The sequence below is a fragment of the Poeciliopsis prolifica genome, unplaced genomic scaffold (genome assembly GCF_027474105.1).
Source record: "Poeciliopsis prolifica strain line A6 unplaced genomic scaffold, Auburn_PproV2 SCAFFOLD115, whole genome shotgun sequence".
Classification (NCBI taxonomy): Eukaryota; Metazoa; Chordata; class Actinopteri; order Cyprinodontiformes; family Poeciliidae; genus Poeciliopsis; species Poeciliopsis prolifica.
In genome coordinates this window covers 799,399-870,998 of record NW_026562490.1, presented here as the reverse complement: position 1 = coordinate 870,998, position 71,600 = coordinate 799,399, and the positions used below count along the sequence as shown (strand labels likewise).

General features: G+C 36.2%; 1 protein-coding gene across 2 annotated transcripts; it reads left to right on the top strand.

Annotated features, from left to right (window-relative positions):
- The first annotated feature begins 41,148 nt into the window (after positions 1–41,148).
- Positions 41,149–70,621, top strand: trappc8 (trafficking protein particle complex subunit 8). 2 transcript variants are annotated; one of them, XM_055024126.1, is made up of 29 exons: positions 41,149–41,425; positions 42,510–42,716; positions 42,965–43,054; positions 43,332–43,506; positions 45,362–45,515; positions 46,444–46,537; positions 48,174–48,439; positions 48,678–48,793; positions 48,885–49,035; positions 55,098–55,198; positions 55,379–55,484; positions 55,589–55,720; positions 56,021–56,245; positions 57,549–57,654; positions 58,218–58,412; positions 59,563–59,735; positions 59,855–59,920; positions 61,866–61,971; positions 62,115–62,272; positions 62,934–63,367; positions 63,928–64,075; positions 64,165–64,261; positions 65,221–65,289; positions 65,361–65,416; positions 66,767–66,958; positions 67,199–67,300; positions 67,517–67,656; positions 68,063–68,152; positions 69,483–70,621. In XM_055024126.1, exons 1-29 carry the CDS (start codon positions 41,269–41,271, stop codon positions 69,730–69,732), a joined length of 4,356 nt encoding a protein of 1,451 aa, XP_054880101.1. In that variant the 5' UTR covers positions 41,149–41,268; the 3' UTR covers positions 69,733–70,621. The 2 variants fall into 2 exon arrangements, with proteins under 2 accessions (XP_054880101.1, XP_054880100.1); XM_055024125.1 differs by having other exon boundaries at positions 67,199–67,366.
- Positions 70,622–71,600: the final 979 nt, after the last annotated feature.

Genomic DNA, 71,600 nt, shown 5'->3' with positions numbered 1-71,600 from the left:
AATTTGCAGAAAAATTACACATGGTGCATTTTGACTTATTTCACTGAGAGAAAGCTTTTTCGTTTAGTCTTACTTTTTGACTTCTTCACTGAGATCAACACTGGAATTGTTCAAAACACTCAAATATACTGCTTCTCAGTACTTCTAAGCTGTTTCAAAGATTATGAAGCTGAACTTTCATGAATTGCAGAAATTACACAGTGGTGCATTTTTGACTTATTTCACTGAGAGAAAGCTTTTTCGTCTTAGTCTTACTTTTTGACTTCTTTCACTGAGATCAACACTGGAATTGTTCAAAACACTCAAAATATACTGCTTCTCAGTACTTCTAAGCTGTTCAAAGATTATGAAGCTGAACTTTCATGAATTTGCAGAAAATTACACAGTGGTGCATTTTGACTTATTTCACTGAGAGAAAGCTTTTTTCGTCTTAGTCTTACTTTTTGACTTCTTTCACTGAGATCAACACTGGAATTGTTCAAAACACTAAATATACTGCTTCTCAGTACTTCTAAGCTGTTTCAAAGATTATGAAGCTGAACTTTCATGAATTTGCAGAAAATTACACAGTGGTGCATTTTTGACTTATTTCACTGAGAGAAAGCTTTTTTCGTCTTAGTCTTACTTTTGACTTCTTTCCTGAGATCACACTGGAATTGTTCAAAACACTAAAATATACTGCTTCTCAGTACTTCTAAGCTGTTTCAAAGATTATGAAGCTGAACTTTCATGAATTTGCAGAAAATTACACAGTGGTGCATTTTTGACTTATTTCACGAGAGAAAGCTTTTTTCGTCTAGTCTTACTTTTTGACTTCTTTCCTGAGATCAACACTGGAATTGTTCAAAACACTAAAATATACTGCTTCTCAGTACTTCTAAGCTGTTTCAAAGATTATGAAGCTGAACTTTCATGAATTTGCAGAAAATTACACAGTGGTGCATTTTTGACTTATTTCACTGAGAGAAAGCTTTTTTCGTCTTAGTCTTACTTTTGACTTCTTTCACTGAGATCAACACTGGAATGGTTCAAAACACTAAAATATACTGCTTCTCAGTACTTCTAAGCTGTTTCAAAGATTATGAAGGCTGAACTTTCATGAATTTGCAGAAAATTACACAGTGTGCTTTTTGACTTATTTCACTGAGAGAAAGCTTTTTTCGTCTTAGACTTATTTTTGACTTCTTCACTGAGATCAACACTGGAATTGTTCAAAACACTAAAAATATACTGCTTCTCAGTACTTCTAAGCTGTTTCAAAGATTATGAAGCTGAACTTTCATGAATTTGCAGAAAATTACACAGTGTGCATTTTTGACTTATTTCACTGAGAGAAAGCTTTTTTCGTCTTAGTCTTACTTTTTGACTTCTTTCACTGAGATCAACACTGGGAATTGTTCAAAACACTAAAATATACTGCTTCTCAGTATTCTAAGCTGTTTCAAAGATTATGAGCTGAACTTTCATGAATTTGCAGAAAATTACACAGTGGTGCATTTTTGACTTATTTCACTGAGAGAAGCTTTTTTCGTCTTAGTCTTATTTTTTGACTTCTTTCACTGAGATCAACACTGGAATTGTTTCAAAACACTAAAATATACTGCTTCTCAGTACTTCTAAGCTGTTTCAAAGATTATGAAGCTGAACTTTCATGAATTTGCAGAAAATTACACAGTGGTGCATTTTGACTTATTTCACTGAGAGAAAGCTTTTTTCGTCTTAGTCTTACTTTTTGACTTCTTTCACTGAGATCAACACTGGAATTGTTCAAAACACTAAAATATACTGCTTCTCAGTACTTCTAAGCTGTTTCAAAGATTATGAAGCTGAACTTTCATGAATTTGCAGAAAATTACACAGTGGTGCATTTTTGACTTATTTCACTGAGAGAAAGCTTTTTTCGTCTTAGTCTTATTTTTTGACTTCTTCACTGAGATCAACACTGGAATTGTTCAAAACACTAAAATATCTGCTTCTCAGTACTTCTAAGCTGTTTCAAAGATTATGAAGCTGAACTTTCATGAATTTGCAAAATTACACAGTGGTGCATTTTTGACTTATTTCACTGAGAGAAAGCTTTTTTCGTCTTAGTCTTATTTTTGACTTCTTTCACTGAGATCAACACTGGAATTGTTCAAAACACTAAATATACTGCTTCTCAGTACTTCTAAGCTGTTTCAAAGATTATGAAGCTGAACTTTCATGAATTTGCAGAAAATTACACAGTGGTGCATTTTTGACTTATTCACTGAGAGAAAGCTTTTTTTCGTCTTAGTCTTACTTTTTGACTTCTTTCACTGAGATCAACACTGGAATTGTCAAAACACTAAAATATACTGCTTCTCAGTACTTCTAAGCTGTTTCAAAGATTATGAAGCTGAACTTTCATGAATTTGCAGAAAATTACACAGTGGTGCATTTTTGACTTATTTCACTGAGAGAAAGCTTTTTTCGTCTTAGTCTTACTTTTTGACTTCTTTCACTGAGATCAACACTGGAATTGTTCAAAACACTAAAATATACTGCTTCTCAGTACTTCTAAGCTGTTTCAAAGATTATGAAGCTGAACTTTCATGAATTTGCAGAAAATTACACAGTGGTGCATTTTTGACTTATTTCACTGAGAGAAAGCTTTTTTCGTCTTAGTCTTACTTTTTGACTTCTTTCACTGAGATCAACACTGGAATTGTTCAAAACACTCAAATATACTGCTTCTCAGTACTTCTAAGCTGTTTCAAAGATTATGAAGCTGAACTTTCATGAATTTGCAGAAAATTACACAGTGGTGCATTTTGACTTATTTCACTGAGAGAAAGCTTTTTTCGTCTTAGTCTTATTTTTGACTTCTTTCACTGAGATCAACACTGGAATTGTTCAAAACACTAAATATACTGCTTCTCAGTACTTCTAAGCTGTTTCAAATTATGAAGCTGAACTTTCATGAATTTGCAGAAAATTACACAGTGGTGCATTTTTGACTTATTTCACTGAGAGAAAGCTTTTTTCGTCTTAGTCTTACTTTTTGACTTCTTTCACTGAGATCAACACTGGAATTGTTCAAAACACTAAAATATACTGCTTCTCAGTACTTCTAAGCTGTTTCAAAGATTATGAAGCTGAACTTTCATGAATTTGCAGAAAATTACACAGTGGTGCATTTTTGACTTATTTCACTGAGAGAAAGCTTTTTTCGTCTTAGTCTTACTTTTTGACTTCTTTCACTGAGATCAACACTGGAATTGTTCAAAACACTAAAATATACTGCTTCTCAGTACTTCTAAGCTGTTTCAAAGATTATGAAGCTGAACTTTCATGAATTTGCAGAAAATTACACAGTGGTGCATTTTTGACTTATTTCACTGAGAGAAAGCTTTTTTCGTCTTAGTCTTACTTTTGACTTCTTTCACTGAGATCAACACTGGAATTGTTCAAACACACTAAAATATACTGCTTCTCAGTACTTCTAAGCTGTTTCAAAGATTATGAAGCTGAACTTTCATGAATTTGCAGAAAATTACACAGTGGTGCATTTTTGACTTATTTCACTGAGAGAAAGCTTTTTTTAGTCTTACTTTTTGACTTCTTTCACTGAGATCAACACTGGAATTGTTCAAAACACTCAAATATACTGCTTCTCAGTACTTCTAAGCTGTTTCAAAGATTATGAAGCTGAACTTTCATGAATTTGCAGAAAATTACACAGTGGTGCATTTTGACTTATTTCACTGAGAGAAAGCTTTTTTCGTCTTAGTCTTACTTTTTGACTTCTTTCACTGAGATCAACACTGGAATTGTTCAAAACACTAAAATATACTGCTTCTCAGTACTTCTAAGCTGTTTCAAAGATTATGAAGCTGAACTTTCATGAATTTGCAGAAAATTACACAGTGGTGCATTTTTGACTTATTTCACTGAGAGAAAGCTTTTTTCGTCTTAGTCTTACTTTTTGACTTCTTTCACTGAGATCAACACTGGAATTGTTCAAAACACTAAAATATACTGCTTCTCAGTACTTCTAAGCTGTTTCAAAGATTATGAAGCTGAACTTTCATGAATTTGCAGAAAATTACACAGTGGTGCATTTTTGACTTATTTCATGAGAGAAAGCTTTTTTCGTCTTAGTCTTATTTTTGACTTCTTTCACTGAGATCAACACTGGAATTGTTCAAAACACTCAAATATACTGCTTCTCAGTACTTCTAAGCTGTTTCAAAGATTATGAAGCTGAACTTTCATGAATTTGCAGAAAATTACACAGTGGTGCATTTTTGACTTATTTCACTGAGAGAAAGCTTTTTTCGTCTTAGTCTTATTTTTGACTTCTTTCACTGAGATCAACACTGGAATTGTTCAAACACTCAAATATACTGCTTCTCAGTACTTCTAAGCTGTTTCAAAGATTATGAAGCTGAACTTTCATGAATTTGCAGAAAATTACACAGTGGTGCATTTTTGACTTATTTCACTGAGAGAAAGCTTTTTTCGTCTTAGTCTTACTTTTGACTTCTTTCACTGAGATCAACACTGGAATTGTTCAAAACACTAAAATATACTGCTTCTCAGTACTTCTAAGCTGTTTCAAAGATTATGAAGCTGAACTTTCATGAATTTGCAGAAAATTACACAGTGGTGCATTTTTGACTTATTTCACTGAGAGAAAGCTTTTTTCGTCTTAGTCTTACTTTTTGACTTCTTTCACTGAGATCAACACTGGAATTGTTCAAAACACTAAAATATACTGCTTCTCAGTACTTCTAAGCTGTTTCAAAGATTATGAAGCTGAACTTTCATGAATTTGCAGAAAAACACAGTGGTGCATTTTTGACTTATTTCACTGAGAGAAAGCTTTTTTCGTCTTAGTCTTACTTTTGACTTCTTTCACTGATCAACACTGGAATTGTTCAAAACACTAAAATATACTGCTTCTCAGTACTTCTAAGCTGTTTCAAAGATTATGAAGCTGAACTTTCATGAATTTGCAGAAAATTACACAGTGGTGCATTTTTGACTTATTTCACTGAGAGAAAGCTTTTTTCGTCTTAGTCTTACTTTTTGACTTCTTTCACTGAGATCAACACTGGAATTGTTCAAAACACTAAATATACTGCTTCTCAGTACTTCTAAGCTGTTTCAAAGATTATGAAGCTGAACTTTCATGAATTTGCAGAAAATTACACAGTGGTGCATTTTTGACTTATTTCACTGAGAGAAAGCTTTTTTCGTCTTAGTCTTACTTTTTGACTTCTTTCACTGAGATCAACACTGGAATTGTTCAAAACACTAAATATACTGCTTCTCAGTACTTCTAAGCTGTTTCAAAGATTATGAAGCTGAACTTTCATGAATTTGCAGAAAATTACACAGTGGTGCATTTTTGACTTATTTCACTGAGAGAAAGCTTTTTCGTCTTAGTCTTACTTTTTGACTTCTTTCACTGAGATCAACACTGGAATTGTTCAAACACTAAAATATACTGCTTCTCAGTACTTCTAAGCTGTTTCAAAGATTATGAAGCTGAACTTTCATGAATTTGCAGAAAATTACACAGTGGTGCATTTTTGACTTATTTCACTGAGAGAAAGCTTTTTCGTCTTAGTCTTATTTTTGACTTCTTTCACTGAGATCAACACTGGAATTGTTCAAAACACTAAAATATACTGCTTCTCAGTACTTCTAAGCTGTTTCAAAGATTATGAAGCTGAACTTTCATGAATTTGCAGAAATTACACAGTGGTGCATTTTTGACTTATTTCACTGAGAGAAAGCTTTTTTCGTCTTAGTCTTACTTTTTGACTTCTTTCACTGAGATCAACACTGGAATTGTTCAAAACACTAAAATATACTGCTTCTCAGTACTTCTAAGCTGTTTCAAAGATTATGAAGCTGAACTTTCATGAATTTGCAGAAAATTACACAGTGGTGCATTTTGACTTATTTCACTGAGAGAAAGCTTTTTTCGTCTTAGTCTTACTTTTTGACTTCTTTCACTGAGATCAACACTGGAATTGTTCAAAACACTCAAATATACTGCTTCTCAGTACTTCTAAGCTGTTTCAAAGATTATGAAGCTGAACTTTCATGAATTTGCAGAAAATTACACAGTGGTGCATTTTTGACTTATTTCACTGAGAGAAAGCTTTTTCGTCTTAGTCTTACTTTTTGACTTCTTTCACTGAGATCAACACTGGAATGTTCAAAACACTAAAATATACTGCTTCTCAGTACTTCTAAGCTGTTTCAAAGATTATGAAGCTGAACTTTCATGAATTTGCAGAAAATTACACAGTGGTGCATTTTTGACTTATTTCACTGAGAGAAAGCTTTTTCGTCTTAGTCTTACTTTTTGACTTCTTTCACTGAGATCAACACTGGAATTGTTCAAAACACTAAATATACTGCTTCTCAGTACTTCTAAGCTGTTTCAAAGATTATGAAGCTGAACTTTCATGAATTTGCAGAAAATACACAGTGGTGCATTTTGACTTATTTCACTGAGAGAAAGCTTTTTTCGTCTTAGTCTTACTTTTTGACTTCTTTCACTGAGATCAACACTGGAATTGTTCAAAACACTAAAATATACTGCTTCTCAGTACTTCTAAGCTGTTTCAAAGATTATGAAGCTGAACTTTCATGAATTTGCAGAAAATTACACAGTGGTGCATTTTTTGACTTATTTCACTGAGAGAAAGCTTTTTTCGTCTTAGTCTTACTTTTTGACTTCTTTCACTGAGATCAACACTGGAATTGTTCAAAACACTAAAATATACTGCTTCTCAGTACTTCTAAGCTGTTTCAAAGATTATGAAGCTGAACTTTCATGAATTTGCAGAAAATTACACAGTGGTGCATTTTTGACTTATTTCACTGAGAGAAAGCTTTTTCGTCTTAGTCTTACTTTTTGACTTCTTTCACTGAGATCAACACTGGAATTTTCAAAACACTAAAATATACTGCTTCTCAGTACTTCTAAGCTGTTTCAAAGATTATGAAGCTGAACTTTCATGAATTTGCAGAAAATTACACAGTGGTGCATTTTTGACTTATTTCACTGAGAGAAAGCTTTTTTCGTCTTAGTCTTTTTTTGACTTCTTTCACTGAGATCAACACTGGAATTGTTCAAAACACTCAAATATACTGCTTCTCAGTACTTCTAAGCTGTTTCAAAGATTATGAAGCTGAACTTTCATGAATTTGCAGAAAATTACACAGTGGTGCATTTTTGACTTATTTCACTGAGAGAAAGCTTTTTTCGTCTTAGTCTTATTTTTGACTTCTTTCACTGAGATCAACACTGGAATTGTTCAAAACACTAAAATATACTGCTTCTCAGTACTTCTAAGCTGTTTCAAAGATTATGAAGCTGAACTTTCATGAATTTGCAGAAAATTACACAGTGGTGCATTTTTGACTTATTTCACTGAGAGAAAGCTTTTTTCGTCTTAGTCTTACTTTTTGACTTCTTTCACTGAGATCAACACTGGAATTGTTCAAAACACTAAAATATACTGCTTCTCAGTACTTCTAAGCTGTTTCAAAGATTATGAAGCTGAACTTTCATGAATTTGCAGAAAATTACACAGTGGTGCATTTTGACTTATTTCACTGAGAGAAAGCTTTTTTCGTCTTAGTCTTACTTTTTGACTTCTTTCACTGAGATCAACACTGGAATTGTTCAAAACACTAAAATATACTGCTTCTCAGTACTTCTAAGCTGTTTCAAAGATTATGAAGCTGAACTTTCATGAATTTGCAGAAAATTACACAGTGGTGCATTTTTGACTTATTTCACTGAGAGAAAGCTTTTTTCGTCTTAGTCTTACTTTTGACTTCTTTCACTGAGATCAACACTGGAATTGTTCAAAACACTAAAATATACTGCTTCTCAGTACTTCTAAGCTGTTTCAAAGATTATGAAGCTGAACTTTCATGAATTTGCAGAAAATTACACAGTGGTGCATTTTTGACTTATTTCACTGAGAGAAAGCTTTTTTCGTCTTAGTCTTACTTTTTGACTTCTTTCACTGAGATCAACACTGGAATTGTTCAAAACACTAAAATATACTGCTTCTCAGTACTTCTAAGCTGTTTCAAAGATTATGAAGCTGAACTTTCATGAATTTGCAGAAAATTACACAGTGGTGCATTTTTGACTTATTTCACTGAGAGAAAGCTTTTTTCGTCTTAGTCTTACTTTTTGACTTCTTTCACTGAGATCAACACTGGAATTGTTCAAAACACTAAAATATACTGCTTCTCAGTACTTCTAAGCTGTTTCAAAGATTATGAAGCTGAACTTTCATGAATTTGCAGAAAATTACACAGTGGTGCATTTTTGACTTATTTCACTGAGAGAAAGCTTTTTTCGTCTTAGTCTTACTTTTGACTTCTTTCACTGAGATCAACACTGGAATTGTTCAAAACACTAAAATATACTGCTTCTCAGTACTTCTAAGCTGTTTCAAAGATTATGAAGCTGAACTTTCATGAATTTGCAGAAAATTACACAGTGGTGCATTTTTGACTTATTTCACTGAGAGAAAGCTTTTTTCGTCTTAGTCTTATTTTTGACTTCTTTCACTGAGATCAACACTGGAATTGTTCAAAACACTAAATATACTGCTTCTCAGTACTTCTAAGCTGTTTCAAAGATTATGAAGCTGAACTTTCATGAATTTGCAGAAAATTACACAGTGGTGCATTTTTGACTTATTTCACTGAGAGAAAGCTTTTTTCGTCTTAGTCTTACTTTTTGACTTCTTTCACTGAGATCAACACTGGAATTGTTCAAAACACTAAAATATACTGCTTCTCAGTACTTCTAAGCTTTCAAAGATTATGAAGCTGAACTTTCATGAATTTGCAGAAAATCACACAGTGGTGCATTTTTGACTTATTTCACTGAGAGAAAGCTTTTTTCGTCTTAGTCTTACTTTTTGACTTCTTTCACTGAGATCAACACTGGAATTGTTCAAAACACTAAAATATACTGCTTCTCAGTACTTCTAAGCTGTTTCAAAGATTATGAAGCTGAACTTTCATGAATTTGCAGAAAATTACACAGTGGTGCATTTTTGACTTATTTCACTGAGAGAAAGCTTTTTTCGTCTTAGTCTTATTTTGACTTCTTTCACTGAGATCAACACTGGAATTGTTCAAAACACTAAAATATACTGCTTCTCAGTACTTCTAAGCTGTTTCAAAGATTATGAAGCTGAACTTTCATGAATTTGCAGAAAATTACACAGTGGTGCATTTTTGACTTATTTCACTGAGAGAAAGCTTTTTTCTCTTAGACTTATTTTTGACTTCTTTCACTGAGATCAACACTGGAATTGTTCAAAACACTAAAATATACTGCTTCTCAGTACTTCTAAGCTGTTTCAAAGATTATGAAGCTGAACTTTCATGAATTTGCAGAAAATTACACAGTGGTGCATTTTTGACTTATTTCACTGAGAGAAAGCTTTTTTCGTCTTAGTCTTATTTTTGACTTCTTTCACTGAGATCAACACTGGAATTGTTCAAAACACTAAAATATACTGCTTCTCAGTACTTCTAAGCTGTTTCAAATATTATGAAGCTGAACTTTCATGAATTTGCAGAAAATTACACAGTGGTGCATTTTTGACTTATTTCACTGAGAGAAAGCTTTTTTCGTCTTAGTCTTACTTTTTGACTTCTTTCACTGAGATCAACACTGGAATTGTTCAAAACACTAAAATATACTGCTTCTCAGTACTTCTAAGCTGTTTCAAATATTATGAAGCTGAACTTTCATGAATTTGCAGAAAATTACACAGTGGTGCATTTTTGACTTATTTCACTGAGAGAAAGCTTTTTTCGTCTTAGTCTTAGTTTTTGACTTCTTTCACTGAGATCAACACTGGAATTGTTCAAAACACTAAAATATACTGCTTCTCAGTACTTCTAAGCTGTTTCAAATTATGAAGCTGAACTTTCATGAATTTGCAGAAAATTACACAGTGGTGCATTTTTGACTTATTTCACTGAGAGAAAGCTTTTTTCGTCTTAGTCTTATTTTTGACTTCTTTCACTGAGATCAACACTGGAATTGTTCAAAACACTAAAATATACTGCTTCTCAGTACTTCTAAGCTGTTTCAAAGATTATGAAGCTGAACTTTCATGAATTTGCAGAAAATTACACAGTGGTGCATTTTTGACTTATTTCACTGAGAGAAAGCTTTTTTCGTCTTAGTCTTACTTTTTGACTTCTTTCACTGAGATCAACACTGGAATTGTTCAAAACACTAAAATATACTGCTTCTCAGTACTTCTAAGCTGTTTCAAAGATTATGAAGCTGAACTTTCATGAATTTGCAGAAAATTACACAGTGGTGCATTTTTGACTTATTTCACTGAGAAAAGCTTTTTTCGTCTTAGTCTTACTTTTTGACTTCTTTCACTGAGATCAACACTGGAATTGTTCAAAACACTAAAATATACTGCTTCTCAGTACTTCTAAGCTGTTTCAAAGATTATGAAGCTGAACTTTCATGAATTTGCAGAAAATTACACAGTGGTGCATTTTTGACTTATTTCACTGAGAGAAAGCTTTTTTCGTCTTAGTCTTACTTTTTGACTTCTTTCACTGAGATCAACACTGGAATTGTTCAAAACACTAAAATATACTGCTTCTCAGTACTTCTAAGCTGTTTCAAAGATTATGAAGCTGAACTTTCATGAATTTGCAGAAAATTACACAGTGGTGCATTTTTGACTTATTTCACTGAGAGAAAGCTTTTTTCGTCTTAGTCTTACTTTTTGACTTCTTTCACTGAGATCAACACTGGAATTGTTCAAAACACTAAAATATACTGCTTCTCAGTACTTCTAAGCTGTTTCAAAGATTATGAAGCTGAACTTTCATGAATTTGCAGAAAATTACACAGTGGTGCATTTTTGACTTATTTCACTGAGAGAAAGCTTTTTTCGTCTTAGTCTTATTTTTGACTTCTTTCACTGAGATCAACACTGGAATTGTTCAAAACACTAAAATATACTGCTTCTCAGTACTTCTAAGCTGTTTCAAAGATTATGAAGCTGAACTTTCATGAATTTGCAGAAAATTACACAGTGGTGCATTTTTGACTTATTTCACTGAGAGAAAGCTTTTTTCGTCTTAGTCTTACTTTTTGACTTCTTTCACTGAGATCAACACTGGAATTGTTCAAAACACTAAAATATACTGCTTCTCAGTACTTCTAAGCTGTTTCAAATTATGAAGCTGAACTTTCATGAATTTGCAGAAAATTACACAGTGGTGCATTTTTGACTTATTTCACTGAGAGAAAGCTTTTTTCGTCTTAGTCTTATTTTTGACTTCTTTCACTGAGATCAACACTGGAATTGTTCAAAACACTAAAATATACTGCTTCTCAGTACTTCTAAGCTGTTTCAAAGATTATGAAGCTGAACTTTCATGAATTTGCAGAAAATTACACAGTGGTGCATTTTTGACTTATTTCACTGAGAGAAAGCTTTTTTCGTCTTAGTCTTACTTTTTGACTTCTTTCACTGAGATCAACACTGGAATTGTTCAAAACACTAAAATATACTGCTTCTCAGTACTTCTAAGCTGTTTCAAAGATTATGAAGCTGAACTTTCATGAATTTGCAGAAAATTACACAGTGGTGCATTTTTGACTTATTTCACTGAGAGAAAGCTTTTTTCGTCTTAGTCTTATTTTTGACTTCTTTCACTGAGATCAACACTGGAATTGTTCAAAACACTAAAATATACTGCTTCTCAGTACTTCTAAGCTGTTTCAAATTATGAAGCTGAACTTTCATGAATTTGCAGAAAATTACACAGTGGTGCATTTTTGACTTATTTCACTGAGAGAAAGCTTTTTTCGTCTTAGTCTTATTTTTGACTTCTTTCACTGAGATCAACACTGGAATTGTTCAAAACACTAAAATATACTGCTTCTCAGTACTTCTAAGCTGTTTCAAAGATTATGAAGCTGAACTTTCATGAATTTGCAAAAATTACACAGTGGTGCATTTTTGACTTATTTCACTGAGAGAAAGCTTTTTTCGTCTTAGTCTTATTTTTGACTTCTTTCACTGAGATCAACACTGGAATTGTTCAAAACACTAAATATACTGCTTCTCAGTACTTCTAAGCTGTTTCAAAGATTATGAAGCTGAACTTTCATGAATTTGCAGAAAATTACACAGTGGTGCATTTTTGACTTATTTCACTGAGAGAAAGCTTTTTTCGTCTTAGACTTATTTTTGACTTCTTTCACTGAGATCAACACTGGAATTGTTCAAAACACTAAAATATACTGCTTCTCAGTACTTCTAAGCTGTTTCAAAGATTATGAAGCTGAACTTTCATGAATTTGCAGAAAATTACACAGTGGTGCATTTTTGACTTATTTCACTGAGAGAAAGCTTTTTTCGTCTTAGTCTTATTTTTGACTTCTTTCACTGAGATCAACACTGGAATTGTTCAAAACACTAAAATATACTGCTTCTCAGTACTTCTAAGCTGTTTCAAAGATTATGAAGCTGAACTTTCATGAATTTGCAGAAAATTACACAGTGGTGCATTTTTGACTTATTTCACTGAGAGAAAGCTTTTTTCGTCTTAGACTTATTTTTGACTTCTTTCACTGAGATCAACACTGGAATTGTTCAAAACACTAAAATATACTGCTTCTCAGTACTTCTAAGCTGTTTCAAAGATTATGAAGCTGAACTTTCATGAATTTGCAGAAAATTACACAGTGGTGCATTTTTGACTTATTTCACTGAGAGAAAGCTTTTTTCGTCTTAGTCTTATTTTTGACTTCTTTCACTGAGATCAACACTGGAATTGTTCAAAACACTAAAATATACTGCTTCTCAGTACTTCTAAGCTGTTTCAAAGATTATGAAGCTGAACTTTCATGAATTTGCAGAAAATTACACAGTGGTGCATTTTTGACTTATTTCACTGAGAGAAAGCTTTTTTCGTCTTAGTCTTACTTTTTGACTTCTTTCACTGAGATCAACACTGGAATTGTTCAAAACACTAAAATATACTGCTTCTCAGTACTTCTAAGCTGTTTCAAAGATTATGAAGCTGAACTTTCATGAATTTGCAGAAAATTACACAGTGGTGCATTTTTGACTTATTTCACTGAGAGAAAGCTTTTTTCGTCTTAGTCTTACTTTTTGACTTCTTTCACTGAGATCAACACTGGAATTGTTCAAAACACTAAAATATACTGCTTCTCAGTACTTCTAAGCTGTTTCAAAGATTATGAAGCTGAACTTTCATGAATTTGCAGAAAATTACACAGTGGTGCATTTTTGACTTATTTCACTGAGAGAAAGCTTTTTTCGTCTTAGTCTTACTTTTTGACTTCTTTCACTGAGATCAACACTGGAATTGTTCAAAACACTAAAATATACTGCTTCTCAGTACTTCTAAGCTGTTTCAAAGATTATGAAGCTGAACTTTCATGAATTTGCAGAAAATCACACAGTGGTGCATTTTTGACTTATTTCACTGAGAGAAAGCTTTTTTCGTCTTAGTCTTACTTTTTGACTTCTTTCACTGAGATCAACACTGGAATTGTTCAAAACACTAAAATATACTGCTTCTCAGTACTTCTAAGCTGTTTCAAAATTATGAAGCTGAACTTTCATGAATTTGCAGAAAATTACACAGTGGTGCATTTTTGACTTATTTCACTGAGAGAAAGCTTTTTTCGTCTTAGTCTTACTTTTTGACTTCTTTCACTGAGATCAACACTGGAATTGTTCAAAACACTAAAATATACTGCTTCTCAGTACTTCTAAGCTGTTTCAAAGATTATGAAGCTGAACTTTCATGAATTTGCAAAAATTACACAGTGGTGCATTTTTGACTTATTTCACTGAGAGAAAGCTTTTTTCGTCTTAGTCTTATTTTTGACTTCTTTCACTGAGATCAACACTGGAATTGTTCAAAACACTAAAATATACTGCTTCTCAGTACTTCTAAGCTGTTTCAAAGATTATGAAGCTGAACTTTCATGAATTTGCAGAAAATTACACAGTGGTGCATTTTTGACTTATTTCACTGAGAGAAAGCTTTTTTCGTCTTAGTCTTATTTTTGACTTCTTTCACTGAGATCAACACTGGAATTGTTCAAAACACTAAAATATACTGCTTCTCAGTACTTCTAAGCTGTTTCAAAGATTATGAAGCTGAACTTTCATGAATTTGCAAAAATTACACAGTGGTGCATTTTTGACTTATTTCACTGAGAGAAAGCTTTTTTCGTCTTAGTCTTATTTTGACTTCTTTCACTGAGATCAACACTGGAATTGTTCAAAACACTAAAATATACTGCTTCTCAGTACTTCTAAGCTGTTTCAAAGATTATGAAGCTGAACTTTCATGAATTTGCAGAAAATTACACAGTGGTGCATTTTTGACTTATTTCACTGAGAGAAAGCTTTTTTCGTCTTAGACTTATTTTTGACTTCTTTCACTGAGATCAACACTGGAATTGTTCAAAACACTAAAATATACTGCTTCTCAGTACTTCTAAGCTGTTTCAAAGATTATGAAGCTGAACTTTCATGAATTTGCAGAAAATTACACAGTGGTGCATTTTTGACTTATTTCACTGAGAGAAAGCTTTTTTCGTCTTAGTCTTATTTTTGACTTCTTTCACTGAGATCAACACTGGAATTGTTCAAAACACTAAAATATACTGCTTCTCAGTACTTCTAAGCTGTTTCAAAGATTATGAAGCTGAACTTTCATGAATTTGCAGAAAATTACACAGTGGTGCATTTTTGACTTATTTCACTGAGAGAAAGCTTTTTTCGTCTTAGTCTTACTTTTTGACTTCTTTCACTGAGATCAACACTGGAATTGTTCAAAACACTAAAATATACTGCTTCTCAGTACTTCTAAGCTGTTTCAAAGATTATGAAGCTGAACTTTCATGAATTTGCAGAAAATTACACAGTGGTGCATTTTTGACTTATTTCACTGAGAGAAAGCTTTTTTCGTCTTAGTCTTATTTTTGACTTCTTTCACTGAGATCAACACTGGAATTGTTCAAAACACTAAAATATACTGCTTCTCAGTACTTCTAAGCTGTTTCAAAGATTATGAAGCTGAACTTTCATGAATTTGCAGAAAATTACACAGTGGTGCATTTTTGACTTATTTCACTGAGAGAAAGCTTTTTTCGTCTTAGTCTTATTTTTGACTTCTTTCACTGAGATCAACACTGGAATTGTTCAAAACACTAAAATATACTGCTTCTCAGTACTTCTAAGCTGTTTCAAAGATTATGAAGCTGAACTTTCATGAATTTGCAGAAAATTACACAGTGGTGCATTTTTGACTTATTTCACTGAGAGAAAGCTTTTTTCGTCTTAGTCTTACTTTTTGACTTCTTTCACTGAGATCAACACTGGAATTGTTCAAAACACTAAAATATACTGCTTCTCAGTACTTCTAAGCTGTTTCAAAGATTATGAAGCTGAACTTTCATGAATTTGCAGAAAATTACACAGTGGTGCATTTTTGACTTATTTCACTGAGAGAAAGCTTTTTCGTCTTAGACTTATTTTTGACTTCTTTCACTGAGATCAACACTGGAATTGTTCAAAACACTAAAATATACTGCTTCTCAGTACTTCTAAGCTGTTTCAAAGATTATGAAGCTGAACTTTCATGAATTTGCAGAAAATTACACAGTGGTGCATTTTTGACTTATTTCACTGAGAGAAAGCTTTTTTCGTCTTAGTCTTATTTTTGACTTCTTTCACTGAGATCAACACTGGAATTGTTCAAAACACTAAAATATACTGCTTCTCAGTACTTCTAAGCTGTTTCAAAGATTATGAAGCTGAACTTTCATGAATTTGCAGAAAATTACACAGTGGTGCATTTTTGACTTATTTCACTGAGAGAAAGCTTTTTTCGTCTTAGTCTTACTTTTTGACTTCTTTCACTGAGATCAACACTGGAATTGTTCAAAACACTAAAATATACTGCTTCTCAGTACTTCTAAGCTGTTTCAAAGATTATGAAGCTGAACTTTCATGAATTTGCAGAAAATTACACAGTGGTGCATTTTTGACTTATTTCACTGAGAGAAAGCTTTTTTCGTCTTAGTCTTACTTTTTGACTTCTTTCACTGAGATCAACACTGGAATTGTTCAAAACACTAAAATATACTGCTTCTCAGTACTTCTAAGCTGTTTCAAAGATTATGAAGCTGAACTTTCATGAATTTGCAGAAAATTACACAGTGGTGCATTTTTGACTTATTTCACTGAGAGAAAGCTTTTTTCGTCTTACTTATTTTTGACTTCTTTCACTGAGATCAACACTGGAATTGTTCAAAACACTAAAATATACTGCTTCTCAGTACTTCTAAGCTGTTTCAAATTATGAAGCTGAACTTTCATGAATTTGCAGAAAATTACACAGTGGTGCATTTTTGACTTATTTCACTGAGAGAAAGCTTTTTTCGTCTTAGTCTTACTTTTTGACTTCTTTCACTGAGATCAACACTGGAATTGTTCAAAACACTAAAATATACTGCTTCTCAGTACTTCTAAGCTGTTTCAAAGATTATGAAGCTGAACTTTCAAATTTGCAGAAAATACACAGTGGTGCATTTTTGACTTATTTCACTGAGAGAAAGCTTTTTTCGTCTTAGTCTTACTTTTTGACTTCTTTCACTGAGATCAACACTGGAATTGTTCAAAACACTAAAATATACTGCTTCTCAGTACTTCTAAGCTGTTTCAAAGATTATGAAGCTGAACTTTCATGAATTTGCAGAAAATTACACAGTGGTGCATTTTTGACTTATTTCACTGAGAGAAAGCTTTTTTCGTCTTAGACTTACTTTTTGACTTCTTTCACTGAGATCAACACTGGAATTGTTCAAAACACAAAATATACTGCTTCTCAGTACTTCTAAGCTGTTTCAAAGATTATGAAGCTGAACTTTCATGAATTTGCAGAAAATTACACAGTGGTGCATTTTTGACTTATTTCACTGAGAGAAAGCTTTTTTCGTCTTAGTCTTATTTTTGACTTCTTTCACTGAGATCAACACTGGAATTGTTCAAAACACTAAAATATACTGCTTCTCAGTACTTCTAAGCTGTTTCAAAGATTATGAAGCTGAACTTTCATGAATTTGCAGAAAATTACACAGTGGTGCATTTTTGACTTATTTCACTGAGAGAAAGCTTTTTTCGTCTTAGTCTTACTTTTTGACTTCTTTCACTGAGATCAACACTGGAATTGTTCAAAACACTAAAATATACTGCTTCTCAGTACTTCTAAGCTGTTTCAAAGATTATGAAGCTGAACTTTCATGAATTTGCAGAAAATTACACAGTGGTGCATTTTTGACTTATTTCACTGAGAGAAAGCTTTTTTCGTCTTAGTCTTATTTTTGACTTCTTTCACTGAGATCAACACTGGAATTGTTCAAAACACTAAAATATACTGCTTCTCAGTACTTCTAAGCTGTTTCAAAGATTATGAAGCTGAACTTTCATGAATTTGCAGAAAATTACACAGTGGTGCATTTTTGACTTATTTCACTGAGAGAAAGCTTTTTTCGTCTTAGTCTTACTTTTTGACTTCTTTCACTGAGATCAACACTGGAATTCTTCAAAACACTAAAATATACTGCTTCTCAGTACTTCTAAGCTGTTTCAAAGATTATGAAGCTGAACTTTCATGAATTTGCAGAAAATTACACAGTGGTGCATTTTTGACTTATTTCACTGAGAGAAAGCTTTTTTCGTCTTAGTCTTACTTTTTGACTTCTTTCACTGAGATCAACACTGGAATTGTTCAAAACACTAAAATATACTGCTTCTCAGTACTTCTAAGCTGTTTCAAAGATTATGAAGCTGAACTTTCATGAATTTGCAGAAAATTACACAGTGGTGCATTTTTGACTTATTTCACTGAGAGAAAGCTTTTTTCGTCTTAGTCTTACTTTTTGACTTCTTTCACTGAGATCAACACTGGAATTGTTCAAAACACTAAAATATACTGCTTCTCAGTACTTCTAAGCTGTTTCAAATATTATGAAGCTGAACTTTCATGAATTTGCAGAAAATTACACAGTGGTGCATTTTTGACTTATTTCACTGAGAGAAAGCTTTTTTCGTCTTAGTCTTACTTTTTGACTTCTTTCACTGAGATCAACACTGGAATTGTTCAAAACACTAAAATATACTGCTTCTCAGTACTTCTAAGCTGTTTCAAAGATTATGAAGCTGAACTTTCATGAATTTGCAAAAATTACACAGTGGTGCATTTTTGACTTATTTCACTGAGAGAAAGCTTTTTTCGTCTTAGTCTTACTTTTTGACTTCTTTCACTGAGATCAACACTGGAATTGTTCAAAACACTAAAATATACTGCTTCTCAGTAAAATATAGCTACTAAGCTGTTTCAAAGATTATGAAGCTGAACTTTCATGAATTTGCAGAAAATTACACAGTGGTGCATTTTTGACTTATTTCACTGAGAGAAAGCTTTTTTCGTCTTAGTCTTACTTTTTGACTTCTTTCACTGAGATCAACACTGGAATTGTTCAAAAAACACTAAATATACTGCTTCTCAGTACTTCTAAGCTGTTTCAAATATTATGAAGCTGAACTTTCATGAATTTGCAGAAAATTACACAGTGGTGCATTTTTGACTTATTTCACTGAGAGAAAGCTTTTTTCGTCTTAGTCTTACTTTTTGACTTCTTTCACTGAGATCAACACTGGAATTGTTCAAAACACTAAAATATACTGCTTCTCAGTACTTCTAAGCTGTTTCAAAGATTATGAAGCTGAACTTTCATGAATTTGCAGAAAATTACACAGTGGTGCATTTTTGACTTATTTCACTGAGAGAAAGCTTTTTTCGTCTTAGTCTTACTTTTTGACTTCTTTCACTGAGATCAACACTGGAATTGTTCAAAACACTAAAATATACTGCTTCTCAGTACTTCTAAGCTGTTTCAAAGATTATGAAGCTGAACTTTCATGAATTTGCAGAAAATTACACAGTGGTGCATTTTTGACTTATTTCACTGAGAGAAAGCTTTTTTCGTCTTAGTCTTATTTTTGACTTCTTTCACTGAGATCAACACTGGAATTGTTCAAAACACTAAAATATACTGCTTCTCAGTACTTCTAAGCTGTTTCAAAGATTATGAAGCTGAACTTTCATGAATTTGCAGAAAATTACACAGTAGTGCATTTTGACTTATTTCACTGAGAGAAAGCTTTTTTCGTCTTAGTCTTACTTTTTGACTTCTTTCACTGAGATCAACACTGGAATTGTTCAAAACACTAAAATATACTGCTTCTCAGTACTTCTAAGCTGTTTCAAAGATTATGAAGCTGAACTTTCATGAATTTGCAGAAAATTACACAGTGGTGCATTTTTGACTTATTTCACTGAGAGAAAGCTTTTTTCGTCTTAGTCTTACTTTTTGACTTCTTTCACTGAGATCAACACTGGAATTGTTCAAAACACTAAAATATACTGCTTCTCAGTACTTCTAAGCTGTTTCAAATATTATGAAGCTGAACTTTCATGAATTTGAGAAAATTACACAGTGGTGCATTTTTGACTTATTTCACTGAGAGAAAGCTTTTTTCGTCTTAGTCTTACTTTTTGACTTCTTTCACTGAGATCAACACTGGAATTGTTCAAAACACTAAAATATACTGCTTCTCAGTACTTCTAAGCTGTTTCAAATATTATGAAGCTGAACTTTCATGAATTTGCAGAAAATTACACAGTGGTGCATTTTTGACTTATTTCACTGAGAGAAAGCTTTTTTCGTCTTAGTCTTACTTTTTGACTTCTTTCACTGAGATCAACACTGGAATTGTTCAAAACACCAAAATATACTGCTTCTCAGTACTTCTAAGCTGTTTCAAAGATTATGAAGCTGAACTTTCATGAATTTGCAGAAAATTACACAGTGGTGCATTTTTGACTTATTTCACTGAGAGAAAGCTTTTTTCGTCTTAGACTTATTTTTGACTTCTTTCACTGAGATCAACACTGGAATTGTTCAAAACACTAAAATATACTGCTTCTCAGTACTTCTAAGCTGTTTCAAAGATTATGAAGCTGAACTTTCATGAATTTGCAGAAAATTACACAGTGGTGCATTTTTGACTTATTTCACTGAGAGAAAGCTTTTTTCGTCTTAGTCTTACTTTTTGACTTCTTTCACTGAGATCAACACTGGAATTGTTCAAAACACTAAAATATACTGCTTCTCAGTACTTCTAAGCTGTTTCAAAGATTATGAAGCTGAACTTTCATGAATTTGCAGAAAATTACACAGTGGTGCATTTTTGACTTATTTCACTGAGAGAAAGCTTTTTTCGTCTTAGTCTTACTTTTTGACTTCTTTCACTGAGATCAACACTGGAATTCTTCAAAACACTAAAATATACTGCTTCTCAGTACTTCTAAGCTGTTTCAAAGATTATGAAGCTGAACTTTCATGAATTTGCAGAAAATTACACAGTGGTGCATTTTTGACTTATTTCACTGAGAGAAAGCTTTTTTCGTAGTCTTACTTTTTGACTTCTTTCACTGAGATCAACACTGGAATTGTTCAAAACACTAAAATATACTGCTTCTCAGTACTTCTAAATTATGAAGCTGAACTTTCATGAATTTGCAGAAAATTACACAGTGGTGCATTTTTGACTTATTTCACTGAGAGAAAGCTTTTTTCGTCTTAGACTTATTTTTGACTTCTTTCACTGAGATCAACACTGGAATTGTTCAAAACACTAAAATATACTGCTTCTCAGTACTTCTAAGCTGTTTCAAATTTATGAAGCTGAACTTTCATGAATTTGCAGAAAATTACACAGTGGTGCATTTTTGACTTATTTCACTGAGAGAAAGCTTTTTTCGTCTTAGTCTTATTTTTGACTTCTTTCACTGAGATCAACACTGGAATTGTTCAAAACACTAAAATATACTGCTTCTCAGTACTTCTAAGCTGTTTCAAAGATTATGAAGCTGAACTTTCATGAATTTGCAGAAAATTACACAGTGGTGCATTTTTGACATGAGAGAAAGCTTTTTTCGTCTTAGTCTTACTTTTTGACTTCTTTCACTGAGATCAACACTGGAATTGTTCAAAACACTAAAATATACTGCTTCTCAGTACTTCTGTTTCAAAGATTATGAAGCTGAACTTTCATGAATTTGCAGAAAATTACACAGTGGTGCATTTTTGACTTATTTCACTGAGAGAAAGCTTTTTTCGTCTTAGTCTTACTTTTTGACTTCTTTCACTGAGATCAACACTGGAATTGTTCAAAACACTAAAATATACTGCTTCTCAGTACTTCTAAGCTGTTTCAAATATTATGAAGCTGAACTTTCATGAATTTGCAGAAAATTACACAGTGGTGCATTTTTGACTTATTTCACTGAGAGAAAGCTTTTTTCGTCTTAGTCTTACTTTTTGACTTCTTTCACTGAGATCAACACTGGAATTGTTCAAAACACTAAAATATACTGCTTCTCAGTACTTCTAAGCTGTTTCAAATATTATGAAGCTGAACTTTCATGAATTTGCAGAAAATTACACAGTGGTGCATTTTTGACTTATTTCACTGAGAGAAAGCTTTTTTCGTCTTAGTCTTACTTTTTGACTTCTTTCACTGAGATCAACACTGGAATTGTTCAAAACACTAAAATATACTGCTTCTCAGTACTTCTAAGCTGTTTCAAAGATTATGAAGCTGAACTTTCATGAATTTGCAGAAAATCACACAGTGGTGCATTTTTGACTTATTTCACTGAGAGAAAGCTTTTTTCGTCTTAGTCTTACTTTTTGACTTCTTTCACTGAGATCAACACTGGAATTGTTCAAAACACTAAAATATACTGCTTCTCAGTACTTCTAAGCTGTTTCAAAGATTATGAAGCTGAACTTTCATGAATTTGCAAAAAATTACACAGTGGTGCATTTTTGACTTATTTCACTGAGAGAAAGCTTTTTTCGTCTTAGTCTTATTTTTGACTTCTTTCACTGAGATCAACACTGGAATTGTTCAAAACACTAAAATATACTGCTTCTCAGTACTTCTAAGCTGTTTCAAAGATTATGAAGCTGAAAACTTCATGAATTTGCAGAAAATTACACAGTGGTGCTTTTTTGACTTATTTCACTGAGAGAAAGCTTTTTCGTCTTAGTCTTATTTTTGACTTCTTTCACTGAGATCAACACTGGAATTGTTCAAAACACTAAAATATACTGCTTCTCAGTACTTCTAAGCTGTTTCAAAGATTATGAAGCTGAACTTTCATGAATTTGCAGAAAATTACACAGTGGTGCATTTTTGACTTATTTCACTGAGAGAAAGCTTTTTTCGTCTTAGTCTTATTTTTGACTTCTTTCACTGAGATCAACACTGGAATTGTTCAAAACACTAAAATATACTGCTTCTCAGTACTTCTATGCTGTTTCAAAAATTATAAAGCTGAACTTTCATGAATTTGCAGAAAATTCCACAGTGGTGCATTTTTGACTTATTTCACTGAGAGAAAGCTTTTTTCGTCTTAGTCTTATTTTTGACTTCTTTCACTGAGATCAACACTGGAATTGTTCAAAACACTAAAATATACTGATTCTCAGTACTTCTAAGCTGTTTCAAAGATTATAAAGCTGAACTTTCATGAATTTGCAGAAAATTACACAGTGGTGCATTTTTGACTTATTTCAATGAGAGAAAGCTTTTTTCGTCTTAGTCTTATTTTTGACTTCTTTCACTGAGATCAACACTGGAATTGTCAAAACACTAAAATATACTGCTTCTCAGTACTTCTAAGCTGTTTCAAATATTATAAAGCTGAACTTTCATAAATTTGCAGAAAATTCCACAGTGGTGCATTTTGACTTATTTCAATGAGAGAAAGCTTTTTTCGTCTTAGTCTTATTTTTGACTTCTTTCACTGAGATCAACACTGGAATTGTTCAAAACACTAAAATATACTGCTTCTCAGTACTTCTAGCTGTTTCAAAATTATAAAGCTGAACTTTCATGAATTTGCAGAAAATTACACAGTGGTGCATTTTTGACTTTCTTTCACTGAGATCAACGCTGGAATTGTTCAAAACACTAAAATATACTGCTTCTCAGTACTTCTGCTGTTTCAAAGATTATGAAGCTGAACTTTCATGAATTTGCAGAAAATTCCACAGTGGTGCATTTTTGACTTATTTCACTGAGAGAAAGCTTTTTTCGTCTTAGTCTTATTTTTGACTTCTTTCACTGAGATCAACACTGGAATTGTTCAAAACACTAAAATATACTGCTTCTCAGTACTTCTGCTGTTTCAAAAATTATAAAGCTGAACTTTCATGAATTTGCAGAAAATTACACAGTGGTGCATTTTTGACTTATTTCACTGAGAGAAAGCTTTTTCGTCTTAGTCTTATTTTTGACTTCTTTCACTGAGATCAACACTGGAATTGTTCAAAACACTAAAATATACTGCTTCTCAGTACTTCTATGCTGTTTCAAAAATTATAAAGCTGAACTTTCATGAATTTGCAGAAAATTCCACAGTGGTGCATTTTTGACTTATTTCACTGAGAGAAAGCTTTTTTCGTCTTAGTCTTATTTTGACTTCTTTCACTGAGATCAACACTGGAATTGTTCAAAACACTAAAATATACTGATTCTCAGTACTTCTATGCTGTTTCAAAATTATAAAGCTGAACTTTCATGAATTTGCAGAAAATTACACAGTGGTGCATTTTTGACTTATTTCAATGAGAGAAAGCTTTTTTCGTCTTAGTCTTATTTTTGACTTCTTTCACTGAGATCAACACTGGAATTGTCCAAAACACTAAAATATACTGCTTCTCAGTACTTCTAAGCTGTTTCAAAAATTATAAAGCTGAACTTTCATAAATTTGCAGAAAATTCCACAGTGGTGCATTTTTGACTTATTTCAATGAGAGAAAGCTTTTTTCGTCTTAGTCTTATTTTTGACTTCTTTCACTGAGATCAACACTGGAATTGTTCAAAACACTAAAATATACTGCTTCTCAGTACTTCTATGCTGTTTCAAAAATTATGAAGCTGAACTTTCATGAATTTGAAGAAAATTACACAGTGGTGCATTTTTGACTTATTTCACTGAGATCAACACTGGAATTGTTCAAAACACTAAAATATACTGCTTCTCAGTTTTTCTATGCTGTTTCAAAGATTATGAAGCTGAACTTTCATGAATTTGCAGAAAATTCCACAGTGGTGCATTTTTGACTTATTTCACTGAGAGAAAGCTTTTTTCGTCTTAGTCTTATTTTTGACTTCTTTCACTGAGATCAACACTGGAATTGTTCAAAACACTAAAATATACTGCTTCTCAGTACTTCTATGCTGTTTCAAAAATTATAAAGCTGAACTTTCATGAATTTGCAGAAAATTACACAGTGGTGCATTTTTGACTTATTTCACTGAGAGAAAGCTTTTTTCGTCTTAGTCTTATTTTTGACTTCTTTCACTGAGATCAACACTGGAATTGTTCAAAACACTAAAATATACTGCTTCTCAGTACTTCTATGCTGTTTCAAAGATTATGAAGCTGAACTTTCATGAATTTGCAGAAAATTACACAGTGGTGCATTTTTGACTTATTTCACTGAGAGAAAGCTTTTTCGTCTTAGTCTTATTTTTGACTTCTTTCACTGAGATCAACACTGGAATTGTTCAAAACACTAAAATATACTGCTTCTCAGTACTTCTATGCTGTTTCAAAATTATAAAGCTGAACTTCATGAATTTGCAGAAAATTACACAGTGGTGCATTTTTGACTTATTTCACTGAGAGAAAGCTTTTTCGTCTTAGTCTTATTTTTGACTTCTTTCACTGAGATCAACACTGGAATTGTTCAAAACACTAAAATATACTGCTTCTCAGTACTTCTAAGCTGTTTCAAAGATTATGAAGCTGAACTTTCATGAATTTGCAGAAAATTACACAGTGGTGCATTTTTGACTTATTTCAATGAGAGAAAGGTTTTTTCGTCTTAGTCTTATTTTTGACTTCTTTCACTGAGATCAACACTGAATTGTTCAAAACACTAAAATATACTGATTCTCAGTACTTCTAAGCTGTTTCAAAGATTATAAAGCTGAACTTTCATGAATTTGCAGAAATTACACAGTGGTGCATTTTTGACTTATTTCAATGAGAGAAAGGTTTTTCGTCTTAGTCTTATTTTTGACTTCTTTCACTGAGATCAACACTGGAATTGTCCAAAACACTAAAATATACTGCTTCTCAGTACTTCTAGCTGTTTCAAAAATTATAAAGCAGAACTTTCATAAATTTGCAGAAAATTCCACAGTGGTGCATTTTTGACTTATTTCAATGAGAGAAAGCTTTTTTCGTCTTAGTCTTATTTTTGACTTCTTTCACTGAGATCAACACTGGAATTGTTCAAAACACTAAAATATACTGCTTCTCAGTACTTCTATGCTGTTTCAAAAATTATAAAGCTGAACTTTCATGAATTTGCAGAAAATTACACAGTGGTGCATTTTTGACTTATTTCACTGAGAGAAAGCTTTTTCGTCTTAGTCTTATTTTTGACTTCTTTCACTGAGATCAACACTGGAATTGTTCAAAACACTAAAATATACTGCTTCTCAGTACTTCTAAGCTGTTTCAAAGATTATGAAGCTGAACTTTCATGAATTTGCAGAAAATTACACAGTGGTGCATTTTTGACTTATTTCAATGAGAGAAAGGTTTTTTCGTCTTAGTCTTATTTTGACTTCTTTCACTGAGATCAACACTGGAATTGTTCAAAACACTAAAATATACTGATTCTCAGTACTTCTAAGCTGTTTCAAAGATTATAAAGCTGAACTTTCATGAATTTGCAGAAAATTACACAGTGGTGCATTTTTGACTTATTTCAATGAGAGAAAGTTTTTTCGTCTTAGTCTTATTTTGACTTCTTTCACTGAGATCAACACTGGAATTGTCCAAAACACTAAAATATACTGCTTCTCAGTACTTCTAAGCTGTTTCAAAAATTATAAAGCAGAACTTTCATAAATTTGCAGAAAATTCCACAGTGGTGCATTTTGACTTATTTCACTGAGAGAAAGCTTTTTTCGTCTTAGTCTTATTTTTGACTTCTTTCACTGAGATCAACACTGGAATTGTTCGAAACACTAAAATATACTGCATCTCAGTACTTCTATGCTGTTTCAAAGATTATAAAGCTGAACTTACATGAATTTGCAGAAAATTCCACAGTGGTGCATTTTTGACTTATTTCACTGAGAGAAAGCTTTTTTCGTCTTAGTCTTATTTTTGACTTCTTTCACTGAGATCAACACTGGAATTGTTCAAAACACTAAAATATACTGCTTCTCAGTACTTCTATGCTGTTTCAAAGATTATGAAGCTGAACTTTCATGAATTTGCAGAAAATTCCACAGTGGTGCATTTTTGATTTATTTCACTGAGAGAAAGCTTTTTTCGTCTTAGTCTTATTTTTGACTTCTTTCACTGAGATCAACACTGGAATTGTTCAAAACACTAAAATATACTGATTCTCAGTACTTCTAAGCTGTTTCAAAGATTATAAAGCTGAACTTTCATGAATTTGCAGAAAATTACACAGTGGTGCATTTTTGACTTATTTCACTGAGAGAAAGCTTTTTTCGTCTTAGTCTTATTTTTGATTTCTTTCACTGAGATCAACACTGGAATTGTCCAAAACACTAAAATATACTGCTTCTCAGTACTTCTATGCTGTTTCAAAAATTATAAAGCTGAACTTTCATGAATTTGCAGAAAATTCCACAGTGGTGCATTTTTGACTTATTTCACTGAGAGAAAGCTTTTTTCGTCTTTTCTTATTTTTGACTTCTTTCACTGAGATCAACACTGGAATTGTTCAAAACACTAAAATATACTGATTCTCAGTACTTCTAAGCTGTTTCAAAAATTATAAAGCTGAACTTTCATAAATTTGCAGAAAATTCCACAGTGGTGCATTTTTGACTTATTTCAATGAGAGAAAGCTTTTTTCGTCTTAGTCTTATTTTTGACTTCTTTCACTGAGATCAACACTGGAATTGTTCAAAACACTAAAATATACTGCTTCTCAGTACTTCTATGCTGTTTCAAAAATTATAAAGCTGAACTTTCATGAATTTGCAGAAAATTACACAGTGGTGCATTTTTGACTTATTTCACTGAGAGAAAGCTTTTTTCGTCTTTTCTTATTTTTGACTTCTTTCACTGAGATCAAGACTGGAATTGTTCGAAACACTAAAATATACTGCATCTCAGTACTTCTATGCTGTTTCAAAGATTATAAAGCTGAACTTACATGAATTTGCAGAAAATTCCACAGTGGTGCATTTTTGACTTATTTCACTGAGAGAAAGCTTTTTTCGTCTTAGTCTTATTTTTGACTTCTTTCACTGAGATCAACACTGGAATTGTTCAAAACACTAAAATATACTGCTTCTCAGTACTTCTATGCTGTTTCAAAAATTATAAAGCTGAACTTTCATGAATTTGCAGAAAATTCCACAGTGGTGCATTTTTGACTTATTTCACTGAGAGAAAGCTTTTTTCGTCTTAGTCTTACTTTTTGACTTCTTTCACTGAGATCAACACTGGAATTGTTCAAAACACTGAAATATACTGCTTCTCAGTACTTCTATGCTGTTTCAAAGATTATAAAGCTGAACTTACATGAATTTGCAGAAAATTCCACAGTGGTGCATTTTTGACTTATTTCACTGAGAGAAAGCTTTTTTCGTCTTAGTCTTACTTTTTGACTTCTTTCACTGAGATCAACACTGGAATTGTTCAAAACACTAAAATATACTGCTTCTCAGTACTTCTATGCTGTTTCAAAAATTATAAAGCTGAACTTCCATGAATTTGCAGAAAATTCCACAGTGGTGCATTTTTGACTTATTTCACTGAGAGAAAGCTTTTTTCGTCTTAGTCTTACTTTTGACTTCTTTCACTGAGATCAACACTGGAATTGTTCAAAACACTGAAAATATACTGCTTCTCAGTACTTCTATGCTGTTTCAAAGATTATAAAGCTGAACTTTCATGAATTTGCAGAAAATTACACATGGTGCATTTTTGACTTATTTCACTGAGAGAAAGCTTTTTTCGTCTTAGTCTTACTTTTTGACTTCTTTCACTGAGATCAACACTGGAATTGTTCAAAACACTAAAATATACTGCTTCTCAGTACTTCTGTGCTGTTTAAAAGATTATAAAGCTGAACTTTCATGAATTTGCAGAAAATTCCACAGTGGTGCATTTTTGACTTATTTCACTCAGAGAAAGCTTTTTTCGTCTTTTCTTATTTTTGACTTCTTTCACTGAGATCAACATTGGAATTGTTCAAAACACAAAAATATACTGCTTCTCAGTACTTGTATGCTGTTTCAAAGATTATAAAGCTGAACTTTCATGAATTTGCAGAAAATTACACAGTGGTGCATTTTTGTCTTATTTCACTGAGTGAAAGCTTTTTTCGTCCTAGTCTTATTTTTGACTTCTTTCACTGAGATCAACACTGGAATTGTTCAAAACACTAAAATATACTGCTTCTCAGTACTTCTAAGCTGTTTCAAAGATTATAAAGCTGAACTTTCATGAATTTGCAGAAAATTCCACAGTGGTGCATTTTTGACTTATTTCACTGAGAGAAAGCTTTTTTCGTCTTTTCTTATTTTTGACTTCTTTCACTGAAATCAACACTGGAATTGTTCAAAACACTAAAATATACTGCTTCTCAGTACTTCTAAGCTGTTTCAAAGATTATAAAGCTGAACTTTCATGAATTTGCAGAATATTCCACAGTGGTGCATTTTTGACTTATTTCACTGAGAGAAAGCTTTTTTCGTCTTTTCTTATTTTTGACTTCTTTCACTGAGATCAACACTGGAATTGTTCGAAACACTAAAATATACTGCATCTCAGTACTTCTATGCTGTTTCAAAGATTATAAAGCTGAACTTTCATGAATTTGCAGAAAATTCCACAGTGGTACATTTTTGACTTATTTCACTGAGAGAAAGCTTTTTTCGTCTTAGTCTTATTTTTGACTTCTTTCACTGAGATCAACACTGTAATTGTTCAAAACACTAAAATATACTGCTTCTCACTACTTCTATGCTGTTTCAAAGATTATAAAGCTGAACTTTCAAGATTTTGCTGAAAATTACACATTGTGTCATTTTTTTGTTTTTGTTTATTTGTTTACCAGGAGATCACAAATACATTGACATTACATACATTTTGTAAAGTTTACATGACTTCTCAGATTTTTATTTTTTACAGATTTCTTTTCCCTTTCCCCATAGCGAACATAAATCCCTGTACAGACATAACAAAAAGGAGACCAAATAAGTATAATTACATGAAACAACAAAAAAAAAGAAAGAAAGGGTGGATGGAGGAAGGTTGAACGGCATTGAGAGGCTAAAAGGCAACAACATTTCACTCAATTATTCTGTAAATTATAGTCGCATGACATGATGGGTCTGTCACATCAATCCATGCATTAATAAAAGCAGAGATTTTATGTATGTCATAAAAGGTGCCCACTTGTGAGTAAATTTTGCTGAACTATCTTTCACTGTCAACAAAATCTTTTCTATCCTTAAGAATGATCTAACAGTATTGAGCCTTTGTGAAGTAAATGGGTGTATAGAAGATTTCCAGCAGAGTAAAATGCAGGAGATAACAGAAGGAGAGAACAGAAAGCCAAGACCTCCCCCTCCAGGGGCGACAGATTAAGTGAGGTCCCTGGAACTCCAAAAATGGCAATTAGTGGATCGCTTCAGATCTGGATTCCAAAAACCCCTGAGAGTATGAAAAAAACATAGTTCCAAAATTTTTGTAAGCTCGGGCAAAAGAAAAACATATGACTTAAGTTGCAGGGAGAGGTCTGGCACCTGTCACACTGGTCCAAAATTGAAGGAAAAATTTTTGATAGATGGGATTTTGAGAAGTGGACTCTGTTTATCACTTTAAACTGTACAAGCTGTAACCTGGCACGTGGTGTGCTTTGCCGTATTCTGAGAATAACTTTATCCCACCATGCATCAGACAGTTCAGTACCCAATTCATGTTCCCAAAGAGTTCTGGCTTTACCCAATGAATCGGGCTCAATTCCCATAAGCTTTCCATATATATTAAAAAGGGGCAATTTCAGATTGGGTTTCAGAACTAGAAGGTGGGTGGGTCAACAGGAATAGTTTGAAAATTTGGGAACAACGAAGAAACACAATGTTTAAATTGGAAATAGAGAAACAGATGAGAAGTAGGAAGGTTAAATTTAGAGTGTGGAAAAAACAATATCTAATCTGTAGTAACAGATCAGGATTGAGACTCTTGCAAATGGCAAAGAGCAAAATCTTTATTTCAGTCGTTTGCAAACGGAGAACACACAGTAACCACAGCACAACAGCTGTACCAACAATGAGTTATGATTTGGAGCTGCAAGCTCTCACAATATATAGCACTCTCTATACAATGTGGTCACTCACTGGCCCAGAGCCAGTCGAACAGGTTAATGCACAGTCACTCTTCACAGGGTATAGAGAGAATGCAACATCCATTCTTAGGGTAAGTTAATTGTTCAGATGATAAACATCTTTGTTCAAAAATAGGTGCGTTTTCAAAAATCAGGTTTACTAATGGAACAATTCTGCAATTCTTTGTACGTTCACTCAGCATGTAGCCTTAGCTTGTGACATTTTAATGGTGGAATTTGTTAAGCTTTAGGGTTTATTCCATCTCACTACAATTACCAAACCTGTTTATTGTTATCTGTTAAGAAACACTGGCGCCTGATTTTAGTTACTGACAACCTACTGAAACTTTTCCAAGGAGAGGTCAAAAGGAAACCTATCTAACTGATTCTTTAAAGACTCCTTGACCTACATGGTTTAACAGACTAAATAATACTAGTGTTAAATGACTAAAGAAATAAATAAATTTCTTAAAAGAAATAACACAATTTTTACTTCACAAGAGGACAACTCCAAAAAACTAAGAAATAGACCATCTTTGTAGAGATCGCTCATTGTAGAAATGCCTCTCTCCTGCCAAACCCTGTAGGCAACGTTAGTGGTCACAGGAGAAAATACATGATTTTTTAATAACGGCATTCTATTAGAGGGAGACATAAATTTAAAATGGGACCTAAATTGTGACCAGATTTTAAGTGTAGAGAGCACTATAGGATTTGTATTAACAGAGAGTAGTTTAATTGGTAGTAATGAATAGATAATTGAAGCAGGTGAAAAAGAAGAAATCGATTGACTTTCAAGTTTACATCAGATCAGATTGGGTGAATTTAGCCAATAAATCAATTTATGAATATGTGAAGACCAGTAAGACATTTCAAAATTGGGTAAGGAAAGACCACCACTTGAGGTGAACTGTTGCAATAGAGAAAGCCTCAATCTGGGGGCCATATTATTCCACAAAAATGAAGAAACCATCTGTCCAGGGACTTGAAGAACTGTTTAGGCAAGAATAGAGGGATACATTGAAATAAAAAAAGAAATCTAGGTAGAACATTCATTTTAATAACATTAATCCTGCCAATCAGTGAAAGAGGGAGAGAGTTCCATCTCTGAAAATCTGATGTGATTTGAGAAAACATTGAGGGCAGAGTGCGTGTAATATTAATTCCCAAGTACCTAAACCCTGAGGGGCTGAGTCTAAAAGGAATGTCAAGATGCCTAAGTTCCAAAGCCAATGAATTGACTGGGTAGCATTCATTTTTAAGCAAATTAATTTTGCAGCCAGAGAAAGATAAAAATTTTTCAAGAATATCCAAAATCGGAGGAAGACTATGTAAAGGATCCGAAACATACAAGAGAAGGTCGTCTGCATATAAGGACAGTTTAAGTTCAACATCAGAGCAGATAATTCCATGAAAAGAAGAAAGGGATCTTAGCGCAGCAGAAAGAGGTTCAGTGGCTAACCCAAACAAGAGAGGAGAAAGAGGACAACCCTGTCTAGTACCACGTCCCAACGGAAAATAATCAGATTGGACGGAGTTAGTGACAACACAAGCCTGAGGAGATGAATAAACTAGATCCAGGCCAAAAACCTCTCTCCAAAACCAAACCTATTGAGAACAGCAAAAAGGTACTCCCATTCCACTCGATCAAAGGCTTTCTCGGCGTCAAGGGAAATTATCACCTCCGGAGACGTGGGGGAATGAGCTGAAAAAATTGCATTCAATAATGTACGAATATTAAAGAACAAATGACGACCTTTGATGAATCCATTCTGTTCATGCGAAATAATCTGAGGAAGCACCGTCTCAATCCGAGTTGAGTATTTTAGCTAAAATCTTAAAATCCACATTTAAGAGCGACAGGGCCTATAAGACTCGCAAGCAGTGGGATCTTTACCCCTCTTCAACAGGAGAGATATTGAACCCTGAGCCAAGGTGGGGGGCAACAGGCCACACCCCAGGTACTCATTATAGACCTCGAGAAGAAGAGGGGCTATCTTGTCTTTAAATTTCTTTAAAAATTCGGCTTGAAATCCGTCCGAGCCGGGGGCCTTACCACGCTGCATATTATTGATTGATGTAAAAATTTCTTCCAATTTAATAGGAGCATCAAGTTGATCAGAAATCAATTTATTTATCCTTGGGATGTCAATATTCTGAAGAAAGGCAAATAACTCATCCGAGCCTGATTGTAGTTCAGATTTATCCAGATTACGATAAAATTTCTTAAAAATGTCATTGATAGAAACGGAATCGAAAACGAGATTGCCCAACTGATTTTTGATTTGTGATACTGTAGAAGAGCTAGATTTTCATTTCCGTTGGTGCACCATGAGCCTACTTGGTTTTTCTCCATGCTCATAATAAGAGGCTCGAGATCTAATCAGGAGGCGCTCCGCATCAGATGTTGTTAGGAGATGAAGTTCAGTTTGAAGATCCAGTCGTTGCTTCAGTAAAGCGAATGACGGATTAGTGGCATTTTGCCTGTCGATTTCCTGAATTTTTGTTGATATTTCTGATATCTTAGCGCATATATTTTTATTAACATTAGCTGAAAAAGAAATAATCTGACCCCGAAGATAGGCTTTTAATGTTTCCCATAATGATGAGAAAGAAACTGTGTCGCTCTTGTTAAACGTAAGGAAATCATCAATTGTAGATAGGATAAATTTATTAAAGGGGTCATTTGATAAGCCATGCCTCCTTCTTTTTTATGTTTTCTATTCTCACTTAAAAATTTGTAGTCAGGAGGTGCTGATTCAATTAGTATGATTTGGTCATTATTGTCATTCAACCATGTTTCTGTAAGAAACATAACTTCAATTTTATACTCAGTGATAAAATCGTTAATTAATAGAGCTTTAGCACAGAGTGATCTGGTGTTTAAAAGAGCTACTTTAAGTGGCCTGGACGCGAAAAGATTTTCAGTCTGAGGTTCCTTTAGGCAGGGGATCAGTCTGAGGTTCGAATTAGGACCGCTGTATTTCATATTTCTGTTTTTTGTAAATTTTCTTGTAGTGATCCGGACAAGTAATGTCCTGTTCTGCAGTGCCAGGGGGCCAGACACATTCTGGAGGAAGACGGGTGTAAAGATAATATATGGTCCCCGGCCTCAGACCTCAGAAACACAGAGTGATGGATCCTCTGGAAAGTCAGGGGCGGGTCTGCTACGTGAGCGCGAAGGAGAGACGTGCCCAGGCAAACCTTTTGATTCATTCCATCTGTAAATTTAAGATGGAAGACATTTCTTCATTGGTATCTATTGAATCCTGTGAATGATTGGAGGAGCAGAGAAGGAGGGGGGAAGGAGAAAGGGAAGCAGTCACGCCGTCTCCAGTTGATTTATCAGCTTGTTTTGGAATATTATGCTCCTGATATGGGGCGGACTCCATCCTAGTCAGACATCCTTGAGCCTGTTCTTCTGAAGCGGTGATCCCGTCGCTGTCCTTGTTGATAAAATAAAAAAGGTTTGCGTGTTTATTAAGATTGCGTCCTCCTTTTCCAAAAAGGTGAAAGCTCTGCCAATAGATCCAGAGGTTATCATGAAGATCACTGAGCTGGTAAAGCAGCTTTTAATCAGCCATTTGTTTATCGAGACCAGCTTGGAGTATTTTTCGGCTCCCCTTTGAGGTGATGGAATTGGACCACTGAGAAATAACTTCATTTTTTATTTTCCTATAGTGTTCAGAAGAATATTAAAGTGATTTTTCAGAATCTCATACTTTTGCTTTGCCAGATTGTTGGCTCCACCATGCACAACTAAAGTCTCAATATCTGGCTGATCAGTGGTTACAGAGAGCAGTTTGTTGGTTAAATCAGATACAGTTTTGGAATATTTTTTGGAATATTTTTTGAAATTTTTTTTTGATCACCAGGAAAATATTGTACATCACTCTTGTTTTCCTGGGATTGCAAACGTCACTGATTCCCTTTACTGCCTCATCTCCAACAATAAGCACTTTTGGGATACCTTTTGTATTCCTGGTGGTCCATTTGTCCTTTGGAGCTTTGGGGGATGGATGTGTTGGTCTTGCCTCACTGTTGATATTTGAAGGCGAAGTTTCACTCAGAGGCTCAGGCTGGAGTGTAGAAAATCATTTTTTTTGTGGGATTCCGACAGAGTCAGAATGTTTTGAGGCTCGTGCTGGTTGCTTTGTCCCTGGGAGCGGGGTCAGCGGGGTCGGTGGAGGTGTTTTGGTTGCAGCTGCTTATTTATCTTTCTTTGGCAGAGCAGGCGTTGAAGTAGAAGGCGGTTTCGGCTCAGAGACGGCCACGCTGATTCGTCCAGGTACGGGGTTCTCCCTGATAGTCGTCTCAACAGATCCGCAATGCGAGACTCCCGTTTCGGCTTGGCACCCAGAGCATTCCAGGGTGAGCTGCTCGGTGCAGGGCGCACAACCTCTCCGCTGATTTGAGGAAGGGTTGTCTCATTTCCATAGGTAGCGTTGATCTCAAAGTTCACCTCCAGCAGTTTTTTAATCTTCATTTCTATAGACTGAAGTCGTAAAATACTGCTCATGTCCCTGGGGTCAGCCGGAGGCAGTTTGCTCTGGTTTAACTTGGAGGTACAGAAAAGTAAGCTAAAAATAAAAGTAAGAAAATCCCCCAGTCCTTAGGTTTGGAGTGATCCAGTTAAGATGTCAATAATGTAAATATAACTATAAAAACTCACTTTAAAAATAATTCACAGGCAGAATTATCAGTAAGGACGAGAGAGAGCAGGATGAGCTGTTCCTCCTTCAGCAGTCAGCGGATTCATCCCACATTTGCAACATATCATGCTGTACTCTGCTTTTTCATATTTCTTTTTGTTGCCATTCATATTTAAGGCAACAAAAAACGCAATTATTAAAGTGTTTTTCTCAAAAAAAAATTTTTTTTTGATAATGAATAACCCATCATACCTGGGATATAATGGTAAAATTATTACTTTTATTTTTGTAAAAATGTAACTGTAAAAATACAAAGTCATGTAAATTTGTTTTTTTTTAGATTGTATTTGAGACAACCAACAGCTTATTGATGATGTCAAATGGGTTTTTTTGTCTTAAAAGTATATGTAATGTATGTTTGGTAAAATTTTTATTTTCTATTTGTTTATTTTTTAAAAAATCTAAATTTTATTTTTGCTTTCTAGGCTTTATTGCCAATTTGTTTCTCTGTTTTGCTTTAAGCTAATCCTGAGTTACTCCAGAGTTAAATAAAATTACAGTCTTGTTTCATGACCAACTGAATTGCATTTTTCCTCTTTTTTTTGCCATATTTGCTATCATCATTCATAAATATAAAAAGATGACTTGCAAGCTGATTGGCTGATTTTTTTATTTAACCTCTCTTTTAAAAAATAAAAATATCTCAGATGCATTTTAACCGATAATTTAACGTTTAATAACTAAATAAAAGGACCCGTAGTTGAGTGGTCAGACTAATACACCACTACACAAAGGACTCGGGTTCAAAGCCCTCTAAGCACAGGATTTAGTGGAAATCCTTTTAAGGGTCTGGAAGTGTCATTCCAAAGAGGTTGTATCCAGCAAATGAGAACTGTTAACTCGTGGTGGCGAGTCTGGAACGGTGACGTCTGCAGTAGAATGTGTGGTTCTACACCACTTTGTGGTATATGGCATAATTTCAGGAGGATCCCACGTAAACACACAGCCTTGGCACTTCTTCAAAAAATAAATTAAGAACCAAGTTAAGTAAATTTGCTTCAGATTTAAAAAAAACAAAACTAAATAATTGTTTTAGAACAGAAACATCTATGTTGCAACGTTATATTAACATTCTGATTATTAAAAAAATGTAGAAATATATTTTTTTGCTATGTTAAACCATAAGAATTAATTACGGTTTGCTTTAACCTTTATTGCAAAATTTAAAACAGTGTTACAAAATAAAGATAAAAAGTAAACAAAATCAATTAAATATACAAAAATATTTCTAAACAAATTGAACAGTATATTTTATCTTTTTGTCTTAAAATTTCAAATATGAGTATTTGTGTTCCCAATAATCACATTTCATTTTTTTTAACCAAGCAAGTTTCCAAATAATAAACGTTATGGTCAAATATTTTTTTATTTGAGGTTTAAATCCTCCCAAATGTCTTATGTTAAATCCTCCCAAATGTCTTATGTTAAATCCTCCCAAATGTCTCATGTTAAATGACTTTACTCTATGTGATAGTCTCTAGAAGTGACTAATAATTTCTCTTGTTGCCCTTCGTCTTCAGGTGCTTCCTTTGTGACACCGTGGATTTTTCAGTGAAGATTTCGCTCTGGCTCTCTGGACAGACCTGGGGCGATTCTAGAATTTGACCTTCAGGGGTGCTTAGCCCCCAGCAGGGCTAAGACCCATGAGAAGATAGTCGTTCGTGTGTTTTCTAAATCTTAACTGTTTATTTACATACATTCACAAACAAAATTAAGAGACATGTCAGTAATTCATAGAATAGAAGAACAATGTTCATTTTACTCATATACTTATAAAGAGTCAAATCAGAGAACCTTAATTTTTTTTTCCAGAGGTGTAGGTACTCAGTTTGAAACAGAATCTCAAGACTACATTATACCTGACAACATCTGCCAGCATTAATGAGACACATGCAGCTGTGGAGTGACACACTCCTAGTGGGGTCTGCTCCCCTGGAAAATAAAATAAAATCTACTCACAACTATGCATTTCCAGTCTTTTGAAGAACATTTTACTAAAACCAGTTTATTAACAAGATAGAAGTTCAGGTAAATGACTCATGAAAACTAGTAATTAACTTGAACTTTATTTGAAAATTTTTACTTATAAATTGCATTACCCTTATTTTTATCTGAACATTATGTGCCTTTTGGCCTTTTTCTTTCAAGAAGAATGTTTGTCTATCTGTGGAAAAGTAGACATTGTGAGGTCATCCGCACAGACGGGGTCTCACTCCCAGAAGGAACAATAGCAGACATAGAGGACAGTTACAAGTACCTAGGTATACCACAAGCAAATGGCAACCTCGATGAGGTCACAAGGAAGGGAGCCACAGCTAAATACCTCCAACGAATAAGGCAAGTCCTGAGAAGCCAGCTCAATGGCAAGAACAAAATCCCTGCGATAAACAGCTATGCCTTGCCAGTGATCAGATACCATGCTGGAATAATTAGCTGGCCAAAGGAGGAGATAAAAGCCACAGATATTAAGACTAGAAAGCTACTAACAATGCATGGAGGGTTCCACCCCAAATCCAGCACCCTGAGACTGTACACGAGCCGCAAGGAAGGAGGCAGAGGACTAGTGAGTGTGAGAACCACTGTCCAGGATGAAACATCTAAGATCCATCGATACATCAGAGACAAAGCCTTAACAGACAAGGTGCTCAATGAATGTCTCAGACAGCTGGGAATTGAGGTTGAGGTGCCAGAGATACCATCATGGGAGGACAAGACCCTACATGGGATGTACCACCAGCAAATAACTGAAGTGGCTGATATCAGTAAATCCTACCAATGGCTGGAAAAAGCTGGACTCAAAGACAGCACAGAGGCCCTCATCCTGGCCGCTCAGGAACAGGCCCTAAACACCAGAGCAATAGAGGCCCAGATCTACCACACCAGACAAGACCCAAGGTGTAGGTTGTGCAAGGAGGCCCCTGAGACAGTCCAGCACATCACAGCAGTGTGCAAGATACTGGCAGGGAAAGCGTACATGGAACAACATAACCAAGTGGCAGGCATAGTGTACAGAAACATCTGTGCAGAATATGGACTGGAAACCCCGAGATCAAAGTGGGAAACACCCCCAAAGGTGGTGGAGAACTAAGCTAAGATCCTGTGGGACTTCCAGATCCAGACAGATAAAATGGTAATGGCGAACCAACCAGACATTGTCATGGTGGATAAACAACAGAGGAAAGCCGTTGTGGTAGATGTAGCAATACCAAGTGACTGCAACATCAGGAAAAAGGAGCACGAGAAACTGGAAAATACCAGGGCCTCAGGGAAGAACTGGAGAGGGCCTGGAAGGTGAAGACCACAGTGGTGCCTGTGGTCATCGGGGCCCTCGGGGCAGTAACCCCCAAACTGAAGCAACTATAATTTTTATTGTGAAGGTTTAAAAAAATATCAACCACTAAATATTTTAAAAAGACATTTAATTAGCATAATTTCTTCAGAACCCCTCTTGGCCCCTGTCTAGAACTGCCCCTGGTCTGCAGGTCTGGGTCTGGTGCATTTTTGCTCACTATGTTTTTTTCTTCATTGATAGGAAGTCAGGTTATCCAAACTGGTAAACAATATTAATAAAATGTTAATGAAGCAATACATTAAATACCACTGAACAACTTTTCATAAAATATATCAACATTTGTGAATAAAACACACAGAAAGTAATGTAATGTAGAAAATATTTATGAATTTCGTGTTAATCTATTAGTATGATTTGTTCTTTAACTGGTGTGGAGAATATAAGTTTGGTTAGCATAACTTTAGAGACAGTCAACCTTTGTGCATCTGAAATATTAGATGTGGCATGAACATTTTGAGTAGATTCTAAGTTAGGTAAACTTAGATAAAGATCCAAATTAAAACAACTGTTGACTCTCTGAACTCACATAAATTACTAAGGAAGGTCTTCAGAGAGGCACAGGGAGTCTGTCTCTTATCAGAATCAGTTAATTCTTTGGTGTTCGTTTGAAAGTTCAGTAAACACTAAAACTTTTAAGAAAAGTCTTCTACAAGTATCATCCAATGTATTAAGATAGTTCCCTTAAAGCATTAACAGCATGTTCTGAATTACTTAGTCTCTAACCATACTATTTGCATTCATTTTATATTACTGAAATACAATAGGAAACTATTTTACTTCTAAAATATTTCAGGTAATTCAAAAGAGCTTTTCTAAAAGTAGACAACCCGGCAGTTTTTTTATATCCAAACTCATAGTTATTATTTGGCATTAGATTTTTGTGCCAGTTTGTTGAAAATGGAAATCAGTTTACGTCTAGCTGCAGGTCATAAATTTTGGTTTGGAATGTAAAAAGGAGGAGACTGGTACAAGACGACTCTAGCGGAGAATGACCTTTGTTTTCTCCATATATTTGCTTTTGGGTTTTTTAGCAGGTCTCAAGCAGGGTAATAAAATTAATATTAAACACACCTTCTAATGCATATATTTAAATTAAGGGAATACACATCCTTACAAAAAGGTCTGTTTTACAGCAGAAAATCGAAATGCTTTGTGCCAGAGTGAGCAATGCCAAAAAATGCATTTTTGTCTTTCCTTTTCAACTCATTGCAGGTAATTCTATGTTTTGTCATGTGTTGGACTTCTTGATAAGCTGGGTGTAAATGCTAAGGTAACATTCTGTATGCACTGAATTCTCTGGATAAAGCTCTAGATAGGCCTATATCTGAAGTCTGATGTCGAATGATTGTTTCTTTATTATTTCCCCTGCACATGCTGAGTCCTGGATCTGGGAACTAGAGGAAAATTAGCGAGCCAAGTGAAGTTATTCCTCTAAGTTTTAACACTGGCCACTTATTTTGTCTAATGCTATGATTTATTAAATATCCAAACTCAACATCCTAAGCAATAATAATAATCGAAGTAAAACCTGCTAAAATCACAATAAGAAAATGAATCAATCATAGCAAAAATGTTCTGCACCATATCAGTCTCAGGAGATAATTGAGGATGAAGAGACGCTGATTTCTGGTTCTTTAGGTTCTGACGGGTCTGCGGTTCCTCTCCATTCTGTCTGTTACACAGCAGCAAACTACGCCATGACGGACACATTGTTTTTGACGATTGATATTCACAGTATCCATCCTCATGGAAATTCTTCAGCTTATAATGCGCGTCTTTTCACTCACGTCTTTATTTTGAAAGCGCTTTTTCTTCTAAGGATATGGAATCAGATCGAGGACGTTTTAAAAATGATAGCAGCTCATCGCGGCTGCGTAGTGACTGTCTCCCGGCAACCGTGACGTTCAGCGTCGGTAGTGACTATTGCTGATCTGAATATTCCCTGTGTTTTATTTTGGCAATTATTGTCAAACTTAGTGTTGATGTTTATTATAAGCCAGTCTATCGGACAGCTATGTATCGGTTCAATCCTAAAACTGGGCTGATGCCACTGATTTAGGTCTTATCCAGTAATCAAAACTAAATGAAGTTATGATGTGGTCTAGGAAAAGTCTGGACTAAATTCTAATTTACATTACATAATCAAATCTTAATTACATTAAGATTTATTGCCATAAATCTTAATGGCAATTTATTAAGATTTATTACATCTTAATAAATCACTTTTCTATCTATCTATCTATCTATCTATCTATCTATCTATCTATCTATCTATCTATCTATCTATCTATCTATCTATCTATCTATCTATCTATCTATCTATCTATCTATCTATCTATCTATCTATCTATCTATCTATCTATCTATCTATCTATCTATCTATCTATCTATCTATCTATCTATCTATCGCACTTCTAAATAAAGTTTCTTTAAAAAAAAATATATCTGCAGTCACCTGACAGCCACAGAACTACACAGGAAGAGGGTTCGTGACAATATGGCCGCCGCCTGCTAGTTTTCACCACATATCAGAAGCGTTTATATAGGCTGCTTTTAATCGAACCACCGGTTTAGTTTGGAAAAAAGGTTGCTTGTTATTCTAGTACGACATGGCTCAGTGTCTTCTGTCCGTACACGAATTCATTCAGGATTCGTTTGTCCCCAAGATAGCCGTGTTATGTAGCGCTGAAGCGGACAGAGTCACTCGAAAGAACAACTTAAATTTTGTAGAGCTGTTGAAGCCGTTCTGTCGATTGACATCGGAAGGTATGAGTCTGAAATCCTCTTCTTAGCTGTTGCACAAGCGGCTTTAGTGGAAAATTGTTTCCGAAGAACAGGATACGACCAACGGTAGCTGTACGCTAACACTGCATTAGCTTACCTGATTAACGAAGCCCGAGTCAGACAAGGCAGGAGGGTTCTGCCGGGTGCACTTTTGTGATCTGTAATGAGACTAAACATGATAGTAAGACTAATACAACGCTGCACATGTGCTGTATAATAGCATTTTCACTAAAGGAGAGTATACAGCACTGTGGAATTGATTTTATTAGATTCTAGCCGATAAATGTGTTTATAACAAACATTGTGGTTTGTTAAATTAGCAGTTAATCCTGAGAATGACCTGAAATTCTATAGAAATGGGTTCTTGTCAGTAAAACGTGAAAATTTATGCGAGTTATTTGCTGCTGCGGTCAGTTACTAGATTAACTACTATCAACAATACTAAGTATTTATCTGAATTCCTTAAGCTGCACTTTGCAATCAAAGTTTTCTCTGCAGGTACTGCATTGTGACATTAAATAAGCTGTCTGGTAAGCCATCAGACATTTAAATAGTGTTCAGCAAATCAATGGGAGTGTCTTTTGTTGAAAATATGTAAGATCCATTAAATATCTTCTGGAAACATTTTGAATTTTAAATGATTCTGTGTGGCTTCAGTTATGCTTTGTCAGAAAATTCTTCACCTGTTCTTTACAGCAGTGCTAACTTGTTTTCATCTAGTCATAAAGCTGCAATATTTGTAAATTTATTGGACTCTTTGTTTACTGGAATAGGCAGGTTATGTGTGTAAGTGCTGGTACCGTCTGTCAGGCTTATGTTATATAGGCCTCCAGATCCCTGGGGCTCATCCCATGCCTAGTTCTAGTTTAGGCCGCCTGGGGGAGCAATGGGCTTCCACGGTGCAATATTGTTAAAGTTATGTCAAGATAAGAGCCGGTAAAGAAAGAATGAACCAACCTACCGTGACGTTCAGCGTCACGGTAGGTTTTTTAGCAGGAGCCTCAAGGGAATCGGCAGCAGTGACTCATGATTTTGGGAGATCAGATTGAAGTGTTCTTTTCTTCAGGTCACATCCGGGATCCAAACAACCAGCTCCAGACTGTGAAGAACTTACGGATCTGTGTCAGCAATGTGGTGACCAGTCCCAGTCCACCTGCTTCTGACGGATCCTCCCAGAACCGTCTTCTCAGTGAAGTGGTGTTTTCCTGTCAGCCCCAGGAGGCTGCACAGGCCACTGCTTTGAGGACAGGAGACTATCATTTAAACTTAAATGGTAAGTTCAAGATATTCTGGTTTGTCTGTTTGGAGTTGTCAGGTTACAGGTACCTGATTTATCAAATATTCTAAAAATACACAAGCAAATCTTTCAGATGACTACAACAGTCTATCTAAGCTCTTTCTCATTATCTACATCCAGATGTTTTGTTACAGTAAATATAAAAAATGTTATGCTGGAGTCTGGCTAATGAATGATTTGTGTGTTTTTATGTTTTGTTTTTGCTGAAACTGTTTGTGTTTTAGTTACAACACCCTGGTTTGAAGCCTACAGGGAAAACTTCCTGCAGTCTATGCCTGCCTCTGACCATGAGTTCCTGAATCACTACCTGGCTTGTATCCTTTCTGCTTAACACTTTGTACCTGTCTAATATCTGTGTTGTCATAGTTTTCCAGCTTTAATATTACTCACCAATTAGATTATATTCTGATTTCCCATGTCTGTGTCAGAGGGTGAAATCTTATTTATTCCTAATGATCCACAGATTCCAAGAATAACGGTAGAGTTATTTGTTTTAAAAAAGCAATTATAAATACAATAAAAGGGGAAAGGAAAAAGTAAGGTATACATTTGTAAAACAAAACAATGTTTTATGTCCTTGACAAACTCCAGGCCTGCTGGTGGTGTCATCCACTGAGGCTGTTCCAGTGGAGCAGTTCCTCAAGCTTTCCCAGGAGCAGCACAAGATTCAGCACAGCGGAGAATACACTAACCCAAAGTGGTTTATTCCCAACACACTCAAGTATTATGTGTTACTGCATGACATGAACGAGGGAGATGAACAAAGGTACTATTTTATTAGAAAGAGTTTGGTATTATGATGAAAAGACATTTATGTGAACATGTATTATTTAAATGTTGCTACATCCCTGATGTCTTTTCCTCTCATCCTTGTCCTGTCGAGTTTATTTTATTATTTTTAGAAGTTGTGGAGTTCTCACTGTTTAGACCAGGGGTGCTCAATACATCGATCGCAATTTACCGGTCGATCGCGGGAAGGTTTTAAGTCGATCTCGGTAGTAAGTGACAAACCGAAGACCTCCAGGACACTGAGAGCAGCACTTCCCCTTCTAACAGGCTTATCAAAAATATTCACCAAGATCCAAAACGTTTGTAGCTTCATGAAAGAAAAATACATTTTACTAAATCAACAAAACAAGTTAAAATGAATCATCAGTAGTTATTGTTTCATGTTCTAGATGAAATTCATTTTTCATCAAAAAAAAAAAAAAGGGACCAAAAGACCAGATATAACAAAAGCACTTCAAATAAAAAATCAACCACGCTGTGTTCATGAGAGGCTTATTAATAATCAATAAATAAATATCAAGCCTGGAAACCTGCTATGGTAATGGACTGAATGTTTTATTTTTGCCATAATACCTGCTCGGCTTGAGGGGCGCAGGCAGTTGCCACGGCAATGTGTTTTTAACGATAAAGACAGAATTCAGAAGATTTGCCTTTACCTTTGCAGAGCTCTTTGGTTCCTCCTTTCAGTCTGTAGTTTCTCTTGTTGACGTCATCAAACTAAACTTCAGATCTACCAGAACTGACTGACACCTGCTGGCTTCAGGTTTGAGACTGAGAAACCAGTAACCTGCTCCCAGTGTCAGAATCTCACAGAGGAAGAAACTGCATTAGGTTTCTATCACTTTATCATTTCTGATATAACTGATGTATATTCATATAGAAAATGAGTCAATAGGGTTTAATTTACAATTTTTCTGTCTTCGTGTCATGAGGTAGATCTCAGCCGGCTGGTAAGAGAAAAAGTAGATCTTGGTCTCAAAAAGTTTAAGCACCCCTGATTCAGACCAATACTATACTTTTTAGATTATGCAGAGAAACTCCTTCTAGCTTATAAATTGTGAAGTACTTATAATTATCTTGCAACCAAGAAAAGGAATTAAAACAAACTTAGAATCCAGAGAAACTCATCTAGAGAAACTATTCACTACATTAAATCAACATTTAAGACAGTCTTTCCATGTGTGATTCACAGAATTTATGGAATTCATGGAATCAAACATGGAGAGCCAAAACTTTTATTACTTTAGACCAATATTTAGCTTATTATTCCAGAGAAACTCCTTATAGATTATGAAGTACTTATAACAGGAGCAACTAGTTTATATATTCAAGAACTAGAACAAACTTATAACCCAGAGAAACTCCTACGAACATATCTAGAGGAACTACTCATTGCATGAGATCAACTTTATCAGAATGATAATCTAGAGAAACCTTTACTAGCTCATAAATCATGGACTACTTATTCTTAAACATGGGATTATAGTTTTTTGTTTTCCTGTGAGGTTTTCCCACAAACCAACAGCAGGGACAGCTGTCACATTTCCTTTGTTTTTTCTTTCCTTTGGTTTGTTGTTTTGTTGTATTTCCTTCTAAATCATGTATTGCCTTATTGCTGAAAATGTGCTATATAAATAAAATTACCTTACATCATTAATGTATCAAATGATAATCCATGTTTGTATAGCAGTTGCATCCAACAATGGAAAAGTTTCCTGCTGGAAATTTTTTTTTTCATGTTGAAACTGATTTGGTAATTCTTAATTCTGAACATCAATTATGATGGATAACTTAATAGAGACGGGATATGTTGTTGTTTCATTGTTTTTCAGGGCTGAAATGGTTTATGAAGACATGAAGCAAAGGTATGGACCTCAGGGATGTTATCTGTTAAAGATCAACTCTCGTGCCTCTTCACCTGACGAGGACGAACAGATTCCAGACCCATGGAGTCAATACCTGCACAAGCAAAGTGTGTGGAACCAGGTTAGCAGTCTGTTGCTTAATTTGCTTACTCTACCTCAACCTACAATGCAACACAAGGGAAAGCGCTTGGCTCAGGTTTGCATTGTTCACCTAAAAGTTGTGTAGGATTGTGTTCCTCCTAAGCTATCTAATTCAGCTTTTTCATCTGTAGAGTGTCAGGCTCAATATGTGATTCGTACCGAATGACCCCCAAACACAGAAAACAATGTAACGGTTAAAAATATGGTAACAGTTATGTGGCCATAGAGGACAGCAGATGTAGAAATCCAGTTTGTAAACACAGATCATATCCAATCTTAATCTGCAAGTTATTAAACTATGTACACTGACACAGGGCATTTTTCTCAACATCCGTCCATTTTCTAACACCCTTGTCCTTGGGGTTGGCAGGGGTGCCGGTTCCTATCTCCAACTAACTTTCTGGGTGACAGGCGGGGTACACCCTGGACAGTCTGTCGCAGGGCAACACAGAGACAGACAGGAAAAGCAACCATGCGCACACCCTCACAGAGAATTTAGAGACCAATTAACCTGACAGTTATGTTTTTCCTGGACTGGGAATCAAACCCAGGACCTTCTTGCTGCAAGGCAACAATGCTACCAACTACCAGCCACTTTTTCTCAACATATGTGATCTAAGTCACAAATTCCTTGGAACATCACTCAGAAATAAATTTGTCTATTGATGAGCATGTTATTGTTTCAGACTTAGAAGTTAAACTTGAACAAGGCTACTCTCAAACCGAGACGTTTCAAATCTTCAGAATAAATTGTAATTTTTGACAGTACAGTTTGATATTTTGGCAGGTTTTTTACTAAAAGACTGCCAGTTAAAGAGAACCTCTCGCTGAGTTCTCTGGGGAAAGGAATATTTTGTACTGGGTTGCCATATATTTTGTGTAAATGTATCTTGTGATGCGCTTTACAGGAGGTGTTGCAACTTTCTCCGGCTCCTCATGTGGTTTCTGCTCAGGACAGTGTTGTTGCACCTGAGACTAATTTAGGTGACTCAACGGAGAAAGGTCAGTTCAATTCACACCTGCTTCTTTCACGTAGGTTCTTCTTGTCACTGCTTTTTTTTTTTTGGTCAAAGGTTTTTGAAATTTTATTTGTTTTTTCAAAATTTTCCCCTTTTTTCTCGCTTTCTGCTTTAGATCGCTAGTTTCTCCGTGTTTTATTATGACTGTGGTACGCAACAAATTCCATTCAGAGACAAAATATAATGTACGCTTATATATTTTCATTTTGTCGTGTTACAGCAATAAACTTCAAAGTAATTTGGAATCATTTATATGAAAGAAAGATAATGTAGCCCATAGTTTTAAAAAAATCATACACGTTTTCAAAAATGTTCTACAAATACAAACCATAAAAATGTTAACTCTGTAATTCAATGTGCATTTGCCATATCAATATATAAAGAAAAAGAACTTAATTAGCTATTAATGTTTATGTATTTTATTGAAAAGACAATTCACTTTGATAAGTCCATCATTGTCAAACATTACCTTTGGTACACCTGAGTCCTCAGATGTACCAGAACCAGTTTCTCCATAACATTCATAATGTGTGAAGTCTGAGCTATTGGTAACAGTTGAAACAAGTTCATGAAGCTGTAATGCTTCATGAACTTGTTTCAATTAACGACCTCCGATAACTCCAAGGCCATATTCAAGATGGTGGCGATGTAACGTAGGTGTTGGATCTATTACCTAACACTCTCGCTGGACATTAATAAGGACACAGGGAGACGGTTAAATTTTCTCATGCAATCTTCCAATTGAACGAAGAACTCTGCCCAGAGACTTCCCGTTATCTCTGTCTCCGGACCAGTTCTAACATGCTTCTCTGCAACTGCATATTTCATTGCATTGAGGCGTAGCTTAATTACAAACATTTGCATAGAAGGAGTGGCAAACACAATACACATTCTGAACGTACTGTCTTTGTGTCTCCTGATGTTACAGTTGTTTGTTGTCTCTCTGGACCATATAACTAGAGTTTCTCGGGACATCTACCCTTTGATCCACTCTCCTGCTAGGTGTCAACTCTTTCCCCCTGGTTGGCATCTGTGGTTCCCTTGTCCGCCTGTCAGGGCAATTGTGTCTGCAGGCATCCTGCTCCATTCCCAGGATTCTCTGGTTCAGTTCCCATCCCCCTCTGGGGTCGTAAAGTTCTTTTTTTTTCAGTTTCCGAGACTCTGGGTTGTATGCAAATGACCCATTCTTCCTACCAGACTAACTGTCACCCTGGCCATCCGCCTCAATGTGACAAACTCATTGCTTCCTTCAAAGATAAAAGAAACACAGATCCCAGGGGCAAACAAAGGTTTTTCAAACCTTATAGTCTCCTAATCTTGAATAAATATATTTGTATTTATATAAAAACCTAACAGTAGGACTCTGTTCAAAGGGGGGTGTTCAGACCAGCGTGCTTACCCACCAGGCTGGGTAATCAGAGCAGAATTTGTGGAGACAGCCTGGAGCGCCATGGTAACTCTATGACACTGGAGCTGCTGTAACAGAAAGCCCCCATGTGATAACTACTAATGTATGGCCTCTTTATAGCTGTATGATGAAGGCACTGGAGAGCTTCTGGCAAGCCAGTGCAAAATAACCAAATTAAAATTTTGACCTATATGTTTTTGTACCCATGAAGGAGCTGGAAGATCTGGCTGCTTGGATACCCACCCCCTTCACCTGGACACAGACACCTGCACAGCCAGCCTCCTAACACTCAGCCCTGTCGACGCTGATGGGAAGAAAAGCACAGGAGACACAGACAACCTGGCTGCAGCTCCAGGGAACCACGGCACCTGTCTCACCCTCAATGACCATGACCGCATCAGACAGTTTATCCAAGAATTCACTTTCAGAGGCTTGCTGCCACATATAGAAAAAAACATCAGACAACTAAATGACCAGGTAAACCTTTGGGGCTGGGTTGAAGAAAACAAGTCACGTTAGAAAAATTTCATTCTCTGAAGATCTTTTTTTTTCATTAATGGTATAAATCTTGAATTTCCTAAATGAAAATTAGGCATAAGTCCTCATCTGCAATGTAACTTATAATTGTTACAAATACTATGTTTCTTATGTTTTTTCTTCTGAATTCTCTTTCATCATCATTCTAGCACCTCTTACCCTCACTCTATGTTCTTAGCTAGTTTCTAGGAAAGGACTGAGCCGGTCTTTGTTCACAGCCACCAAAAAGTTTTTTGGTGGAGGTAAAGTTCCAGAGAAGAGTGTTAATGAACCAAAGAGCACTTATGGCCTTCAGTAAGCTCCCTTCCTCTACTTTATCACCAGACACCATGGCAGGCCAGCATTGTGTACTAAATTAGTCCTGATGCTTTCTTTCTGATACCAGATACCCTCCTGAAGCTCCTGAGCTGCAGATAAGAAAGATGGCTGACCTCTGCTTTCTGGTTCAGCACTATGAACTGGCCTATAGTTGTTACCACACTGCCAAGAAGGATTTTCTGTCAGACCAGGCTATGTTGTACGCTGCAGGGGCTCTGGTAAGGTCCCCTCTTCTGTTGCATATTGGAGCACAGTTCCTCATCCCAAATCAGCATGATGCTTTCCATGTTGTTTCACTCTGTGCTCAGTACTTTTTTCTTTTTTTTTAAACTTTGTTTAGTGATTGTGTTTCATTTATCAATCATATACAGAACACTGACCAGAACAATTGTCGACAAGAAAAATTACTTGCATTCTGACAAAGATGAACAGATACAGGGTATCTGTATGTGAAAACAGCATAGAGATTTATTTTCAAATTTTTTGAGCAGCATTTAGAGCGACAGAAACCTAGTCCATTTGCTCCATCTCTTTTTGTAAAGGTTCGATTGCAGTCTCAGAATGAACATTAACTTTTTCATTTTGTGGGTTTCTTCCACCAGTTCCAGCCAGTTCTTTAGCATTGGTGGGTCAGGTTGAAGCCATTTCCGAGTGATCAATTTTTTGGGTGTAGCACTGAAGATTTTTAATAAATATTTGTCATTCCTGTTCAGACCCTCAGGAACGGCTCTGAGCAGCAATAACATGGTAGGTTGTTGAAGTTTATGACCCAAAATTAATTACATTTTCTCCAAAACATCCTTCCAATAAGTCTTGATTTTTATGCAGAACCAGAAAATATGGGAGTGATTTGCCTCTGTGTCCCTGTATCCTCTCCAGCACTTAGAAGCATTTGGGTTTCAATAAAACTGCTGCTTTGGTGTTCCAAAAAATCATAACTTTGTCCAATAATTTGAAGAGGAAGTTGAAGCACCAGATTCACACATGAGAGGACACTATGTGTTTTCCCAAGACCCAAACAGGTCTACTGAAGCCTGCCCGTAACGCAGCCAAATCATCCTGACTACCTCGGGGGGAAGTCTTCATTCTGCATAGAGAGGGTTCCCCCTGGAGAGAAGGTCTGCTCCTCAGTTTAACACTCCTGGGACATGAGTGGCCCTTAGTGACAAAATGCTCCAAATGACCAGCTTGTATGCCAGCATATGAAGATGTTGGGATCTCAGACCCCCCTTGACGGTTTATGTATGCCACCATAGTCGTGTTGTCTGTCCAGACTAATACGTGATTACCCTTTAGAAAAAGGAGGAAATGTTTCAGTCTCAGGAGAACAGCCAGAGAAAGCCCACCATCTGAGAAGCCACCCAATGTTGGACTTCCCTCAAATGAAGGCGCCCTAGTGGAACAACATCCAAAACTGAGGCCATCAGACCCAGTAATCGTCTGCACAGATGAGGAGACACAAAATTTCCCCTGTGAAACAGGGACATGCAGGTCATAAGTGACTTCTTGACTCGCATTGCGCTTGCGCGAGGGTTATCCTCGGTCACATGTCTGCTTGTGGGAGGAAGAGGCTGCGCCCTTGTCAGGAAGCGACAAGCCATCGCCTCTCTTATTGGTATTTGTTTGTTTTGCAACATTTTTAGCTGCGCTCAGCGTTTTGCCTGGATGTGGTAGCTTGTGAAAGTTTAATGTTCTGACATAAAACAGTGCTTGTGGGACATGAACTGGGCCTAAAGCAGGACATCCCGAACTGAACACAGTCCCCGTTTCGTGTGCACTGAGCGGGCTCAGTCCGCCGAACTTTGTTGAACTTTATGGAAGGGCTCGGTAATGGAACTGTGTCTGAGAACGGGTCCAGCCCACTCTCTGACTTCCAAAAAGCTGTCGGACCAAACGTTTCCTCCTCCTCACCGTCTGAGTGGACTTGGGTGGCGGCTGATCCGGGCAAGCAGCTTCGGGTTTCTTCGGCCACGAGCCCTTAACAGCAGCGCCTTTCAGAGAAGGATTAGCGGCCGACTGAGTTTTCGGCAGCTTTGAGATCCTAAAAGTGGGAGGCAAACGCGCCACAGCCTGGGCGAAGGTTCAGCGCTGGGATGCGGGACCAGTGGCTGTGTGCACTGGCGCCCAATGTGGGAGACACAGCTTTAAAGCCTTATCATCCCTTTTCTTTTCCTCACACCTCTTTTCCATGGATGTTACAGCTGCACCAAACAGGCCATGCGGATCGATGGGGATATTGAGGAGGTCCTCCTTTTCCCTGGTGGAAAGTGTGGTTAAATTTAACCGTCTTGTCCTTTCCTGTTGAACCATGAGCCCCATAACTCTCCCCATAGCCTGGATCACCACTTTATGGAGCTGGAGACAGTGATCAGTGATGATACACACTTCTTCTGATGAGGTCACGCAGAGGGCGTTCTCAAAGTGAGACACAAAACGAATGCTAGGAAAGAGAACCGTGAACTCGCTTTTGTAGATGGACAACAATAGTTGTATGGATGAAATTGTAAATCACCCTGACTGTGGTTCTGACATTCCAGTACATGGTCCTTCAGTGGACATTGTGTTTCCTGTCTCAAGTGACCAAGGACTTGCCTGAATCTGATCTCCCTGAATCTGTTGCACTGTCAAACTCTTCTGAACCAGTTTCCAACCTTATAACTGCAGCTGTCCACTCTGAGCTTATTCGGCATGATCTTTCAGCCGAATATAGTGCTGACACGAAATTGGACTTGCCTGTGATTGATGTTGTTTACACTCAGCCGTCTCGGCTATGCACTAAGTTGGGTAGGCTTGTTAAGTCTCCAGTCAGACTTATATGTGAAATGAATGAACAGGTTGTGGATGGTTAAATGTAAATGGACTCTCTGTTTTCCTTTGTAAAGACCATGTCGGCAGGGTAAATTTGTATTATTTTGATTTTTGTTTCCTTTCCCAGTGATTGCTTAGTAGAGCAATGGTTGTATATCAAAAGATGTAAATGGCATCCTTTGGGTCTGTGTTGGTAAGAGTGTTGGCTGCACTTTTGCTAACATTATTCCTTAGGGGAAGTTTAGAACTGATGTGACTACTATGTGTTCTCTTTATCACATTTTTATTTTAGCGTTGTGTGTACTTGTTTGATGTTATTTGCTACTGTTTGATACTGTTTTAGCAGAATTTAAGGTGGGTGTATGTAACATAGTTAAAATGGTTCAGGTTAAATCCTGCTAAAATGTGCTTCATAGTTGTCCTGTATTGAGTGGTTTTTGGCACCTCCTACTGGTTGCCTATCAAAGGAGGAGAAACTGTAGATTCCACAGTCTGTTCAGCTCTCTACTGTGGTAAGTCATTAAATTCAGTTATTTTCGGAACTGTAATGATGGTTGTGCTCAAGGGCTAATGTGGAGTTTTATTGCAGTACCCAGAACTAGTGGACCACTAGGGAGGCTCTCTGTGCTGTTTGTTATTAATCACTCATTACAGGTAATTATGTTATCTTAGCTGTATTTGCCAGTTTGCTGTATTTGCCAATCACTATATGATCACTTGTTAGAAAAACATGTTGTTGGACCCGATTGTAATGATTATTTGTAAGACAAAGTCTGTTCAACACTCTACTGTGTATCCAGAACTAATGGACTAGTAGGGAGGCTCACTGTGCTGTTTATTAATCACTCATTACAGAAAATTCAACCAACTAGCCTCCGCAGTGTGCTGTGTGTGGGGAAGGAAGTCACATATACAAATGAAAGTTGATTGATTGATTGATTGATTGATTGATTGATTGACAGACAAAGAATCTCTCAAATCCATATTCACCGCCTCCAGCTCGTTCAGCCATTGTTCCGCTTTCGTTAGCCTCGCAGCTTGGTTTCGGATGTCCGAACTGACCTCATCCAGTTTCTTGTTCATTTCACTCTTAAAGCTGTTCAGGTCTCGCTTGATGTCCTTTTGCATTTCTTTGATACTGCATAGATTCTAGATAGCCCTAACAGTCGTTAGCTCTCTCTCCTCACTGGGGTCCGAGGCCTGCATCATGCTAGCTTTGTTATCAACGTTTGTTAGATCAGTCCCTGCCCAGCCACGATCGTCAGCACCCCCTGGTCTCTTTTTTGATCTAACTCCACGCATTATATATCATTTTGAAGAAGAACTGAATCTTTTTATCGGGTTTAGTGGAGTTTTTCTTGTGGCTGAACAGGACCGGTTACGGATTTAACCATCTTGGAAACGCTGCCGGAAGTCCACTCAATATTTTAAGCTAGTCATGGGACTTGATTCAAATTTTTAAAAGTTAATTGCAGGGTCTGTAAGTAATTAATTGCAAAGAATTGTTTTTTAATTGCATTTGATTTCCCTTTGGGATGAATTATGTATTTTTGAATTTGAATTAAAATTCAAATTCTGCTGCAGTTAGTTGTTTTTCCCTACAAGTCAATGTTTTAAAATTCTATATTAATGTTTTTCTTATTTTAATCTTTCTAAACCTACTCAACCTGAGTTGAGTAGGTTTAGAATTAACCTACTCAGCGTAGTGATTAGTTACAGTTAGGGCCAGAAATATTTGGACAGTAACACAATATTTGTGAGTTGGGCTCTGCATGCCACCGCATTGGATTTGAAATGAAACCTCTACAACAGAATTCAAGTGCAGATTGTAACGTTTAATTTAAAGGGTTGAACAAAAATATGTGATAGAAAATGTAGGAATTGTACACATTTGTTTACAAACACTCCATATTTTAGGAGCTCAAAAGTAATTGGACATATAACATAACCCAAACAAAAAAGTTTTTTCTCAATATTTTGTTGCAAATCCTTTGGAGGCAATCACTGCCTTAAGTCTGGAACCCATGGACATCACCAAACGCTGGGTTTCCTCCTTCTTAATGCTTTGCCAGGCCTTTACAGCCGCAGCCTTCAGGTCTTGCTTGTTAGTGGGTCTTTCCGTCTGAAGTCTGGATTTGAGCAAGTGAAATGCATGCTCAATTGGGTTAAGATCTGGTGATTGACTTGGCCATTGCAGAATATTCCACCTTTTTGCTCTCATGAACTCCTGGGTAGCTTTGGCTGTATGCTTGGGGGTCATTATCCATCTGTACTGTGAAGCGTCGTCCGATCAACTTTGCAGCATTTGGCTGAATCTGGGCTGACAGTATATCCCGGTACACTTCAGAATTCATCCGGCTACTCTTGTCTGCTGTTATGTCATCAATAAAACAAGTGACCCAGTGCCATTGAAAGCCATGCATGCCCATGCCATCACGTTGCCTCCACCATGTTTTACAGAGGATGTGGTGTGCCTTGGATCATGTGCCGTTCCCTTTCTTCTCCAAACTTTTTTCTTCCCATCATTCTGGTACAGGTTGATCTTTGTCTCATCTGTCCATAGAATACTTTTCCAGAACTGGGCTGGCTTCTTGAGGTGTTTTTGGGCAAATTTAACTCTGGCCTGTCTATTTTTGGAATTGATGAATGGTTTGCATCTACATGTGAACCCTTTGTATTTGCTTTCATGGAGTCTTCTCTTTACTGTTGACTTAGAGACAGATACACCTACTTCCCTGAGAGTGTTCTGGACCTCAGTTGATGTTGTGAACGGGTTCTTCTTCACCAAAGAAAGTATGCGGCGATCATCCACCACCGTTGTCTTCCGTGGACGCCCAGGCCTTTTTGAGTTCCCAAGCTCACCAGTCAATTCCTTTTTCCTCAGAATGTACCAGACTGTTGATTTTGCTACTCCAAGCATGTCTGCTATCTCTCTGATGGATTTTTTCCTTTTTTTCAGCCTCAGGATGTTCTGCTTCACCTCAATTGAGAGCTCCTTTGACCGCATGTTGTCTGGTCACAGCAACAACTTCCAAATGCAAAACCACACACCTGGAAACAACCCAGACCTTTTAACTACTTACTTGATTACAGGTTAACGAGGGAAAGGCCTTTTGAGTTACTTGCAGCCTTTGGAATCCATTGTCCAATTACTTTTGGTCCCTTGAAAAAGAGGAGGCTCTGCATTACAGAGCTATGATTCCTAAACCCTTTCTCCGATTTGGATGTGGAAACTCTCATATTGCAGCTGGGAGTGTGCACTTTCAGCCCATATTATATATAAATTGTATTTCTGACCATATTTTTGTCAACAGCTAAAATAACAAAACCTGTGTCACTGTCCAAATATTTCTGGCCCTAACTGTATGCAAAAATACTTTAAACATTGATCAAATTAATTGAGTGATGTTTTTTTTAGGTTTCCTTCATAGTTGTGAAGCTTTAGGTCTAATAATTATGAGTTGTTTTCTAGGAAATGGCTGCAGTGTCCGCCTTTCTGCAGGGCGGAGCCTCGAGACCATATCCAAGCCACTATATGGATACAGCAATCCAGACGTACAAAGATGTTTGCAAGTATGATTCTCACCCTCCTTACATCAACACATGCAATGGGAGCTTATCCTCATACATTAGATGTAAAATATCACATACCGGTAGTTTGACCATAAAACTTTTTGTCAGGTAAAGAATAACTGACAGTAAATATTCCTTTATTACCTTTGTGACTGCCTATTTTCTTCATATCCTCCTTAGAAGCATGATGCTGGCTGAACGCTGTGCATTACTCAGCGCAGAGATACTGAAAAGTCAAGCAAAATATTCTGAGGCTGCAACTCTTCTTATTAAGATGACCAGTGAGGTGAAAAATCATGTATTACTTGTATCTCTGTTGTTCTAGTAGAAATGCTTCAGACCTGCAGCTCACTGAGCTCTTCTGTGAAGCTACTGTATTTGTGTTTGTAGGACTCTGACCTTCGCAGCGCTCTGCTGTTGGAGCAAGCAGCCCATTGCTTCATTAACATGCGTAACCCTATGGTGCGCAAGTTTGCTTTCCACATGATCCTGGCTGGTCATCGCTTCAGCAAAGCAGGACAGGTACCCCTGATGCACCTAACTTTGATTGACACTGGACATTAATGTGCAAATGCTTATTTAAAATTGTTCAGAAATCCAATCAGAAAGGATTCTGTTCTGAACATTTTTTTAATAACCATCTGCATATTAAAGCATTCTTTTATAGTCTACAGTTAATATCTTCAGGTAAAATCTCACTCAGTACCAACAGAATAGTTAATATTAATATGGTTACTGTAGCAACTTTATAAAGAAGAGAAAAACATGACAATGTTTCTACTGTAGTCTTTTCTCTCTCCCTCTCTTTATTTTGTCATGTAGAGGAGGCACGCACTGCGCTGTTACAGTCAAGCCAAGCAGATCTACAAGGACAGAGGCTGGTCTTTGGCAGAGGATCATATCAACTTTACAATTGGTCGTCAGTCCTTTACACTAGGGCAGCCTGAGAACGCTTTACAGGCCTTCAGACAGATTCTGATTAATGATAGCCGACAGACAGCCACACAGCAGGCTGCCTTTCTCAGAGAATACCTCTATGTTGTCAAGGTGAGATTAAAAAGAATTTTCTGTTTTTCCTAACCTTATTCACAAATGTGATTAACACTGATCTTTTTTAAAGAGGTTTATACAAATGCCTTCATTCTTGAAGTTTGTTCTTGAATCAAATTGAAATTAAAAGTAGTAATTTTTTTTGGCTAGAAAGTTTATTCAGTATTGGTGTGAAGTAAATGAGTCTAAATAGATAAGGATAAGATGTAAATTAAGGTAATGCAAAAGAAAAATGCACAATATACTCCATTAAATTTCCGTTCCAATTTCCATTGAATTTAAAGGCAGTGATTTTTGCTTAAACATTAAGTGATGTAATAAAAATTTAAAGTACAGTTGTTGTCAGCTGTGCAGCTGTTTTACCGGTCAGAAGATCCAGCTGAATTATCCTTTGAAAAAAAATGTAGAACATGTTAGACTGAGATCCTAATGACCATACAACAGCAATCAATCAGAGCAAGGAATAGGGTTTTAGCACTGTCACTCACGTTGTCTACCTGCTGCTTAAATCTTTCTCCTTGCTTTCTGCTGGGCTGCACCTCCTCTGTGAGAGGTTGAGCAGCAAAAATCTTTCTTTGCCTACAAGGAAATTATTGGATGTTTCATCAGACACACATATTTTCTATTGCTACTGATCACGTGTTCATTGCGACAAATCTTATTGATTTTTTTTAGCCCAGCAATAACTGGAAGGTTCTATAATTGGATGTGTAGAAAGGCCCAGCCAGAATCTGTGGAAGGAGATAAAGATTAGTGCAACAAGGCCTTCTAATACCTAAGACTTGGAACCAGGGATAAGCTGTCAGTGTATCTTTTAACATTATCTTACATATGTTCTTGCAGGGAAAATCATAAATTCTAATTAAAAGTCTGTCTGCAAAATTTGACAGTTTCCGTGGAATTGTTACTTTTGGTATGTTTTCCATTGTTGGTTGCAAAGATCAACTATAAACAACTATAATAAGAAGACAAACTTTAAATTACTTCTCAGTTTAATTTTATACATATTGTTGTGTATTAATTCACAACAATTAGATTATATTTAAACATTTTTTGTGGTCTATGTTTTTTAAATGCATAGACGCATTAAAAAAACATACACATTTAAAAAAAAACATACATTCCTATTTAATTGTAGTTATTGAACAATTCAGATTAAAGACTGTAAAAAATGCTTTCATTAAATTTGCAGCAACTTTTATGCAAATTTAACCCTGCATAAAAGTCATTGAAGCTTAAGTGATTAGTCCAGCAGCAATAATGTAGAATTGATTTACTATTTTTTTCTTTTTTTTCTTAGAGTGTTCTTGGAGAAAGTGAAAGCTGCCTTCCCCAGCTGCCGCTGCCTCATATCCATAACTCTGCTACCAGAGTTTACTTTGGACATGAACGGCGTCTTGCAGAAGGTAACTCTCTGGTAGCTCTTTAAAACATCAGCCACCAAGCTTGTTTTTTTTAGTGAAATGTTCTATCAGTTCTATCAATATTTATTACATATTCAGGTATGTGTACTGTACTATGAAAGCTGGACATTTCTCACCTATACACCAGAATTCTGTGCACTAGTGCTCTACGAAGGAACTACGCAGTAATTCATTACTTTTTATTGAAAATTGTGTTCTAGAACATTTGTTTAATAAAGAAAGTAAGACTGATGGTTATCTTGTGTTTTTCTATCAGAGGTGTGTGTTGCAGTTGGTTTCAGGATTGTGTTTTATGATTGTAAGATGCTGATGGCTCTGAAAGGTTTATAATGCTGAAATGTCAGTGTGGTCTGTGATCCAAAACCTTCTTTGTTCTACAAGGAATATTTCCATGACATTCAGTCAGTTTGGAAACATAATTACCTATGCTGGAATTGGAATAATGTCACAGCTTTGGCTTCCTTTTGATATGCATCAATGATTTAAGATTTAATCATAATTATTAATTAACACAACAAATGATTAATTCAAGTACTTTTTTGAAGGGGAGAAGCAGGCAGCTACTCATGTTTCCTTGGATCAGGAGTATGACCAAGATTTGTCAGTCCTATGGTGCCAACTTGAGGAGCAGCTTGCAGCATCTGCCAATCGAGGGATTCTTCCAAGTAACTTCCAACCTACTCAGTGCTGTCTGAACAATCAGACGGACAACCTCCACCACCCACTGGCTGTGATTGAGGGTCAGAGTTAATGTGACTGTGTCTAAATATCACTATTGCTTATTTTCACTTTTCAACTGAATATAAAGCTTTATTTATTTTCTTAGAGGAAAGAATATTGCTCTATTAAGAATAATTCTCCAGTGAACTAAAAAAAAAAAACACCGCGCCATTGTATTTGGATATGTTGCAGCCCTTTCTTTAACAAAGGAGAGGGCGCTACTGAAGAATTTTGAAGTACTTCCAAATACTTCAGTTATTGTAGGTGGTGATGGCTGTGGGTAGAAAGTTTCTACTGTAATGGTCAGTAAAGGTCATTACAGTAGGAACTTTCTACCCACAGCCATCACCACCTACAATAACTGAAGTATTTTGAATTAATGAGAGTTACAGTAACATTTAATTTTCCTTATGGTCTATGAAGGATTTTGAATTGGATTGAGTGGAAAACCAACAGAACAAAGGTCCCTGATAACTGGAATTGAGAAACACTGTTCTTGAGTAAACTAATTTGAGAACAATAGATCTATTGTTTTTATCTACAATAGATCTATTGATGTGTTCCATCTATTGATGGAACAATAGATGGAACTATTGATGGAACACATCAATAGATCTGTGAACAATAAAAATTATTCACAGATTTGTCAAGATTTGAAATAACTTCCTCAATTTCACAAAAAATGTTTTTACACTCTTGAAATAGTTTTTGTTTTTCTGAGAGACTTAATGCTCAAAAAGGGAAGTGAAAAAAACATTTGCAGAATAAGTGCTGATGTTGTCAACGCTCCCATGCACATCTGCTCTCCTTTCACCCACCTCAGTGGCCTATGCCATGGTAACAAACTTGTTTTGCCTAAGTCTTCAAACTGCTAAATCCATGCTGGACATGGAGGCCAGATAAAGATAATCCTCAAAGTGCTTCATTTCCTTCCAAAACCCTTCCAAGAACAAAAAATTGGTCTTTAATGATGAGACTGTCGGTGTCTCATGTAAAAGCCCATCTAGGAACAAGTGCTGAAAATTAGTTGTTGCTTTTGCTCTATGATGCAAACATGGGACTGCTGTTTTGTTCAGTTTGTCTGTGTCGATGTGTGTATGTCCCTGCTGAATAAACTTAAATAAAATAAAAATAAAATGAATTATACCTGTACTCTGTTTTCCTCAACAGAACCAATAATTGTGGAGGTCACATTCAGAAATCCTTTGAAGGTTTCTTTGCTTTTGTCCAACCTCTCTCTCCTATGGAGGTTTTCTACTGGCACACCTTTCGGGGGAAAGGAATCAACAAGTGACCAGATAACTGACGAGATGAACACTAATGAAGACACCTCAGCAGGCAAGGTGAGCTTTCTGACCAAACCCAGCTCAACAGTCTAGATTTTTATTCAGACTGGTGTTTAGATCCATCATTGAAAGTTTCCATTTTCCCTTCATTATGTTTCATGTTGCTATTGTCACAGAATGAAGAAATTGTCACAACAGAGATCATCAAAGAGTTCTACCTGGGATCAGAAGAGACCAAAACTGTGAGTAACTGTTTTGGTCTCTTCAAGGTTCAGTTGAAACATGACTGTTTCAACCTCTAGAAACAGTCATGTTAGGGTTGTGCAATGCACCACTTCTGTACATAGTTGTCAAGAGTTTATTCATAATCTTATTAGATATACTAAAATGGATACCATCGGATTTTTGACATTTCAAAATATCAACTTTCAAACTGGAACCCAGCTGTTTTGACACTGAGTATGTGTGACTTTCTATCCTCTGGACAGTGGACAGACTGAAGTGTTCTGCCACAAAAGAGTGTTTGTATCACTGAACACAGTGTGATTGAAAATCATGGGACTTAATGTGCTGGAGCGTACCTCTCTTTCATATGTTTTCTCCAAATCCTTTTGCGAGAAAAGTTCCACGTATGCTAAATGTTAAATTTGCAGAAGCTGGAGTGCTGGGTGCCATGTCTTTTCCTCCCCATTTCCTGTCTGTTTACTTTTAAATAAATGCCACTAAAGCCTCAGGATGGAGCCCGAGGCTTCAGCTGGACTTAAAGCAGAACTCACAATTTCATCAGAGGTATTAGGTAAAATGTGATACACAAATATATTTAATATTAAAATAAACATCCACCAACTTGGAATTTGTGGATTTTTATCTACAATAGATTTTTTCAAAAGTCCATAATAATAAGAAATAATAGTAATTCTGATAAATAACAGATCAGTAACCAAAATCCCTCAAAAGTAATATAAGTTTATATTTAAATAACTCAGTATTGGCACAAAAAAGAAATGCCCCAAACATTCAATTAGTTTTAATCAGAACAATACCCACAAAAAGGACCCATATCCTCTAAAAACACTGTCATAAAAATATTCCCCAGTTGTAATCCCAAGTACCAATTCAAATGGTCAACAGTGAGGGCAAACTGTTTCAAGAACCAGACAAAGAATATATTTTTAATCGGTATTTATTCGAAGGCTTAACAAGCGTTCGAAGTCTCTGCTCACTGATCGCAGTACGGAGAAAGACCCTCAAGTAGAGCACGACTTACAGTTTTTTAGGAAGAGGTTCATTCCATTCACATAGTTTGATAATCTACTTGGTTACAAAGCAGACAGCAAGCACACATATTTTTGTTCACTAGGGGAGTCATGAGAGATAAAGAGACAACTTCATGCAAAGGTCAGAGAAACTAAACTTCAGAAGTATTTTTCATGAGCTCATGCATCCCACAAGAATCATCATACTGTTATGTATAGATTCGGCTAATAATCATAGTAACTTTAAATTTTCCCACTACACAAGTTAGTCAGCTAACTGTAGATGCGTATCTAAACTGAGCAGTATCAGTGGTTACCAGCAGTGCTGTGTTGCACATTAGTTCACATGCGAGCAGCGATGGAAGTAAAGAAGACAAAGACAGTGACAGAAATTCCAGAACCTCTCCATCTACATGTATGCAACAGATCAACTCTGTCTACTGCAGTGCCTCTTTTTACGGGTTTAGATTTCCTCCACTGTCAACATGTCGGATGCTGACTGAAACTTACTACTGAACTATAAAGCTAACTCACAACTGACAACCATGCCAGCTCAACATAATTGCTGAAAATATCAGAGCCAAACTAATTATTATATTCGCTTTATTTGATAATTATTATATTAATATAACCTTATATTACTTTTGAGGTGATAAAAAGCAAAGATGAGGACTATTCTATACAAGTTTGAGGAAAAGCTGAGAAAGATTTTACAGTTCTTATTTTTGTTTTTCTTATTTATCTCTTGTGTGTTGCCTGTAAATATTTTGTAGTTAGGTTATGATTGATAATGAGGGTTACTGTGATTCAATTAGTAGCTCATTGCAGTTCACCAGTCTAACCTGCTCTGTTCAGACAGCATAGATTGGTGAGGACCAACTTCTATTGTTTATGTCACATATAGCTTTTGAGTTTTGTTTTGTACTGTCAGGCCCGACTGAAGCTGCTGCCACACAAAACTGGTCAGCTGAACATTGTAGGAGTGATCTACAACTTGACTTCATCTCTCTTTGGGGAAGCCTCTTCAGACAATGAAGGTATGTTTACACGTGTTTCCACCCAGGGTTGGTTGGTTTAATACACAGCATTGTATTCTGGCACAGACTAGTTAATGATTTGATCGTGAAAAATTACATTATACTGCCAAAACATGTTGTGTGTGAACTTTATCCTGCATCAGGTCAGCAGACTTTAGACTCCATGATGATTCATGGTAGACAGGACCTGAAGATCCAGGGCCCACGGCTTAACCTGACAAAAGAAGACAAGATGCAAGTTCGATATGGCACAGATCGACGTTTGGAGCCCGTCATAACCCCACCTATGCCTCTAATGGAGGTAACTGACACTCTCATGTCTTCCTCTATGGCTAACATGATCAGGTGAACTTAAAGTAAAATAGTTAATTGGCTTTACGTTTTGTATGAATTGTCCTGAAAAATTAGCTGGTTTATGTGAAGCTTGTGACTGAACTTCTTGCCTTTGGCTTATTATTGAGATTATAGATTCATTTTGGAACAAATACATACCAAACAGGCCTGCAGACATAAAATGTCTGGTGATGGTTGTCTAGGACTTGAATTAAACAGGATTAGGTTGAATGGCTTCCTTTAATATGGTATTTTAGTCCATTATTTGGGCTTTTCTATTACTTTTTTTTCTTTTTATAATTAAGTCACTTGTGATTGCTCAACTTGAAAAAGATTTTTTGCAGTACTTAGTTTTTTGTGAGCCAAGAATGATTCTTACTCCTGGCAGATTTAGATGTACAATGTTTTTTCTTCAGCTGAGGAATTGGTTTCTGGAAGGAAACTAGAGTTTTCTCTTAAAAGCAAAGAAAATGATGTAATCTAAGAATCTTTGGATTTATGTTTTGTCAAGTAGTTTGAATGCACTATAATTTATATAATTGTTTAAAATCACTGTAAGCTGCTGAATAGTACAAAACAATCTTAGTGTGTGCGTGTGTGTGCGTGTGTGCATGTCTGTGTTTCCGCAGGTTTTCTTCCTCCAGTTTCCCACTGCCCTGCTGTGTGGTGAGATTAGGAAAGCTTATGTGGAGTTCTGTAATGTCAGTGCAGTTGCTCTGTGTGGCCTTCGAGTGGCGTCCACGCACCCTGATTTCTTCACGTTTGGCAGCCAGAGCACAGCACCTTTCACACTTCCCAGCTCCCGCTCAGCAGAGAACTACTCCGCCTTTGTGACGTTTCCTACCCCCCTTCAGCCAGGCTCCATGTCCTCTGAGACGTTGGTTTCTGCTCCTGCATGCAGTCAGCCCTCCGGGGTGACAGAGATCCCAATACATGGCAGCACACTGCAACCAGGACAGTCAGTTCAGCTACCCCTCTGGCTCCGAGGACCAGACCAGGAAGGAGTCCACGAAATCAACTTCCTGTTCTACTATGAGAACACAGAGAAAGGACTCAAAATCAGGTGAAAGATGATTTTGAGGATTAATATACTCAAAATTAACCCTGAGTTATATTATTACTTTAATATAATTGTGACCAGACCATTTTAATTACTTTTTATTTATCTTAAGATAAATTAAATGAGTCTGTAAAGAACTCATTTAATTTATCTTAATCGTGTCACATTGACACGATTAACATAACAGATAGTGCTCTGTAGAATGCTGCATCTAGTCGTGCACGTCTTAAAATCTGAAAGTGTTTTTGGTAAGTTTGGTGATTGGATAAAATATGTGGAATAGTAATTCCGAAAATTGTCTATATTCAGCAAAAATAATAATGTTTACACCCAGAAACTCAAGTATTGATGGAAATATGGCCTGTCCCCACCTCACCTTAGAAACTAATGAGAAAAGTTTGAACTTCCCAAGATATTATTTTTACTAAATGCTTGGCACACAGCGGAAAGATGGCTGTATTCAATCCATCACTCCATAGTATCAACACATGCAATAATTTAGGTTCTAAATAAGTTTTGTATTTGTACTGAGTTTAACGGTGTGTCATCTCCTCCTCTTGAAGTCACCGGGTGTTGCGTCACACAGTGTTTATATGCGCCAGTCGGTCTCTGAGTGTCCAGGCCTCCGCCTGCCGCAGCAGTGCTTCCCCTCTAGATGATAAAGGCAGCGGGGGAACTCTTGTTTTTATTGATGTGGAGAACGTAAATGCAGTAAGATGAACCACCCTTTGACTTACAAAGATTCTTTGTTCTTACATCATGTTGCGAAACTTAGTTTAAATTTCTTTAAATTGTTCCAGAGTGAAAGTGGTGTTCGTGAGTTCGACATTGTCCAGGTGTCTAGCAGTAGTCAGCACTGGCGCCTCCACAAGTATATCAATCCATGGAACAATTATGGTAAGTCCATTTTAAAAGGGGCTAACTTCCTTTTAAAATGCTTTTTTTTTATCATTGTCATTTTTTTCTGCATACTTTCTAGTACCTAAAGGTTCTACAATGGTTTTACAATTCAATTAAAATTATTACAAACACCGCACTTCTTATTGCATGGATCATGGGCATTTTTCCAACCACAAAAATAATAGTGAACTCACCATGAATGATGTAAGTTTGAATCGTCTCCTAGTTTTTGATCAATCATCTCTGTTCAAATAAAATTATTTCTAGGCCTGTAACACATTTTGCTGAACAATTAATTGTCCCAAAAATTATTGCAATAAACTGTAATATTGTCGTTTTGAGACCGTTGTTAATTTATAATAAATGGCATAATAATGTAAGTACACCTTCTCCAAGATGAACTCATTTTTAAAGAACATTTAGCCCAATTGCTGGAAGACATTTTAAATAGACAAACCAAAAATGGACAATAAACTTTCTCTTCAAACTATATTAATCATTAGGCTCAGATTCTTCAATTAGAAACTTTGAGGAAAAAAAGAAGTGTAAACATAGTACTGTGTACTGTGCATTAAATATTTCAAGTATTTTTTCTTTTAAATACTGGTTGTTCTATGAAATCGTAGGGCTGCTAGTTAGTTCCTACTGTTTTTAATTGATAATCTATTGCTTTTTATGTTTGGCCCAGTTGTTTCATACAAAGAATGAAAAACTGTGACCTTCCTCTTCATCAGACTACCATGCAATGGTCTTCAGTCCAAAAAGCCTCCGGTTTTGAGTTGCTGTTGAACCGTAATAAATGGAACATTGATCAACTCAGATGATTTGTATTAATTTTTTTGATGGTGGTCAAAATATGTCATGTTTTTATGATGTAAAGCTGCCTTGTTGATGAAACGTGCTATACAAATAAACTTGATCGATTCCGTTTCTCTGCTTTCAATTTCTCTCTCCAGATTGCAGACTCAGCAGTCAAGAAAGAGCTAAGCTTTGTTTTAAAGCCATGAGATGCAAATCCCATGAAGGTATTTTTCCTTCTCACACAAGCCATCTCGGATGTTCTTTTTTGAAAGCACAGATTTAACTTTGTTTTTAGGCTCTGATTCTGCAAAAGAATACACATTTGCAGACCTGAATCTTGGAAATGAACGGGTAAGATTAATTCACTGCTTTATTGTTGATGTAGAATCAGAATCTTGTATGTATGAACCCAGGATGGTTATGTGATAGTGTTACAGACAGAAAATATCAACTTACTGCCCTTAAAGAGAGGAAAACGTAGGAAACAAAGGCTCCCTATTAGGCTGGATAAGTTGGTGAGAGAATAGCCACAGATCAGAAATATTCATCCTTTAAGCACAACAGTTCAGTCAAAAAATAATACAAAAAACTATGGCATCTTTAATGTGACCAAAACAAACAATTAAATAAATGTCTTCCATATTTTTGTTTAAAAGAATTGTTGGTAAAGCTGTTTCTAGAAGGATTTTCTAATGTCTTGTCTTCCTCCTTTATTTTTAAAAGCACCAAAAGGGCTAATAATGATGAAGTTGGGTATAGGACCACCTATACTGGGTCAGTTGTCACCACTGCAGATCTGAGCCCTTACACTGTAAAGTCACAGTCAAGAATATTGTTTTCCAAATAGATCTGTTGGTGCAGGATAGGCCAAATCTTAAAGTTGCATTTTCTTTTCAACTGCTTTTCTTTCAAATTGTCCTTGCAGTTTGTGTGAATGACTCCACACTCCCACCCCAATCACAGAATGATTTGTTTGCCAAAGCACTTCTGACAAAGAGTTCACAAAGCTGTTCTAGTGGAGAGAGAAATGTGCAGGCAGAGAGGAAGATATGGAGCCTCAAGCTATTCTACACAAACTAGTCTTAAAATATTTAAAGGGATGTTGATGAATATTCTTCCAGCTTTAGTCTTAATTGTTATTGTGCTTAGCTTTGCATTAGTAAAGTCTGCAAGTAAACATGAAAACATTTACAATAATTGTAACATTAAATACAATAACTGACCAGAACTAAAAGACTGGGGAAAAAAATTAACTTTAGAGTTTGTAACCTTACCTCCAGTTGTTTTTCCAGTTTCTTTTTCTCTTTTACTGTGTGGTCCACAGCTACAAGGTTTTGATTTAAGCCATATGATGGTACAGACTTGAATAGCTGATTTTGAATTTGAAATCATTTTTAGAATGTTCCCCATTTCCTCATTCAATCAAACTTTTGAATAATTCTGATGACAAAGTAACTAGCTCTTTTCTGTTTTTATTGTTAAAAATCAAATGAATGAATATTCTAGATAACCACCCAGATGTTTCCCATAAAGGATGCTTTATTGTTGTATTAAACGCAGTAGTGGCAAGGAGTGGCTACACCTGGAAGGGGCTCATCGCCCACCCCAGTGAACTGACAACACATCGTCAAACTCTTTAATGTAACAAGAACAGTTTAGTGCAGACACACATCTCTCCTACTCTGAACTTTCTGTGTGCAGATCATGAGTTCCTCTCCACCATGTGGAGACTTCTTCTTCCGCTGCCGTCAGAGCTCGGTGTTAGAACAAGTGAATTCAACTCCCAGGAACAGCAGAAGTCAGGACTCTGGCCACACTGACAACACAGCTGACATAACAAGTATCGCCAAGAAGTGTAATGAGCTAGACCTAAGCATAATCGTCATCTGGAAGGTTGTATATTTGATGATCTGAATAAGTGTTTTGAAATATTTTACTCTCATCATCAGCTGCTCTTTTTTAACATCATATAAATAATTTCTAGATATGTAAGTCTTGGTTGACAGCCTGTATTGAATCTCCCACATTGTCCCACTTTGCGGTGTTGTAGGATTTTGTCACATTTGTAATCTTAGAAATTAAAGGTAGATGTTGATGCTTTGTGCTTGAGTTCAATGTGTTTTGTGTTACCAGGCTTACGTTGTTGAGGACAATAAACAGCTGGTCTTAGAAGGCCAGCTTCATGTGGCCCTGCAGACAATCGGCAAAGAGGCCAGTTCTCTGATTCCCAAAGAGGTACAGCTACAATCCTCCTGCTTGTCCACAGCTCAGTGGAAGCTACCAGACCTCAGACTACCAGATGTCAGTGCTAATCTGTTTCATTGACTTTGTGTGTGGTGTTTTACCTTACACCTTATGTGAGGTAAAACACACCCACTTTGGGAACCACTGATTTAATGAATGTTGTTTTACCAAGCATTTGTCCTTCTGTTTATGTTTTTGTGTCTCCAGGAAACTCAGGAGGTGATGCTCCTCAGATTTAAGTCGGAGTTGCCTCCTCCAGTCATTCTGCCTTATCCAGAGCTGTCCCAGCTCATCAGAATCAACCTCTGCTACCCTGAAACCTTTACTCATCATTTTGTCAAAGAAAGGTAAGACAGCTGCAGTAGCTGGGCATTACAGTATCACAGTATTAGATTGCAGAAATTAAGACAAACAGACATCCTACATCACTAAAGCCCATTACTTAATTTTCTTAGATTTTTTGATATGCTTGTGGATGAATATTTCTTGTTCTCTGGAGCATTTCAGATTAATATTGTAATTCCACATATAATTAATAAAAATGTAATAATTCCACATTTTGTCTGAACATAAAACAACCTTTTTAAGTTAAATAGAAAACTGAGTCTTCAATATGATGAGATGATAGAGATGATTGAGTTGTTTAACCATACTCAGATGTTGATCGGATCAAAGAGCACTACTATTACCTTCCAGATACAAAGGCAAGTTTGTAATGTTGTGTAAAAGTGTTTTTGTCTCTTCTGCCCTTAGCCTTTGTTTAGTCCCAGTAACTCTGACTCTGTCCAACTGCTCCTTGGTTCAGATAGATGTCATCATTGACCTGCGTCAAAAAAGCAGCAGGTATGTCTCCAACACATAAAAACCAGCTTGAATCAGGTTCAACTGGAATATACAATTGTTATGAAATTTTTATGTTATGAATGGCAAGATTTGAAAAAGTGAATAATGCTCACAATCTTTTAATAGTTTGGATTTCCATTCACATATTTTCACTCTACAGACGATGAGATTGACTACAAATCCAGGTTTTCAGTGACGGCTAGTGTCATGCGTTTCAAGGATCTGTTTATAGAGTCTTCTATGGCATCATTGGCGCAGATAAAAGAAAATTTTTACCTTTTAAGTTCTCTTTTTTTTCCGATATTTGTGAGTAAGGCATTTCTTTACAGCACAACTGCCTAAATTTTCTGTCACTGCAGAGACTTAATGATTTAAATCCATCTTTAATGAATTTATGTCATTAAATCCTGTTAGGTCTTAAAAACCCCTTGGTGGATACATTTAAAATGACTTGTGGGAAGACCATCTGTCCTATTTACCTGAGACAGGTAAATAGGACAGCCTGTAGGCTGTCCTATTTCTGATGACTCTAGAGTCTTGACTTTGAAACTGGTCAACTCATCCCATTTGATTTGCACAAAACTGGAAATAAATGAAACTTTAACATCTAAAGATGGCAATATAATTATACTGGAAATTGACTCCAGTGCACGCCTTACGTTATTGGAACAGTTATATCTCCAGGACAAATGATCCAATCTGCACCTGATTTTTTTGTGCATCAACAGGAAACTCTAGTGTGGTACATTAATGATGACATCACTAAAACCCTGGCCACTGAGAAAATACTGAAGATTATTGGATAACTTGACTTTCTTCTCCTTGTATATGATGTAGAATTAAAACCAATAAGCAATGCTAACTACATATAATTTGTTCCTAAGTCTACAGGAAGTCCTCACCAAACTTTCACCACAAAGCAGGAAATGACAGTAACAACTGTCTGAAAGGCAGGCCTTCAACAAAACTTTTAAGATGTATTGTGAGACCTGTGTTGAAATGAACTGAATGCAATTTGGAATATTTGCCAAATGCGGCACCTAGTGGTAGTGATGCGAGAGCGATGCAAGAATGTCGACGATGCTGATGGAGTGGTGGTACAGCAGCCACAAGGCCAGAGCGGCGCTGATCTGCAAGGGCCACAAGTGCTCCTTCCAGCCTCAATTATATAGTTCTTCCTTATAGACAATTAATTGACACTACACTATTGTATGCTGACTTTTAATGACTGATGTGTGAGACATCTATAGGACTAGGAAAGCTAGTTCAACATGGCTCATTTTCAGGGATCACAATGATTTCACTTCCTGTCATTCTGTGTGGTTTCCAGCTCCGAGTCTCTGGAGGTCCATACTTCGTTTGCTTGGGTGGGTCAGACACAGTACAAGCTGCAGCTGGGGTGCCAGGAGATGGTGCGCCTCACTCTGCAGGCCTGCTTCTTTCGTGCTGGTGTTTACAACCTGAACACTCCACTGGTTTTTGCTAAGCCAGCTGAACACACCACACTGTGTGAATCAAGCCAGCAAACAACCACTCCTGCTCTCATCATCATCAACAATGCCTGTCCTCTCTTATCCTGAGGGCACAGTGGGATGCTACTGAATCACCACATGGACACAAAGGCACAGCGAAGGCACAGTTTTGACTCTTTGACAGAACTACCGGTGACTGATGGTGAACGTATGAATCTTTGTTTCATCAGTGGATGTTTCACTGGTTGGCTTCCTTACACACACAAAGCCACCCTTTCCCTTCTTTACCCCAGACTCCTCATCCTCTCTCACTGTGTTTTACCTGTTTGACCTGAGACAGGTAAAACAGAAAAGTGCAAAGAAAAACTTGCACTTTTCTTTGCTTGCTAACATAAATCCAGGTGGCTCAAATATATTTTGATTCAGACTCAATAATAAAATTTCTGTTTTGATCGGTCCTGTGAGGCCGAAGTGACTGCTGCTCCCACGACCTGTGGGCTGATGGTGCCTGTCTGAACCTGGAGTTCAGACATGTTCAGACAGGCACTCTGCTTAATTCCTGAAGAGTGAGACTCATTTTCTGGCTTTACGTTGGCAGTTTGTCCGAATAGCCGTCCTGCTGCCATTTGGGGATCTTTGTTCGAAAAAGTGATCACTTCCTTCCTTGAATGTGCATCAGACTTTTTTTCTCACAGTGCAGATAGCCCCCCTATAGACTTAGCATCTCATCTGGAAATTATTTATTTCTAATAGCAAATTGGATGTTAAAATAAAGATAATGATGGCAAAAGGCTCTTTTCTCTAGAATATATGGAGTGTAAAATTATTTATCAAAGGAATAATTGTTTACAATTAGTAGCACTAATTGTAAAGTAGCGCTTTTATACCCACCATGACATTTTTTGTAGTGTTTATGGGCCATATTTTCAATCACTCTGGCATATAATTAATTCATGAATAAGTCTCATTTCTCACAAATAAAAAGATCTGACACAAATTGTTGTCATTGAGCCATCAGTTCCTCAACATTCCTGAGCTATTGTGCTGACCTGCCACCAAACGCCTCATAATTAAAATAATCAGGATCTTTTACTGAATAAACCGTGTTGGTTAGAATGTCCTTCACATCGAGAGGAGCCAGTTGAGGTGGCTTGAGCATCTGGTCAGGATGCCTCCTAAATGCTTCCCATGTGAGATGTTCCTGGCACATCTCACTGGGAGGAGGGACTATGTTTCTTGGCTGGCCCGGAATCGCCTTGAGATTCCTTCAGAAGAGCTGGAACAAGTGGCTGGGGAGAGGGAAGTGTGGGCCTTCCTTCTTAGGCTGTTGACCCCACGACCCGACCCAGAATAAGGGAAAGAAGATGGATGTATGTATGTGTGGGTATGCGTGTATATACGGTATGTATGTTTCACACCTTATTCAACTGCGTCAAGCACTTTAGAGCTTTTTCCAAAACCCTGTGTGGTAAAGTCTCCACTTCCTATCTGAAAGCTATCCAAAAACTGGCCCAGTCCAGTCCCACTAGACTTGCTTTTGAGACTGTGTCGCACTGTAGCCAATAATAAAAACAACCCACCTAGTCCACTATCAAATTCCTCCAGTATGGATACATCTCTTAAGGTTGGAATATCTTTAAACAAATTTGAGTTATTCTTGATGATTTCTTCAGAGGGCAGCTTCATCTTTCTGTCTGAGCAGATCCTGGTTCCAGACCATTTTTCATCTGCAGTGCAGCTAACAGGGAATGGAAAGGTTGTTCTGGTAATTCTCCCCAGATTGGAATGAAGTACACTGAAAGTCAATTGTTTCAGCATAGCAGGGACAGAAAGCAGATGCAGATGTAAATCATATTGAAGTAGTGATTAATTTAAACATAGAATCAGGTAAAACATACACATTTAGAATTCAAATGAGTAATTTACAGCACATTGACTGTTAGGTGCAGCACAAGGCTTCACCTAACACCTTTTGG

Coding starts and splice junctions, on each gene's coding strand:
- trappc8 (XM_055024125.1), top strand. CDS start 41,269: ATGGCTCAGTGTCTTCTGTCCGTACACGAATTCATTCAGGATTCGTTT. Junction 56,246..57,548: donor AATACCTCTATGTTGTCAAG/GTGAGATTAAAA, acceptor TTTTTTTCTTAG/AGTGTTCTTGGAGAAAGTGA. Junction 66,959..67,198: donor GCATAATCGTCATCTGGAAG/GTTGTATATTTG, acceptor TTGTGTTACCAG/GCTTACGTTGTTGAGGACAA.